General features: G+C 40.9%; 1 protein-coding gene and 1 pseudogene across 4 annotated transcripts; one reads left to right on the top strand and one right to left on the bottom strand.

Moving 5' to 3' along the window:
* Positions 1-11,713: 11,713 nt before the first annotated feature.
* On the bottom strand, positions 11,714-68,591 carry SSX2IP (SSX family member 2 interacting protein). 3 transcript variants are annotated; one of them, XM_079777371.1, is made up of 14 exons: positions 68,478-68,591; positions 40,447-40,566; positions 39,660-39,829; positions 39,005-39,217; positions 33,893-34,003; positions 30,705-30,840; positions 28,852-28,927; positions 28,593-28,770; positions 25,150-25,300; positions 23,477-23,613; positions 22,961-23,131; positions 19,174-19,288; positions 18,657-18,819; positions 11,714-14,436 (listed from the first exon to the last, which is right to left on the bottom strand). In XM_079777371.1, the coding sequence occupies exons 2-14, from the start codon at positions 40,475-40,477 to the stop codon at positions 14,262-14,264; spliced, it is 1,827 nt and encodes a 608-aa protein (XP_079633497.1). In that variant the 5' UTR covers positions 40,478-40,566; positions 68,478-68,591; the 3' UTR covers positions 11,714-14,261. The 3 variants fall into 3 exon arrangements, with proteins under 3 accessions (XP_079633497.1, XP_079633495.1, XP_079633496.1); XM_079777369.1 differs by having other exon boundaries at positions 11,715-14,436; positions 22,961-23,134; XM_079777370.1 differs by lacking the exon at positions 68,478-68,591 and adding an exon at positions 68,205-68,333 and having other exon boundaries at positions 11,715-14,436; positions 22,961-23,134.
* LOC307102870 (large ribosomal subunit protein eL6-like) lies at positions 43,927-45,896 on the top strand (annotated as a pseudogene). Its single transcript has one exon. The product of its transcript is annotated as a large ribosomal subunit protein eL6-like (transcript).
* Positions 68,592-70,698: the final 2,107 nt, after the last annotated feature.

Genomic DNA, 70,698 nt, shown 5'->3' with positions numbered 1-70,698 from the left:
AGTGTGCAGCGCCAGCACAGCCATGAACTCAGGCCCCTGGTCCCCATTCTCAGCCCCACGTTGGGCACCATATGTGCCGCACCAGCACAGCCAGGTTCGGTGAGCCCGAGAGGGGGCAGTGAAGAATTAAGACAGACAAGAGAAGAAAACTGGGGCTGGGTGGGATGCTGTACTTTCTGATGCAGAGACAGCGCCATGGCCTGCAAGCCGAGTCTTTATTTTATAGCCACATTCCATGAGGCAAAGTAAGGGCGTGGTCACAATGTTCTCTCGGGTTTCAAATCTACTCAATTACATGCACCTGATCAAGCCTTGTTTACTTGATGCATCTCCCGCAGCCTATATCACTCAGCCACGTGGGACCACAGGTTCGGACCATAAGGTCAAGCTTACAACTATAGCCTTTGGCTATAATTGGCTGGGACTTACACGTGGCTTTGCCATGAGAGGATCATGCCCTCTCATTAGTCTGAGGCTTGAACCTGTCCAAACGCTATAGCCACTCTCCACAGCCCAGTGGATAGAGCATCAGCCTGCAGACCAAAGGGTCCCAGGTTTGATTCCAGTCAAGGGCTGCAACCTTGTTTGTAGGCTCCTCCCTAGCCTGGGCCCTGGTTGGGCCCTGTGCAGGAGGCAGGCAACCAATCGATATGTTTCTCTCATGTCGATATTTCTCTCTGCCTTTACCTGTCTCTTCCATTCTCCCTAAAAATCAATGGAAAAATATCCTTGGGTGAGGATTAACAACAACAAAAGAGATCACAGCTTTCTGTTCTGTGCCCTAATCAAATAAAGTGAATGGATTTAGAACTATGTTTAAAAGAGGACATATCTTGCCTTAAAAAGAGAGATGCCCTGAACCCTAGAAAATTCTAATACTAATGAAAGAACTGCTGGTGTTTTCACTGATTAGAAAAATAAAATCATTCATTTTTGCTTCCAGGGAAGAGTATAAACCAGTGAGAAAACTGGATTTTTGCAAGGTCACAACAGAAAGAAAGTGGAAGAAAATCATTGAAAAGGAACAAACTTATGTATAACAAATGGGTCTGTCTGGTTTCTGTAACTTCTTAGCTCTTCTGACTCATCCTATCTAATAAAAGAGTAATATGCAAATTGACCATACCCCCACTACACCCACAAGCCATGCCCACAAGCCACACCCACCAGCCAATCAGGAGCAAATATGCAAATAAACCCAAACAAGATGGCTGCGGCCACGGAGAGCAGGAGGGAGGCTTGGGTTTCCCTGGCAATGGAGAAAGCCAAGCTTTCCACCTGCCCTTACCAGCCTAGGCCTCCACTCAATGCTACAAAGTTTCAATTATAGAAGATAAATAAATCCCAACAGAAATGGCTGCCGCCATGGAGTGAGCAGAAGGCTTGGCTCCACTCCAGGCTACGAAGTTTCAATTGTAGAAGATAAATAAATCCCAGATACCAGGGCCTTCGCTTGGGTTGCCGGGGGGCATGGCTGGCCTGCAAACTATCACAGGCCCCTCGCCCAGGCCACCCCACTCCCCAAGGGAACCCTCACACTGCTCTTGGACACCCTTCAGGGCAAACCAGCCAGCCCCCACCCATGCACCAGGCCTCTATCCTATCTAATAAAAGAGTAATATGCAAATTGACCATCACTCCAACACACAAGATGGCTGCCCCCATGTGGTCAAAGATCCTGCCCGCATGTGGACACAAGATGGCCACCATAAGATGGCCAGCAGGGGAGGGCAGTTGGGAGGGACCAGGCCTGCAAGGGAGGGCAGTTGGGGGTAATCAAGCCTGCAGGGAAGGGCAGTTGGGGGGAACCAGGCCTGCAGGGGAGAGCAGTTGGGGGGGACCAGGCCTGCAGGGGAGGGCAGTTAGGGGTGACCAGGCCTGGAGGGGAGGGCAGTTAGGGGCAAACAGGCTGGCAGGGGAGCAGTTAGGAATCAATCAGGCTAGCAGGGGAGTGGTTAGGGGGTGATCAGGCTGGCAGGCAGAAGCGGTTAGGGGCAATCAGGAAGGCAGGCAGGTGAGCAGTTGGGAGCCAGCAGTCCTGGATTGTGAGAGGGATGTCCAACTGCCCGTTTAGGCGCGATCCTACCGGGATCAGGCCTAAACGGGCAGTCAGACATCCCTCGAGGGGTCCCAGATTGGAGAGGGTGCAGGCTGAGCTGAGGGACATCCCCTTGCCCCCCGTGCATGAATTTCATGCACCGGGCCTCTAGTTGACATTATAAAAGGCACCTGCCTGAGTCAAATTTATTTTGGAGATATTTCTGCTCCTTTACTGTTAGAAGGTGTTTATGAAAAGACATCAAAGATTTACAGCAGAAATAAATAGTCCAGAAGGACGGGAAAGTTCAAAAGTATGAGATCTCTAGCTAAAGGCCACACTCAGAACACTTCCTGCTCAGGAAATACACCCACCAGTAATTAATACAAATATGGATAAACCTGGTATCAAAGGAGCAGAGACATACCAGGAGAATAAAAGACACACATATCAATGAAATTATCTATAACTAGAGGCTCGATGCATGAAGATTCGTGCAAGAATGGGCCTTCCTTACCCTGGTTGCTGGCACTGCCTTCACTGTGGCCGGAGCCGCCTTTATGCTCCAGCCTGGAACTGCCTTTCCGCCTTCCCACGCTGCCCAGAGGCCTGGAGCAGCTGGGGTGGTGCGGAATGCCTGCATCATCGCCATGGCGACGATGCAAGCATCCCACCCAGCCCCTGGCCGCTTGGTGCCTGTGTATGCAAGTTAACCCGCCATCTTTGTTGGGTTAATTTGCATACTCACTCCTGATTGGCTGGTGGGCATCGTGGAGGTACGGTCAATTTGCATCTTACTCTTTTATTAGTGTGGAAAATAAAAGCATAATATGCTAATTAGACTGGACAGCTGATGAAGCCAGGCTGCAAGGGCTGAGCCCCTTGCATGAATTTGATGCATCAGGCCTCTAGTACTTTACATAAGTCTGAGCTTTATTTTAATTTCATCATTTAGACATTTTTGGGTTATATTAGCCACATTAAGAACAATAATGTATTTTCATCACATGAATTTTCTGTAAGCTAATTTTGGGTTTTTTTAATCCTCATGTGAAGATGTTTTTATCGATTGACTGCCTCCCACACACATCCCAACAGGGGATCAAATCTACAATCCAGACACATGTGCCCTGACTGGGAATTGAACCCACGACCCTCCTTGCATCTCCTACTTTTATTCTAATATATAAAACAAGCTGTAAAACTGCCATTCTCTCAAGCACTTTCTCAATGTGTTGAAATTTTGCTTCCTGGCAATTGTTGTCAGTTTGGTTCAAAAAAACGTATAAAAATTCTCTGCAAGTTTGGACATTTCTTAGGTTGACAGCTCTAAAGAAGAAAGGACTAAGATTCTTATAGTAAAGAATACATTCTTGAGAAGAATCAGTCCTGCAGAATTGTCAGGACTCCTGTCACTCCTGCCCTCAGCACCACGGACCTGGTTCTCACTGTACTTCCCTTCGGGGCATGAGGAAGAGTCCAAGAGGGCGCCATGCACAGGCAGCACCCAGAAAGTCAACCAGGAGTTCCTCGGTATCCGCGGAGGATTGGTTCCAGGAGATCCCCTTCAGCTTCCAGATCCACAGATGCTTAAGTCCCTCATGTAAAATGTAAAAAACAATGCATACGGTCGGCCCTCTACATCTGCAGTTGCTTGAATCTATACATGCAAAACCTGTGGATACAGAGGGCTAACTGCACTCAGTGCATTCCCAATATCCTGGCTTTGGGGACCTCATTTCTGACTACTTTCCCTGTCGAGGGTCTAACAGACCATTTTCTGAGCAACTCCAGGAGAAAATGCAGGCCAGGAGAAAAACTTTGAACAACTCCTTCCAAATCTCAAGGGGAAGAATATTCTGTGACCTTGAAGCAGAAGTGATAAACTCCAACCTATAAGTTGACAACCATCCAGCAAACCTGACCAACGCCAGCAGCTTATTGGTAGCCTTTGAGCCGATAGGTATGTGGGCTCTAGATTTTCTTGCATGGCAGTCACCACAGGCTCTGGATGGTGAGCTCTGGGATCCTACTGGACTACTGCAGTGGGTTTTCTTTCTTTCATTTTTTAAATCTTCACCAGTGGTTATGTTTTCACTGATTTTTAGAGAGAAAAGGAGAGAGAGAGAAATATCGATTGATGGCCTCCTGTACAAGCCCCACATGGGAATCGAACCACAGCTCAAATATGTGCCCTGGCCTGGAATCAAACCCACAACCCCTCAGTGCGTAGGATTACATTCCAACACCTGGCCAGGACAGTGGGTCTTCTCTTGATAGCAATCTCGCTGCACAGTCTAGTGTTTTTCCACCAAGCCTCACCTGGTGACATTCATGTGCACAGCACATGCCCCTACCTGTTAGTGGGTAGTCCACACCCTTCTTTCGCTGTCAAGAGACCCGACGAAATGTGAGTGTGTGGGAACGACAAGAGGAAAAAGTGTGAACTTGCTCTAAATAACATTTAAAAAGGAAATTCATTCACAAGCATTTATACTTTATTGTAACTAATTTCTTGCCACATAGCCGTGGATGGAAACCACTGGCTTGGTCCATGGGATTGGGTTTCTGCTCATATACTCTGAGGACTGGAGTCTGCCCATGAGTCTGGGGTCCTGACCACCTCCACAGGCCTTGCCAACTGCTTCCCCTGGGGGGAAGGACCCTTTGCCCTGTATTTCCAACTAGAGATTGGCATCCCGTTCTATTAGGACACACTGATAATGCTCTTTCAATGTATTGTGACACAAGTTGTCAAATTTTTCTTTTGCCTTTGTTACTTCCAACTGGGTCTCTGTCATTTATACACTGGATCAAACATAACCTTGCTGTCATGGGACTGAGAGTGCTAGTTATGGCCCTGGAGGACCAGTCTAGCAGCTGGAATGGTAACCCCATATCCAGTCAAGTCCACGACTGTCTCCCTCAAAAGAAGAATATTTTGAAGCCAATAAAAATTACATGAAATTCTACTTCAGAAGCCATAACTAAAATTTCATACCGACACAAGAATTTTCATTCATTCATATACCATTATGACGGCTTTCCCGCTCGAATGGCAGAGTTGAATAATGGTGGCAGGAGCCGTATGTGATGCTTGCATGGCTTTGCACTGCTGCTCAGTTATAACTGTGGGCTGCAAATCGCAGCGATAATTAGACAATGTTTTGGCGCCACAGGTTTCACCCTACAGTGACATTTAAAATTATTTTTACAACCTGTGCTTAGCCATCATGACCAAACAAGAAGAGAAAAGTGGATTTTTCATACTGTACTCTTGAGGCACAGTGGAATTTGGTTACCAAGTTTCATATCAAATCCTGGTTTTATTACGCAATGACACTGGCTGTGTTGAAAGAATACAGCATATGTTGTCATTATTAGATAAGCACTCATCACAGTATTTCCAACTCATGGGAAAGCAGTGGTCTGAAAAATTAGAGAATTTAAAATGGAATATCCTATGGTATCCGAATTTCTTCAAAAAATTAAAAAAGGAAAATGAGGCTACAACCAAAATAAGTTTCCAAGAAGTTCATTTGTTAGCCAGGCAAGAAAAGCTGTTTACTGATGGTGAGTTGAAGATTTTAATCTCTGCCACTGAAAAATTAACCTGCTTAAGGCTATTAGCTCTTTGGTAAGAACAAGTTATTCTAAGAACTAAGAACATTGAGAACAACATCAGTCGTCAATTTAAAAAACCAAGGCAGCCGAAACCAGTTTGGCTCAGTGGATAGAGCGTTGGCCTGCAGACTCAAGGGTCCCAGGTTCGATTCCGGTCAGGGGCATGTACCTTGGTTGCGGGCACATTCCCAGGTTGGGGTGTGCAAGAGGCAACTGATTGATGGTTCTCTCACATCGATGTTTCTAACTCTCTATCCCTCTCTCCTCCTCTCTGTAAAAAATCAATAAAATATATTTTAAAAAAATAAATAAATAAAAAACCAAGGCAAGTGGTTTTCCTTGGCTTTTGATTCTTGATGAGTCAACGGCTGTTAATGATACTGCCCAGTGTGTGTGTATGCGTGTCTGTGTGTGTGTGGGGGGGGGGGGGGAAGGGAGAGTTTGTTTTTTTGGGAGTCAATGGCAAGTTTGAAGTGACAGAAGTATTAGCCTCTATCAGTAGCTGACATGGAAGTACAGGTGAGAACATTTTCAAAGACATTGAGAAAACACTAATTCAGTATAATCTGGAGTAGAATTTGCAAAGATGTATTATTATAACTGGCTAGAGGCCTGGTGCATGAATTCATGCATGGGTGGGGGCCGGCCAGCCAGGGGGAGGGCCGTGGGAGGTTGGCTGGCCGCTGTGCGTGTCATCGTGACCAGTCGTTCTGGTCATTCCGGTTGTTCTGGTCGCTTAGCTTTTATATATATAGATGGTGGTAAAGTGTGTGAGTAGCAGATACCGTACAGAAAGATTTGAATCTATTTGACCCTATTATGCAATGACTATTGAACCAGTGGTCCCAATGGTGAAGCTCCTTCATTCTTGTGAACTTAATCACTGTCAATTCTGTGAAGGTTTGTCAGAAACAGGGGGGAAGCGGGGAGAACTTTCCCAGCCACACAGCAGTGTGATGGCTTGGCAGGGGTCAAGTGTTCTTGTGATTATTTGAGCTCAGGGCCAAACCTGAACTTTCTCTAAGGAGGAAACAGCCTCACCCACTATTATTGAATCCAGAAGGGCTTTAAAATTAGCTTTTGTTGTACATTTGATGTTTCTTAATGAATTCAACCTTTTTGCCTGAACTTTCTTGAAATTCTCTCCTGCCTAAAGATGATTGAGGACAACTTCTTGATATTCATTCTCAAAATCCTGACTCGCCTGCTTCCATACATGCCTTTTAAATGCCAGTCATACCCAAGTCTGAGACTACCTCTGCTTCTTGTTCTGTTAACGTTTTGACCTCAGGCATGCCTATCTATATCTATATATCTATATCTATATCTATATCTATATCTATATCTATATCTATATCTATATCTATATCTATATCTATCTATATCTAATATACTAAGTGTCTGTCTGACCAGTAGCTATGATGCGCACTGACCACCAGGAGGCAAATGCTCAATGCATAAGCTGCCGTGATGCCCACTGGCCATTTACAGGGAAATGGCACTGAGGACCTGGTGCCGAAAAAGTAACCCTCAGCTTCCCCCAAGTGGGACACAGGCCCCGCCACCACCCCAGAGCAACATCCTACCAAATCACAGCCAACACTGCCAAGACTCCATGGCACAAAATGCAGCCCATAGCCCAGCCCAGCTCAGAAATGGGCACTGTGGGCACTGGGTAATGATGTCACATAGCAACGCCTGGCTTCCTCTCCCTAGCAACTAGCCTCCTTGGAGTTTCTTCAGCCCAGGAACACAACTTGCTTTATAGCCAGGTGCAAACACTTTACAATTTAACCAAATGTTTGTGAAGCGTTTTCCCGTGCCTCATCTCATTTGATCCTCACAGAAGTCCTGGAGTAGGTAGATAGGAGACTCGGTGGAATCCTATTTTCATTAGCTGGAAAACAGAGATTTAGAAAGCTTAGAAACTTGACCCAACTGAAAAGAAGTAAGAAATGGTGGACCTTGAAAATGACTTCATGTTTTCTCACTGTGCAAAATATTAAACACTGCTGCAGTTAAATATTTTACCTTGTTCTCCTTGCATGATCTACAATAATAATCTGCTTCGTGTTGATATTCACTGCTGTGGTGCTGACAATTACCTGAAAGAGAAGTTGGGGTGCTTCACTGGGCTGGAAAAAGTTTAGCTAAATCAGAAAGCAGGTCTAATTAAGCAAGTTTATATATACAAAAGGCTAAGTTGACTCGCACATGCGCGATACATATAAAGCTCTCACTGGTGCCAATCCCATGCATGTGTTTCGATCTGTCATTGTTGATCATGAATTTGGTTGACATTTCTATTATAGAGAAAGGGTGAATAGCGATATTAAAATATTTCTTCTAATTAATTTCCTTTCAATGTCCACAAAGTCGTGCACCAGGCCACTACTAGCTTTAATAACCACGTATGTTTCGATTCCAAGAACTCAGTATCTAGCCCAGACCTCTCTGGGTCTGCAGGACCACTCCAAGGCTTAATGATTCACTGGAAAAGGCTCAGAAAAGCTGTTATATTCATGGCCATGATTTACTACAGCAAAAGGATCTAGATTAAACATTAGCAAAGGTGGAGGAGAAACCACTCACAAACCAGCATTTAGCATTGCAGTCCTAACCCGGTATTCAATAAACATTTGAAGAATGAATAAAGACAGTTAGTTCAATTCTGAGAGCAGAGAGGAGACTGCCTGCTTACAGAATCAGGGAAAACTATAGATGTAAGGCCATTCGGGTTGCTATTAAAGGAAAATAGACATTTAACAGATTAAGGAGAGAATACGCCATAATTTTCATACAATTCCTGTGTTCAAATGCCAGCTCCATCACATATTAGCTGTGTGACACTGGACAAGTTTCTTTACCTTTCCTTGCTTCAATTTCCTCATCTGCAAAGTAAGTATAATCATAGCTCCTACCTAGGGAGTTGTTGGAAGATGAAATATTTATAGAAAGCTGCTGGACCTTTGGACAAAACAGTGGTCACTGTGACTGCAGTGATGGAGGGCCACGATGACACACTAACCTTGCCGAGGCAGGACAAGCAGGCTGTCCAGGTGTCTTGGATCATTCAGTGGCCTTTAGAGTATTATTTACTACTGAACTAGTATTTCAATGAGAGCCTTAATGTCCTAATCTTGTCAGGATTAGGTCCAATTCTGAATAAAATTGCCGAAGTAACCATCACAAAACAAGGCCGAGTCTTACACATGGACCACATGATGAATACCTTTGGTGTAGATGATAGGGTGGCATATGAGGGGTTGAGAATGGAACAATATCACTTGAAAAACTGTCTGAAAGGCACTGTAGCAGTCTGGACCACATTGGAAATTTAGAAATCAGATCTGGGGCTTTAAGTTCTGTTGTTTTATCACTTACTAGCTATGTGACTTTGGATTCATCACAACATCTGAAGTCTGTTACCAGCTCTAAAATCAGTTAATAATCTCTCAGAGAGTTATTGGATCAAAAGGAAATGTGTGTTCTATGCACTGTAAAATATTTTAGTAACTGTGTGAAACTACCATTGGAACATTTTAAAGCTTTGTATTATGAAAAGGTTAGAGAAGGTAATCAAATACATTCCTTACGAAAATTAAGAATATTTGAAGCCTTTAATAATCAAGCAATAAATCCCTTGCACAGAGTACTATGTTTTACTGTTGTTTTTGTTTTTTAAGTAAGTCACTGAATGGATGAAATATCAGGCATCAACTACAATGTGTTAACGCTGTCATTGGTCACCAAGTAGCTGTTTTCTCTCCCAGCCTTCTTTGTAGTTAGGTTGGGGCCGCAGGCCCATGTTCTTAGTGAAGCAATGAAGGTGGAAATCATGTCTCTTCAGGTGAGGTCCTGATATCCAACGCCACGTGCCCGCTGGTTCTTTCCCCACTTTGACGATGTTGGGGCCAAGTGTTCCAGGTGTCATAACAATGGTGGAAGACTTCCCAATCCATATTGAACATTTCATGAACAAGAATTAAATTTCTATAGAGTCACACCAATTTTGTGTTTTTTTATTTGTACCATGGCCTAGTCCAGTGGTCAGCAAACTCATTAGTCAACAGAGCCAAATATCAACAGTACAACGATTGAAATTTCTTTTGAGAGCCAAATTTTTTAAACTTCAACTTCTTCTAACGCCACTTCTTCAAAATAGACTTGCCTAGGCCGTGGTATTTGGTGGAAGAGCCACACTCAAGGGGCCAAAGAGCCGCATGTGGCTCGAGAGCCACAGTTTGCCTACCTCGGGCCTAGTCTATCCTAAAACTCTGGAGAAAACCAAGCTACATAAGGTTGGAAATAAACTCCAAAAGTTCCTACTCTCCTGAGAAAAGTTAGGATTTTAACCTGAAATTTATGACCCGTTTATGCCAAGAAAGTGATTTGCTATTTGTTTCATTAGCATTTTATATTTCTCATCAACAAATATTATGTATTTCCTGTGTGTTAAGTATCATACTGGGTAAATTTCTGAACATAAAATATATGAATGTTGCAGATCTTTATGTATCACTGGCATTACAATAACTCCTAAGACCCCAGAATTAGTTATTTGTAAATGTTAAAAAAAATTTTTTTAGCTGAAGCCAGTTTGGCTCAGTGGATAGAGCGTTGGCCTGTGGACTCAAGGGTCCCAGGTTCGATTCTGGTCAAGGGCATGTACCTTGGTTGCGGGCACATCCCCAGTGGGGGGTGTGCAAGAGGCAGCTGATCGATGTTTCTCTCTCATCGATGTTTCTAACTCTCTATCCCTCTCCCTTCCTCTCTGTAAAAAATCAATAAAATATATTAAAAATTTTTTTAAAAAAATCTTAACTAGCGAAGTAGAAGTTTTTATACAAATCAAGCAATTTTTACTTTTTTGTAGAGAATTTTGTTCATTTATTTCCGCCAAACTGATGACATATGCCAGGGACCAAGATTGCCAAAACTTCTGAAAATAAACAATTTAATCAACAGTTCACTCCACTTTTACTACTACATCCAGCCTGAAAAAACACTGTATTTAGAAAATGACTAGAATAACCTATTTCAATATCCTTATCTACATGGCCCAAACCTTTAGAAGTACTTTGTCTACTAGATAACAATACATGTTTTTGTGGGCAGAAAATCTTACCCTGCTTTGCAGGTCAAAATTTTGTTGAAAACAAAATAAACACAAAATGCAGCAAAACAAAACAACATATCAATTCTGTAGTACTTCCCATAGGAAATAATGCCAAGACTAACTGGAATGGAAGCCTAGCCGGATCCTTGTTATATAAGTCCTGGAGCAGAACCATCAGTCCACATTTTATTAACAGACAATGTCTGAAGAGCATTTACCATTGTTCTTACAACTTAGGTTTCTAGAGCTAGTCTTCCACTCAACTCCCAGATTCTCAGTGGCAGGGAGTGTGCTTAGTTGTCTGCCGATCCCCATGGACTAGGATGTAGAAATAGGTCCTGACATACAGCAGGTACTTCATAAATGCTTATCATGAGATTGAAAAGAAAATTAAGGACAAACACCTGGAAAAATGTACTTACTAGGCTTCCATGACCCATACTTATTTAAAATCCAATATAGAAATTACAGCATGATTTACACTGAGCAATATACTTAGATTTTTCAACGGGGCACTCACACAAGGGGCTTGCCAGCCCACAGGGCTCGGGGAGTCCACACTGCAAAACCTCTCCTGCTCCCCGCACCCGGGGAGGCCAAGACTGGATTCCAGGGCACTTCTCACCATGCACCGTGGGATACACTTCCCCACAAAACCCAAGCTTACCAACAAGTCCAATAAGGTAGGCAACATGGAACTCTAAGTACAATAGTATTTCAGTAATATTACAAGGAAAATAATTTGCTATGTACTGTTCTATGAACGTAAACATTTAATACATTGCTTCTACAAGAAAATACCTATTAAGTTAAATTTTAATCTTAATTTTCTGGCATGGTTCTTCTGTTAAATTTCTCATCACAAATTGAAGATACAAAAATTGAAGAGAAGGAAATAACGTTTTTCTCTTACATTTTCTTTGCCACGTTTATGCTTTGAAAATTCAAAATGGCTATGCCATGTAAAAAACTTCAGGTGCAAAATATTTCAGGTTTACAGATTGGTAAACAAGAAAACATTTCATGCTGAAGTATACTGTGGAACCACTGTCCAAACACAGCGAACCTCAGGCTGCATGCAGCTGTATTGTTACTATATTGCAAATACTTAGAAAAGGGAAATAAAATCCTAGGCGTTTTATGTGTGGAGTCAGTTTTCCAATATGGCAGCCACTTCCACATCCTGGGAAGTTTAGTGTGACTGAGAATCATTTTGGAGTTGGAATGTGGAGGACAGCAAAATTAACACTATTAAGTAAAACACAACTTCTAGCAGATCTATGCTTTTATCCAAGTACAAGGAACCTGGCTTTCATTATACCATTTCTTGCATACCTTAGTTTTTAAGGTAAGTCTTAAGGAATTTTCCCCCCCCCCAATATGAGAATTCAACCAATTTTGAAATGGAAACAAAATAAAAAACAGGTGCTGTTTTGTAGCAATCCATTGTCATGGGATGCAATACTCCCTGAAGTAAGAGATTTACTATAAAAATTAGAATGTTTATTTCTGGCAAAGTATATCATGGAAACCCCTGGGGTGGGGAGGAATTCTTGACAAATACATCATTGACTAAAAATTTGATTGCTTTTCTTTGATGTTATTATTGCTCAATAGCAAAAGAACTATATCCCACCTATTTTTTCCTTTGGAATATGGTACTGTCTCTGAAATGTATCATTTTCTAGTGTTTTAAATGGTAAAGAAATGACCACGCATCGAGCTAAAGTGAGTGAGTGACTAATTTACTTTTGTTCAAGAACTAGATTTTTTTTAAGAATAGTTTATTGACTTTTAGAGAGAAGGAAGAGTAAGAAACATTGATGACAAAGAACCATCTATCATCTGTCTCTTGCACACCTCCTACTGGGCATCGAGCCCACAACTTGTGTATGTGCCCTGACCAGGGATAGAACTGGCAACCTTTTGGTGCAGGAGAAGACGCCCAACCAACTGAGCCACACCAGCCAGGGCAAGAGCTAGATTTTTTTGAGACTATAAGTATGTGGTTACTTTCTCATGAGTAGTTACATAAATCTTATAAGATACGCAATGTTATTCTATTAACCCAGAAAAAAATGGCTGCTGTGACACAATTCCAAAGAGTTGTGTGTATATAATATATAGTGAATGAATGACAAAAATACTTTGTGTTTTAAACATGACAAATTTAAATGGAACAGCCATACAGGGTGAGTATATGTTAGTGTTTGAACTGCTAGAAATGGGCCTAAACTACAATATCTAGCAAGGATGGGATCTGTGCAGGCTTCTATGTACAGACAAATAAGGTTAGGCACTTAAACTTTTGATGAGAACCCTGGAAAGAGCCTAGGTCTGCATGTATTATTATTACTACTATCAATAATAATATATATGAAGAAACATGCAATCAGTTCTGAAAATGATATGACACTAGTCTGTCCAGAAAACATCTGGATTATAAAATCTGATGTTGGTACATTGTCAGAATTCCTTAACATTAGTGGCATCATTGTAAAGTTATTGACGACTATACAAAGCCTTAGCTGGTACAGCTGGTGTAGTACTGGTACCCATCTAGTAAAGAAAATATCAGCATCCAAGCATCTTAAATATCTTAACATCTCCTATTATCCAAATATCTGGAGCCAATAGTCTTAAATTGCTTTATTCAAAGGTACTTTTGTTGTCTTGCCTCTATTACTCTATAATCAATACTTCTTTGAAAAATGATATCCTACATATATTTAAAAAAATCAAATGCTGTAGAAGTCTCAAAAATGTATGTTAGTAATGTTAATTATCTAAAGAACGAGCTTCATGGAATACCTTTTAAGTATTTATTGCTCTAATGAGTTCAAAAAATTCTTAAGCGTAATGTGGCAATGGCTCTAATACACTTGTAAACAAAATCCCACTAATAAAAATTTTATTGGCATGAAATACTATAATTATGAATGTGTAAAACTTTTTGATCTTAAAGCCTCTTAACATAATCATGTATATCTATGTACAAAACATAAATTTCACTTTATTTAAAACATGAAAGAGCAAAATTCAAATCACACTAAACATAATAAATATAGAACTTGCTTTGTTAAAAATCTACAGTATACATTCAAGTAAAGGCTAAACTCTCAATGCCAACTATATATGGGACAAAAGTAAAACATTTACAACAGTCTGTTTACTAAAAGTGCTATTTTTAATACCTATAAGAGGAAACTCACTCTAGTGCTTTTGTTTCCATCCAAACAGCTATACATTCCTTTATTCACAGAACCAGATGCTTCTGTTACTAAAAATACATATCCAAACCTATATACCCTTTTAAATAGATTTAACATTTTAGTTCTTTGGGGGAAGAACAGGAAGTCCAAACAAACAACTCAGACCATCTTAAATTATTAGAGATGACCAACTTTATGACACACCCTATTTCAATTTAGATGTGCAATTTGATGAACGTATTAATGACAAAAGTTCCGGTCCACACGGCTAAGGTAAGCCATCTTTCTCTACGTGAGAATCTGTGGAGGTCCAGGAGCACCCACTACAGCACCCTTCCTGTGACCCAGGTCTCGAAGCCACGCTCCACTTCTGATTTGCACATTCTCCTCCAACCTGATTCGGTCTAGTCTCTTCTGGAGTCATATTTAGCACATTGATTGAACTGTAGGGGGAAAGAAACGTAGGTCTTAATAATCATCTGCTCCTATATTTTAGATATGCTCAATGTCTAAAGGCTGACTGATTCCTTGTCCCATGCTGAGTAAATTTTGAGGACACGCTGATCAAGAACAAAGAAGTCTTTAAAATGGCCTAATTCACTTTTATCCTGTCCACCTATTTATTTTAGTTATCTCTTTAGTCTAACTTTAAAGCACACTGCCCAACTTAGCACGCACCAAGCCCAAGGTAGACAGAGAGCATGTGGGTTTTGAAAGTCAGTGTCTCCCATAGCCCCATCTTTCTGCCACTATTTTCTAATCTCTTTGTGGCTTCCTTCAGTACTTGTGCATTTGTTCAGGCCCGGTTTCATCTACCCATCCATTCACCCACACAGATACTTAACGAGAGCCTACGCACGTGTTAAGAGTCCAGTCCATAACCCAGCTGGACCACTTTGGCAAGTTAAACCTCCCTGTCCTTCAGCTTCCTCACTCGTAAAACAGACATAATAACACAGCCTATCTCATAGGATTGGGTGAGAACTAAATGAGTTAGCATGCACTAAGCACTAACAGTGCTCAACTGTCAGGTGGTAACAACCTTAGTGTCTGAACACAGACACCGCTTCTACCGTCAGCAATATAATCTGAAAGATACACTCTGCAACCAGCCTCAAAACAATGACATCTAGTTAAACGATCACTTTCAAACCTACGGGGTTGAACCAATGAACCTTATGTAACTTTTTTCATAAAAATTTTTTCCTAAATGTTCATATTTTCTGACTTTGGTTTACCAACTCAATCTTAGAATGTGGCAAACTTAAAAAAAATTAACTTGCTTTAATAAAAAGGGAAACAAAAAACATAATTAAAATTGCTTTTTAAAAAAGTAGCTTGAGGCCCTAATTGGTTTGGCTCAGTGGATAGAGCGTCAGCCCTCGGACTGAAAAAGGGTCCCGGGTTCGATTACAGTCAAGGGCATGTACCTGGGTTGCGGCCTCGATCCCCAATGGGGCATGCAGGAGGCAGCTGATCGATGTTTCTCTCTCATCAATGTTTCTAACTCTCTATCCCTCTCCCTTCCTCTCTGTAAAAATCAATAAAATATATTTTTTAAAAAGTAACTTGCGTATAATTTAGCCCTCAGAATCCCTGCCATCTCAGATAAGGTCAATGATCAACTGAAATCTCCAACTTAGTTCAGAGCTACTTTGCATGGAACCCAGGCACAGCCTTTATGTACAATTCCATCCTGTAGTGAAGGAGCAATGAGGATGCTACAAATACTCCTAAATCACTTTGCTGTAACCTTATTACAAAACCCAGATACAAGGTGCTTCAGGAGCAAAAACACAAATTTACCACATAATATAAAAGTTCAAGAACTACATCAAGCTGCATCTGACAGCCATTTACACAACTCTCTCCCATGTTTTATTCTCCGAGGCCAGTAACTATGAATAGCTTAATGAAATTTAAGGTCAAAATTCTGTTTCTATGCAATTGATATTGTATAGTGCAAAACCTTGGAGTACAAGAAACAGAATAGCCTTTTTATAATCTATTTATGTTTACATCTATTTTTATTTTAATAGCCTGTTACTAAAGGTTTACAATGGACCAAGTACTGTTTTAAGTTAAGTGCTTTAACAAATATTGACACCTAACTTCACAACACCCTATGATGTAGGTACTAAATATTGGACTTTTATTAAACACAAAACAATGTCGTCAAGAAATATTTATGTCAAATATTTCATAACAAAAAATTATGTAAAAAGGTAAAAATTTAAAATATGTAAAAATAATTGGGGCAACTATCCTATGTTCTCTTATAGATACAAAAAGTATTATTTGTAAGTGGTAACTAGAATTTATGTCTAAATATATATATATATATATATATATATATATATATATATATATATATATATTAGAAGCCCGTTGCACGAAGTTTCATGCAACAGACCTTCCTTCACCTGGCTGCCGGCACCAGTTTTCCGCCAGCACCAGTTTTCCTCTGGCCACCCGCCGATCAGAGCGCCTCCTGCCAGCACCAGTTTTCCTCTGGCCACCCGCCGATCGGAGCGCCTCCTGCCAGCGCGATCGGCCACCCCGAGTTCCTCCAGCACCGTTTCCTCTGGCCACCCGCCGATCGGAGCGCCTCCTGCCAGCGCTCCGATCGGCAGGTGGCCAGAGGAAAACTGGTGCTGGCGGAAAACTGGTGCCGGCAGCCCCGCAATCGGCCACCCCAAGTTCCACCACCGGCACCTTCTGCTGGCCCCATGGGTCCTCCCACAGCGCCGGCCATTGGGGCTGGCGAGAGGAACGGGTGGGGGGAGGGGCGGGGACTCCGCCCCCCACTCCTCCCGCCAGCCCAATCAGCCACCTGAGTTCCGCCCCCAGCCACCCACCGGCCCAATCGTGGGCGTAGCGGAGTGATGGTTATTTGCATACTTCCCTTTTATTAGGTAGGATAGTTCTGATTGGTCAAATCTCAATGTTTCAATAACATTCTGTGTAAGAAAATACTCTGAGCTTACATTATTTTTATTATAAATTAAATAAACATTCACTCTCCATATCCAACCCATCAGTCAATCTTTTGGCTCTAACTGCAAAATATATCCTAAATCGAAACATTTCTACCTTCATGTTCTGACCTTCATCCACATTACCATCATCTCTCACCTCTGCTCCACTAATGCCTCCTAACTGAGTCTCCCAGCTTATATCACTGTCTCTGAGAATGTTTCCTACATAATATGGAGTAATATTTTTGAAACTTAATTTTTTTCACTCGCCTGCTTAAAAGACTTGAATGCTTTTGCATTGCCCTTAGAATATCTGACCTACAAATACAGACTAAACGATTTTTTTATTGATTTCAGAGAGGAAAGGAGAGAGGGAAAGAGAGAAACATCAATGATGAGAGAAAATCATTAATCAGCTGCCTCCTGCGTGCTCCCAACTGGGCATCGAGCCCACAACCCAGGCATATGCCCTGACCGAAAGGGCGCAGGCTGGGCTGAGGAACCCGCCCCCCCCCGCCCCCCACCGAGTGCATAAATGCACCAGGCCTCTAGTATTTATATATATTTGAACTTATACATAGTAATGTTTAATCCCAATCTACTCACCCAGGGCCTTAAAGGATATGACCCCTCCCCTCCACCTCCTGGTCTTATTTGCTAACTCCGCTCACATCCACAAACACACTAGTGTCCTCACCTCAGGGTCCCTACACTTGCTGGGAGGGCCCTCAGCTCTTCTTTGCCCCAGTATTTACTTAGAGTCCTAATCCTTTCAAAAGCCGACTTTAAGTTAGAGTGTCTTGTCCTTTTAAAAGCTTCATTTTTGGTTTTAAAATTCATCTATTTAACAATTCTTCTTTCCAGGGCTACTGCCTTCAGCACTTCGCTCCACACAAGCCTCTCTACCACGGGCCAGTGTGTGCAGGCTTCCTGAGGCGCCTGCCAAACTGGAGGGCCCTGGGCCCCGTCTCCTCCTCTCAGAGGACAGCGATCGCCGGCACTTTCCCACGCAGCCCTAGCTCCTTTCCGCTCCTCTGCAGCACTAGCAACGGTCTAGCTGCTTAGTTCAAAGCTAATCTTGGAATAGGTTGTGAGCTGAAGAATTGGTATTAGAGCTCAGAAAATGAATTTAACAACCTTAGAGGACTATCCCAAAATGCAGCAGTTAATAGCAGTATGTGGGTTTCCTGGGACAGGGGACAGCTGTTCGACCCCATCATCCTGGGTACTGACCCTCTTTACCAGTCAGGAGGAGCAGTGCTCTGCCCTTCAACACCAATGAAACGGGCATACGAAAAGAAACTCTAAATACGTGCTCTACAAAAAATTTCAAAACAATATTCTTCTAGTTAATAAAATTAAGTACTTAAAATATTAAGTGATTCCTGTAAATAAGACTATATTTTAAATTGTATTTTAGATATGAAATAAAAAGAATCACATTATATCATTTAGCTCCCAGAAGACAGGGACTGTATACGCCTTGTTCACAACTGTATTCCTGATGCCTAAAAGTTGTCTATAGATAATGGATACCCAATAAATATTTGCATAATGAATGCATCTACTGAATTCCTCTCCAAACCCTCTACTATTGCTAATACTACAAACATGCCAACTTTTCCTTAGCAATGCAACTCTAGCGCTGTTATGTATATGTGAGAAGATGACCTATAGACCAATACCTATGTTCAGATACACAGGAACGTGTCTGGCAAAAGTCTGAAGTTGAAGGAGAAGCAGGAAGAGATTTTGTGAGTTTAGAGGTACAAACTGGAGACCCGTTAGACACCCTGAAGGGCTTCTGTCGTGGCCTTGAGTGCACTGTAAGATTGTCCCGGTCAGAACCTGTGGGGCAAAAAAAGGCAATATAGTGAAGATGGTTAACTATGATGAATTATTTGTAGTTCTGAGTAAGTCTAGCTCATCCCGTAATCTTTGTCACAAACAGTTAAAAGGATTGTTTTAAAATACTTCTGTTTGTAGTAAATTTTCAAAAACTTGATATTATTCCACAACAAAAGTTGTCTTTGGAATACACAGCCCTCCTGTCATTCCCATTTGACTCAGTAAATAAAATATTGAAGTTGATTTTTTAGTTTTAGTTAGAAAGCTCTTACTGGTGCTCCCCAAAGTTTTATATTAATAATTTACAGTATTTTTACATGCATTTTCAGATTAAAGAGCTTATGAAATACTCACTTCCTGAGAAGGCACTGAAAAGTCTCACATTTTCTGAATTCTGGTGGTCAAAGGTAGTCATATTTAAAAACTGTTGCTTTAACCAGCTGGCTCTTTCTTCTTCAAATGCCTTTCTCTGTCACAATAAGCAAACCAAAGAAATATGATCAATGTTCCAATGCTCATGTAGTTGCCATTTTACATGATTTCTCTAGCTATCTGTGTTTGCCTTCTGGCTACCATATATGTAATTAAGTCAAATGAATTAAGAACACTAAGAAAAATTTCATTTAAGAAAATTCTTTAAAAAATAAAAAGCCATTCCTTTCATCTAATAAACCAACTAATCATTATTTTTTCACATCAATTTTGAATAAGTTCAAGTGGACAATGCAAAAATAGCATATTAGCATAACTTTTAAACATGCAGAATATGAGCATAACTTTTGAATATACAGAACATTATAAATATAAAATCACAAACAACAGAAAAATACCCATTGTAAATTAATCACTTGAGAAAAGGAGGTAAGGCTATCAAGCATTGCCGTCATCCTCCAACCTTCTACCAGCACGAGCAGCACCACTACACCACAAGGGGGCGCATGTCAAACCTCCCCCTTCTGCACAGCTCCCGAATCCTAAACTACATTCTCCCCGCCACTCAGGTTTCTGGTCCTTCCTTCCTTCCTATCCTTCACTGGCCCTGCCATCCTCTAGTGACCACAGGCAAAGGGATTCCCAAGCAGAGAACTGGGAGTGGCATACAAAGTAGCAAGAGCATCTCAAAGTAGGGGAGGGCGTGGGGTGAGGGAGAGATGGGCTCAGAAACAGAGGTGATCCTATAAAACAGAGAAAATGCTAGTGCCAATTGTTCGTGTCCTGAGAAGGAGAGCTATTGATGAAATTGACTTTCACAATTTGCAAACTGCTATTTAAAATGACCAATATATGCAGTTTTTCACTTATAAATAGTAATACAGAATAATGAATCACTAAACATTTGAAGAAAACGAATAGCATAAGAGAAAAAAAACCAAGACAAAGAGAAATGATCATGGGTAACAGATAGTTGAGGACAGAAAAAAATATTTTTTAAAAACCATAATACAGATTTTAAATATATTACCAAAACTGTATTAACATAGTATATAATATTACAAAAGTTGTAGGAAATATCAAAAATCTGTAAATAACAGGATTACTTCTATTATATTTAAAATCTTTTTTCTTGAAATATTAATGTTTGTTACATGTAATATTATTATATTTGAAATCGATTTTCTTGAAAAACAATTATGTGCAATGTGCTAAAACTGTTTGATATAAAAAAATCCATAATACAAATTATTGGACAGGTTTATGAACACCTATAAAATAATATAATGCTATACAAAGAAAACAAAAAAATAAAGAGGTTAAGCACTTAAATGATAAACTCTGAAATAAAAACTGAGGGGATGAAGAGAATAATAAAACTGACCATGCTGAAGACCAGGTTGATGATGCACAAGATAAAGGGAGAGAATATCCCCAAATTCAGAACATAAAGTCAATCTATAGATAGAGTCAGAAGGCTAACCATCTGTCTAGTAAAAGTTCCAGGATGTGAGAGAAGTCAAAGGAGGTAAAAATACAGCAGAGAAGAAAATTTTCCTAAAGAAATATAGTATATCTTCAGGCAAAAAGAGTCCCGGGGCCCAGCTGGCATGGCTCAGTGGTTGAGCATCGACCTATGAACCAGGAGGTCACGGTTTGATTCCTGGTCAGGCACATGCCTAGTTGCAGGCTTGATCCCCAGTGTGGGGCATGCAAGTGACAGCCAGCCAATGATTCTCATCATTGATGTTTCTATCTCTCTCTCCCTCCCTCCTTTCCCTTCCTCTCTGAAATCAATAAAAATATATTTAAAAAAAAACAAAAGAGGAGCCACGGAGACAGGTTCTGGTAAAATTTCAGAACTTTAAGAATATAAAATTCCAAAAGCTTCCAGAGAGGGGGGAAGAAACAAAACAGAGGGTATTTACAGAGTAATGTAGGTTACATTAAATCAGGTTTCTCATTAGCAAAACCACATACCAGAAGAAATGGAGTTCTAGTCGGTTTGGCTCAGTGGACAGAACATCGGCCTGTGGACCAAAGGGCACGTACCTTGTTTGCAGGCTCCTCCCTGGTCCAGGCCCTGGTCAGGGCTCGTGCAGGAGGCAACCAATCGATGTGTTTCTCTCACATCGATGTTTCTCTCTGTCTTTCCCTCTCTCTTTCATTCTCCTTAAAAATCACTGGAAAAAGATCCTCGGGTGAGGATTAAAAAAAAAAAAGAGAAGAAGAAGAAATGAAATTACTTTTTCAAAGTTTCAAGGGGAAAAGTTGGAACCTAAATTCTATATCCAGCCAAACCAATCAAGTATGAATACACTTCTGTATATTCCATTTCAAAATATTTTTCACTCACATACTACTCATGAGAAAATGAATAAGGTAATACAGATTACTGGAAAAGGAACCTGAGAAAGAGGGTGACATGAGATAGAAGAAACATAACGGATGAATCTGAGTCAAAGCATTTACTCCACAGCGATACACAGAAGATCCTCTTCCAGGTGGCAGTCTTAATAATACAGAAGATTTTCCATGTGTCCAAACATATTACTTGGTTACAAAATGAATAATATTTAGACAATTATGATGTCATCAATGTTCTTTCCTGGTTTTTAATTTTTAAGTCTCAATCTTACACAAAGTACTTCACTTGGATTATATTACAGGGCAGAATATGACAGTGAAAAATAACTATCACATGGGAAGTAGAGGGGCAAGCGCGATGGAGTAAGTGTAACTAGGAGGATGCCTTCTGTCATTGCAAGGATAAGCTAATACTGTCTGAAGTTGAGCAAACATGAAGTAAATGCATTAAACAGTTCACTCAAAGTAAAGAGGTTAATCAGAAAAAGCAATTTTTAAAAAAGTAGTGTAAAAGTAACGATATTATAAAGAAGACAGATGTAAGGAACAGTATAGATGGTAGTCAAGATAAGCATATTAAATGCCTACTCTTTCATAGTGGGGAATCAACAGACTGGTATCAAGAAAAAAAAGTTGAAATATATTAAAGTTAAAATAGTATAATACTTCCCAGAAGAATGACAAATAGAAACTTGTAACAGTGGTTACCTCTGAGGAATTAAACTAGCAATGAGAAAGGAGGGTGTTTTCTCACTTTTTAGCTTTGTGTATGAGTTGATTTTATTTTTAAACCATGTCCTGACATTATTTCTATAATGGTTGAAAGGGAAATCTATAGGTGATACACTGCTGAGTAAAAAAAACAAAAACAAGCCGAGGACATGCATACACAATAGTCCAAACTGCTAACTGGGAGGCCCACATCCCCGGGTGAGGGCCCAGAAGGAGGAAGAATTTCACTTTTTACCACACTTCCTTCTATAAAAACAAAACAACAACATGCTCTTGTTTGCACAAATCTCTTCTTCTGACACTACCCATTGACAGGTGACAGATGACATACGCCCAGAAGAGCTCTCTTGTGAAGCTAAACACTTAATAGTAGAAAGCTAATCCAAAAGGGATAATGAATGCTTAGTTGCTGTTTTTTTTTTAAATTTTTCAATCCCCAAATCTGGTAAAGGCAAAAAGATATCCTTCTATAGTTCAAATGCTTAGCATCTCTTTCATTTCAAGTTATTGATGAAATACGTGTAGAAGAACACAGAACTTAGATGCATTCTACTGAGGCCTCCCTCCAATTCTCAAAAGCTCTACAAGGAAAGCCAATTGTTTAAAATACCTCCAATCCTAGGCGAATGGCAGCTTCCGTAAAGCTTCGTCTTTCTTTCTCGAAATTCTTTTTTTGCTCTTTAAATAGGGACCACTCTTCTTTGAGGCGCTCCTTTTCTTCCAACAAATAACAGTCTCGTAGCAGTGAAGTGGTATCGTCATCACATGTAGTAGCAAGCTGCTGCTATTAGATTTTAAAACAGTAAGTTCCTGAGGGCCCCTGCAACCCTCCACCAAGTTGAAACAAAACAAGGGAGGGCAGGTCAAATTTGAGGGGATGGACAGAAATGAGGAAGAATGAGAACGTCGACTGAGGTGTGCCATTCCCCAAATGATTCTACTCTAACTGGCCAAGACCAACTAAGCAATGGTATGAAATCTACCTGTTAGGAAGCAGAGACCTTAGATCAGACAAGTGTCAAATACTACAGAGCTTATGAAATAAAGGAATAAAAATCTAGTAAGATTCAGTAACATTCTGGTACTTCTCAAGGAAGAATCGTTTTAAAAAGTAACTCACATTTACCTGTAAAAGTTGTTGTTGAGTTTTAATCATTTCTTTACACTGCTGAATTTCTAACTCAAGTTTTTCGGTTTCTTCCTCATGGTCTTGTCGTGAAATTACATCTTCATCATTAAAACCTTCTAGGTGTACCTTTGAAACTAACATAAAAATAGTAATTTGACATAAGTTTAACAGTCACCACTTAGCTTATCGTGTCTTTTGAACATACACTTAAAAATCAAGGCTCTCAAAACTTTTCTCTTTGGGGAATCCCATAGGTTTTCTGAAGGATTACTAATTTCCTGTACTCTTTAAAAATTCATAAGCTATATTAAATTTATATTATTTAAACACTTGAAAAATTTAAAAAGCAAAGCACCTATAAGGAGTTCATGACAACTATAAATTGGCACCCTTTTTGGACTAAATGATAGCCACACAAATAGACCTTCATTGCCAACATTTACTTTGTAATCCATATTTATTCAATATTATGTCCTAATTAAAAATGGACAACCTATATTCACAGAAGAGAAGAATAACTGACCTGCATAAACTACGTTCTTTTGACACTTCTTCAAAGATCATTGCAGTGCTACAAATCTCACTCTGGTTTAGACTTCGACAAACAGGAAGCCCAAACATACTTGCTATTTACCAACAGGCAATGAAGACTCACCCAAGTCAATAAAATCTCATGTCAACTTATTTTGGTACTTACATAAGTTTGCTGATTGCTATCTATCTATCTATCTATCTATCTATCTATCTATCTATCTATTTATTTATTTTTAAAATGTATCTTTATTGTTGAAAGTATTACAGATGGCCTCCTTTTACCCCCATTGATCCCCCTCCACACGGTCTGCTGATAGTTTTTTATTACTTGAAGACAACTGGCACTGAGTTTGTTGTTTTTGACAATTTAGAATAATTTTTTAAAAATAAACCACTTATTGATCAGAAACTTAATTTCTTGATTTAAAAGCATGTAAACTTTAATAAATATAAAATATTAAGGATATATTCATCAATGTAAATCTATCTATATTATCTGTACTGACAGGAAAAGATGTTTAAAATATTCAATTTTTGTTTTTTTGTGTATGTGTATTTTTAAATAAATATTTTGCAAATGCAGAGAGAAAAGTCTAAAAAGATTTGCACGGAACTGTTAAGTGTTACATATAGGGAACAGAGACCTAGATATTCTACTTTACAGACTCCCTGACACAAATGCATTGAACATCTATTATTTTGAAAATAATTTAAAAGTGGATTATTAGGATCTTAGATGCATGTATCTAGAATAAGCAAAAGGTTCATATTTGTACTGTATGATGGTTACTGCTTCTTTATTTATACTGTATGATGGTTACTGCTTCTTTATTTATACTGTATGATGGTTACTGCTTCTTTATTTATACTGTATGATGGTTACTGCTTCTTAATTTCCAGGATCAGTAGAGACTGATCACTGTATCCAAGTGCACTCAGAGTACATGAATCATGACGTCCTCTTTTCAGAGGAAGAGGCACTCTGGGGGCCAAGTACATTTTCTCAGTGAGATTCAACCTCATGACTAGAAGTAGGCAGTCTTGCTTTTTAAACCACCAAACTGGCTTTTACATGACTGAAAATTAAGTGTACTGAGTGTCACTACTCACTTTGCATGCATTTAGGCAGTAATTACCTTGGTTATCAAGTTTTTCTACATGACTTTTCAAAATTCTCCACTGTTTCCTGATGCTGTTTGTAAGCTGCTCTCTCACAGTTTCACAGGAAAGGTCCCATATACTCTCTCTGCTCAGTTCCCCAGGATCTTCTTCAACATCAGAGATACCCTACAAGAGATAAAGACCAGTATCTTAAAATGGCTTTAGGCACATAGGCAGCAGTAATCAGACTGTCAACTACTTATCAAAATCATTTCTGTGCTGTATCTTAAGCATATATGACCCAGTTCTTAACATAAGTATTTTGAGAAAAAGCGATTAATATTGAAGGTAGAAATTCCCCAATTCAGGTCTCTTCAAACTTGAATTTGAACCCAAATAGTTAGCGACCAGCATAATGGAGCTGTGTGAGGAAGTTACTACCTGTCTAATGTGTTAGATGCTTTCACATGTTAATTAATCTCCCAAACTCAGGCTTAGAGAAAGAGTAACTTGCCCAATGTCACACAGCCAAGAAGTAGAAATGAGGTAAAGTTAGATCAACTGGTCTCCAATCTTATGCTGCTTAAACAAACCTGTGAAATAATCTCCAAAGTAAAAGCAACTGTTAGTTCTATTTTTCTCATATAATTTTAAAAAATAAAATTGAAGGTTATTTTTCTTTGTGAATTCTACCAAGACATTAAATCATAGGAAAGTGTAACAAACTTAATTATTGCATTTGATCAAGTAGAATCAAAGCGGAATAAAGAACATACAGAAAGGATATTAAAATGAGTATGTCATAATAATCTGAATCTACATAAAACGGTCCTGAGTCAGAAGAACTGAATCAATAGTCTGAGGTCAGTGATGGGCTGCAGAGGTCAAGGTCTCCCTGGGGAGCCAGTGGGAAAATGCCCAGGGTGTAGCTCACTGTGACTCTGGTTATTGCCAATCAATCTTCCAAAGCTATTTGCCAGTAACTTTTCCAAGGAGCTATCCCTTTTCTTCTATATATTTAAAAAATACTGCAAATCCATTATTTGAAAAAAACAAACTGCTACACATTTCCAAGTTGAAATTCTAAAACCACAAAATGAAAATAAAAAATTCATTTAATGTGAATTTTGAGTATAAATTTTGGCTACAATTAAGCAAAATAAAAAATAAATGACACTTGGATGCTACCTAGATATTCCAACATTATATCTTATTCCTCTTGCTATAATGCTCCAACTGAATTACTTCAATTTCAACAGAAAAAAGATGTAGGAAAACAGAAAATATACTTTTAAAAACAGAAAACATACGTAAGAGATTTCTCCAACCCTAAATATTTGAATTATGAATTACACAGATACTACTGCTGGCTAAATAATTGGGGAGAAGGGGAATTTAATTATGAGAAAGATCTTTATTTACCACTACTTTTGCTGAATAAAAAAAGCTGGTAATGAGAGGTTTGTAAAGATTGGGCCAAAAGCTAAGCAACCACAGGAGTAATGGGAACTCTGCTAATCCTGGAGAGGGATTAGTGAATGTTAAGAACTGACCTGAAGAGAGAGACTTTGAGAGAAAAAGGTTAACTAAATATGAGGTATCCAGGAGGCCCCTAATTGTAGAATTTAAAAGAACATTCAGATAATGTTGTTTTTAAAAGAAGAAGAAGAAAAAAAAAGAAAGGTAAGAGGGGGGTGGGCATAAGCCGAATCTCTAATACAAGTAAACACCAGTCTCCCCAATATCCAAAAGTGAGTGCGCCTATGAAACCTTCCATAAACTGAAATGTCGTAAAGTGAAGAAGCAATGACTATTAATTTAAAAGCGAAAATTCTCTTTGGATTTCTTTTGGTTAGTGAAAACATGTACTAATGTAGCTTTTTCGTAAAAGGGAAGCAGCATAATGCAAACTTTAAAAAAGGGAGAATACAAAAATAAGTCCTGGTAACTTGCTGGTAATTAACATTTTCCACCAACACTATTAGTTTCAGATTTTAGTCATGCATCTTGAATCCAGAATTTAAACTTCTATGTAAAGCAATAAAGTTAAAAGAACTTCCACCATTATATGACTTGCTTTTTCAGACCTTTGTACATATTATTCTCCCTTCATCAAATGCTTTCCCATGCTTTCTACCTCAAAAACACCGACTAATTTTTTAAGAGCCTATTCAAATGTCACTTGCTCTGTGATGCCTTCCTTGGTTGCCATATCTGTTCTGTTTTACACACTGCACTAACCTATCATAGCTCTACAATAACTATAGAATTATAACTTCTCTATATGTATGTGTCTCTCAAACAGTGTGTCTTGCAGATGCAATGGACTGAATGTTGTGTTCCCTCAAAATTCATATGTTGAAATTCTAACCCCCAATGGAAGGTATTAGGAGGTGGGGTCTTTGGGAGGTGATCAGGACATGAGGAGCGCCCTCATGAATAGGACGAGTGCCTCTATAAAAGGGACCCATGAGTTCTCCGACTCTCTTTCCACCATGTACAAGTCAGCAATCTGCAGCAAAGAAAAGCGCCCTCACCAGGCACCGAATCTGCTGGCACCGATTTGGATTTCCAGGCTCCAGAACTGCGAGAAATAAGTTTCTGTTGTTTATAAACCAGTCTACAATACTTTGTTATAGCAGCCCAAACAAAGACCGAGGGAAAGTCAAAATCTTTTTAGAGACTTCTGCTCTGTTGTTGTGGCTCAGCGGTTGAGCATTGACCTATGAACCAGGAGGTCACAGTTCAATTCCTGGTTAGGGCACATGCCCAGGTTGCAGGCTCAATCCCCAGGGAGGCAGTAGGGGGCATGTGGGAGGCAGCTGATCAACGATTCTCTCATCATTGATGTTTCTAGCTCTCTCTCCTTCTCCCTTCCTCTATGAAATCAATAAAAATATTTTTTTAAAAATATTTTTAGAATTTTCTTTCTAAGGACTGGAAAAGAAAATTGTGCACTCAATATATTTACGAAATAAATGATTATTTGGTTCCTAACGTTAGCAAAGGTTTCACTCTCTGAAAAGCAGAGCCTGCTTAAGTACACAGTACTCGAAATAAAATGTTTAAAGGACATTTTGCACAGTGGTTACAAACACGAACTCTGGAGAAGGAAGGACTTGGACACAAATCCTGGTTCGGTCATGTGTGACACTGGGCTGACCACTGTGCCTCAGGTGTTTTCATCTACACAATGGGGATAATTCCTGTATAGTATCAAAAGCATCAAATTACAATAAGAATGAAATGACACCATGCTTATAAAAACCATTACAGTGTTTGGCACATATTATGTCATCAGAAAATAATCTCCATCATTTCCCAGGACACGTCTGGAAACAGGGACTTTTTTTTGGTTGTCACGGTGACTGGTAGCAGAGAGTGTCCTGTCCAAAATACCAACAGTGTCTCCATGGAGAATACCTATTTGTTGCTTCAACCGTTCTAATTAGCAATCTGAAAGGAAAGAGCCACTTACAGTTCCTGTGCTATCATCTGCCTTTTCTATAGGTTTCTGCTTTTGGGGAGAAAGAAGAGAAATCATTTCCTTTTTCATTTGCTGAAGAACCTTCTTAAGTTCAGCATTTTCCATTAAGATTTGTTTCTGACGATATTCATAATCATTCAAGAGAATTTTATACATTTCATCTTCATTCCTGAAAAAGAAACTGTCAGTATGAAAATGCAGCACAGAAAGAAGAGTCTGGTTAAATTTATCAATTTAGATTGGACCTTACCTTGCTTCACTTTTACCAGTCCTCCAAGAGCCTCTTTTTCCATCAGCTCTCCCCACATAATTCAAAACTTCCATAGCTACAGGTAAGAACACACAAAACAAAACCAATCCTCACCACACACGTTTAAGTGTTTAAAACCCTAATACATTCCATAACGCATCAGGGACGTAAGTCAACCTGGTGTATAGACTGAAATTTGTTTTGGGCTCAATCAGCCCAGATTTCAAATACGGTTTCATCATTTATAAGCACTGAGATCTTGGCAAGTTATTTAACTGCTGAGCCTGTTTCTTCATTGATACAGTTATAATGAAAGTATACACCAACGAGAAGTTGTGAAGAACAAAAGAAATGCTAAAGCACTTAACACAGCAAATACCTAATAAATGTTATCTTATTATCATTAATGTTATCATCAGGGCCTACATGCTGACTGCCTGATTTTATAAATAAAGTCTTATTAGAACACAGACACACCATTTGCTTATATTTTGTCTACAGCTACCTTTGCGCTACGCGCTACATTGGTAGAGATGAATCGGTTAGACCCCATAAACACAAAACTATTTAGTATTTGAACTTTACAGAAGAAATTTGCCAAGCCCTGTAGCAGCTGCATCGGTAAAGGAGTCAATCAAGGAAGGCCCTGTGTCAGCATTAATGCCTTGTCTGCACCACACGGAGACGGAAGCAATTGACATAAGAAGAAAGATGAGAGTAAGTTGTCATTTTAGAGCTGATAAAATTATTATGAACCTGTCACTTCCAACTGGGTTTGGACAAGGTGAAACAGCCAGACCCCCCATAAAATAAGGGCTCTGTTACCAGAGTAAAATTTTTAATCAACTTCTCTAATTGGGCGATACATTTTATACTTCTAGCATTTCATCCTTTAATTTTATTTCCTTCATAAATGAACACAAGGTTAACCAACCTTAAAAACCAATGAGTGTCCAAGTGCAATTTTAGATTTATTACCTCAGAATACCTAGAGATTTTCAACCTTGTCTTACTTATTACACTTTGATACAGTCAACACTGATTCGCTGGCTGGCAGCAGGCAGAGCCCACCAGGTGACAGCTGGAAACATCTGCTGTTGTATGCAAGTCCAAGTTCAGTTTAGAAAGACAGCTTAGGGGTGCGACTGTATAATACAGATTACAGGACAGCCTACTGTCCACTAGAAACCATGCTTCAATAAGTAAACACACAGATCCCCTGTCCCCTGAATCTTATCAGGCCAGCAAAACTATCTGTGTAGCTCTACTTCTGTGTATGTGTAGATCTACTTCTCAATCTATGCTATTTACTTGAAATTACTCATATATTGTCATGAAGTAAATTATAAATTAATTAAAAAAATACTAGTCCACACAAATATAAACATAACTTTCATAGTTCAACCTTTTGAATAGTTGTTTCAAAATGCACAACTCAACTTAAAGAAACTCAAACTGACAAATTATTGGTCTGATGAACTATTTTCTCAAAAACATACTTCTACTGATCTAAACAACTGATCCTGATTTTTAATATTATTGGTTCTTTATTATGGAAGATTAGTGTGTGTCCTCTGGCTTATTTCTCCTCTATAGATAAACCCACACCTACCATGTTAACAAGAAATGCAATTCTTATATGCAAGTAATAAGCAAAGCAAAATTAACTCTTTTTTCCCTTACCAGTTGCCTCAATTTCTATATAAAGATGGACATATACCATCTTTAAAAATTGTATAAAGCATGAAAATAACATTTCAGAAATTATTGTGCTCAATGCTTTTACATTTATTTCTTAACATAGTATTAGCTTATTTATTCCTCTTGTTCTGTCTTAGCCAGCCACTTCTTACCTATTTTTTTATCCTTCTTGTTCATAACAAGTTGATGTAGACGTTCCTTTAGTTTATTATATTCACGCTCTTTTCTCTTCATATCATGATTATATTGAGTAGCTCGACTAGCAATAATATTCTGTAATTTTTGTACCTGAAAAAGAATTTCTATCAAATGTGTCCCTTTAGGATTGATAAACCCAATTAAAATTCACAAATTCAAAACAGAAAAACGGTCCTAGCATTCACTTTCCCATAAAATAGTTTAAAAAATAATCTAGGATTATTCTTGCTTCTCCATAACCACTGGAAATCACTCTTTAAAATATCATTTAGCCTGGCCGGTGTGGTTCATCAGTTGAGCGTCAACCTATGAACCAGGAGGTCACAGTTCGATTCCCGGTGAGGGCACATGCCCGGGTTGCAGGCTTGATCTCCAGTGTGGGGCGTGCAGGAGGAAGCCAATCAATGATTCTCTCTCATCACTGATGTTTCTATTTCTCTCTCCAGCTCCCTTCCTCTTTGAAATCAATAAAAAATATATATTTTAAAATAAAATATCATTTAAATGAATCACATCAAACTTTTCTTTTTTATTCTGAAATTTCCATTGTTGCTAACTTTCTAACCAATGATTTTCAACCTTTTTTATCTCATGGCACAAAATTCTGTAGCACACCAAAAAAATATTTTTTGCTGATCTGACAAAAAATGAGTATAATTTTGATTCATTCACATTGGGCGGCTATTATTGTGTTGCACATTTTTTATTTGACAATATAAGGGAAAAGAGGTCAGTGCCCCTAAGCAGTCAGGTACTGCATGTTTTAAAAATCCCTGTGGCACACCGGTTGAAAATTGCTGTTCTACACCTTTCACCCTGCATATATGACTCTTGATCCCTTAGAAGCCAGAAACTCATTTATGGAAGTGTTACAGTGATTAAAGCTTCATCTGAAACAAGCAGAATGCACCTGATCATTTGTAGTGACTTCCTTATATGAATGACTTGAATCACTTTATTCCTGATCAACCTGTGACAAGGCAAATTAGCCATGGTTCAGTTCATGGCAGCAGGTAAACAGGTTCATTTTTCTCTGACCATAAACAGTTCTCAAATTAGAGTAAGTACAAACAGCAGAATCCAATTCAAACATTTGCTGAGTATCTATTAAATGCCGGACACTAGTGGTAAATGTTCATTTCTTCTATGGCTTCTCAGGCAGCCCTTAATAGAAAGTAAGTTCTATTCTACATAGATATTCTTTTTCCTTTTTCTTTTTAAATCTCACCTGAGGGTATTTTTTCCATTGACTTCCAGAGAGTGGAAGGGAGAGAGAAGGAAGGGATGAGGGAAGGGGTGAGAGAGAAACATTGATGTGAGAGAGACACATTGATTGGTTCCTACAGGGGCTGGGGAACCAACCTCAACCGAGGTACTTGCCTTTGACTGGGAATTAAACCTGAGACCCTTCAGTCCTGGGGCTGACACTCTAACCACTAGCAAAATTGGCCAGGGCTACATAGACATTCTTTTTTCTTATATATAAATATGTTTTTATTGATTTTTTAGAGAGAGGAAGGCAGAGGACTAGAGATAGAAATATTGATGAGAAAGAAATATCGATCAGCTGCCTCCTGCACTCGCCCCCACCCCCCAGGGGATGGAGCCTGTAACCCAGGCATGTGCCCTGACTGGGAATTGGACCCGGTGACCTCTTGGTTCCTGGGTCAATGCTCAACCACTGAGCTGTACCAGCCAGGCTACACAGACATCCTTAATACCTGCTACAGATGATCATGCTTAACTTAATCCTTACTGAAGGTGAACTATTTTCAAATCACTTACATGTAATCAACAGATCAAGTCAAAATTTTCTGAGAACTCAAGGAAATATATAAGCAACCTTATGGTTAAGATACTTCATTAAGCACTTACTAAATGTACTATTAAATAATCAAATATGGTAAAATAATTGTCTAAATCACTGCAAGGTCCTTAAATAAATACGCTCCCCTAACAGTCCTTAATTATAGTTAAAACAACATATACAACACTGAAATTATATTAAGTATTCTACTTTTAGTTATCACATGGTCAAGGATCAAACTGCACAGCAATAAAAACATAATGGTTTCTTCTTACATAAATTTGAAAATAATTTCAAATGCATTAACTTATAGATCCAAATCCTGAGTAACCACTAAAGTAGAAATGAGATTAGAATTATAACATCTTTAGCCTCATAAACTAGATTTTTAAGTGTGAATTGTGTTTTTAAACAATAACTTGTGTTCAGTTAATCAATTAATTGCTCGATTGGATGAACAATGTCAATATTTAAGAGCGTGCAAGAGGCAGCAGGCCTGATATGAAGTCCAGTGTGGCAGACAATAAACCATCTGCATTTAGAGCACCGTGTGCCAGAGAAGAAGTGGCAGTGCCTGTGCACCCAGGGTGGGTGGTAGAGGACATTGGTTGCCACGAGCTACGACTAACAAGCTTAACCCAAATGGATCCACTTGGCAGAGGGGACTGTGGGGAGGGTTCCTGACCACAGTTAAACATGATGCAATACTGTACACAGGGGTCCACCATACAGCTTGACACAGGATGAATAAATTGTCCTCGCTTGTTTTTGTTTTTTTTTAAAAAATATATTTTATTGATTTTTTACAGAGAGGAAGAGAGAGAGATAGAGAGCCAGAAACATCGATGAGAGAGAAACATCGATCAGCTGCCTCTTGCACACCCCCTACTGGGGATGTGCCCGCAACCGAAGTACATGCCCTTGACCGGAATCGAACCTGGGACTCTTGAGTCCGCAGGCCTACGCTCTATCCACTGAGCCAAACCGGTTTCGGCTGTCCTCGCTTGTTTTAACCCTTTGCACTCGCTTGCTTTTCTCTCGATTCCTTTATTCTACTCGGGATTTAATTTTTTAAATACCCCAGATTTTACAAAGCACGACAGTAGAATAAAAAACTGGAGTTTCTTTTCATACAAACTTATTTATTTGGATTTTTTTATATTTCAAATTATTGTTACATTCAAAGAGTATAAAAAGAGCTGCTACCGATGCTAACCGTGTTGAGTCACACTCGACATCCGAGTGCAAAAGGTTAAAATGAAGTGGCTCAAATGTTCACCTCAAATTATATTTAAAAAATCACTTAAACTTTATCTATAATAACTGACAACTTACCTCATCTTTCTCATTTTTCAGTAACTGATGCAAATTCCTGTTCTTGCATTGTAACTGTCTGTCTCTTTCCTGAAGCCCAATCATTTCTCTCCTGGAGGTTTCCAGTTGTTCCTACAACATTCATGTGCAATTTTGATTACAATTAACATAGCTTCAGAACAAGTGAATTCTTAAAAGATTAGTAAAAACAAGCTATACATATTAGTGTTTGTTCACTACAATTGAAGTTTAGAGGTACACAAAATGTTTTTAAAGCACTTATAAAACTCGACACTATAAAGTCCTACAATTTATTTAAATTTAAGTATCAAATTTTATTTATGTACCAAGATTTTATGTCTATTCAAAAGAGCTTCAAAATGGATCCCTTAAAAGACTCTTCACTTATTCCAGTGAGTATTTTATTCCACTGAATATTTTTTAAAATTCTTTTTTAACTCTTTTTAACCCTCTATAGCACTCTCTGAGAAAGAGCCAAAAATGCTTCAAAGCTAAGTGTGAGGAAGCCTGGTGAGCAAGCAGAGTGGAACACTTCAGGTCAGAGAGGGTGGGACCACTACGTGCCACCACTTCTCCCTTGCAGGCGGTAAACTGAAGATTTCCCCAGAGAGAAATGGCAGCAATCCTGGAATCAGTATGGGGCAAGATGCCGGTTTTCAATTCATTCTGCACGTTTTTATAGAAACTGCGTCAAGTTGTGCATGAAGCCACTAGAGCATTTATAAAAATCCTCTTTATCTTTATAAAATACCAGAGCCACTCAAGTTATATCATAATTGACACAAATAACGACTTTCACACAATGAATCTCAAGAAGATTTAGAGATGTAGGACTATTAAACTTGGATAATTCTAAGGTTGTCAAAAATGTTGGCATGGCTGACTTTACAGCGTGTGGGCCAGTTGATATGTCCCATATGTCAAATGACAGATTCCCTCAGTCATTATCAACACTCTATCTGAACTCATCATCTTCCCTGTAAATCTTACACTGCCCTCCTGCATTTCTTGTGAATCATACCACTGTCCTTGGCAAACTCAAGTCAGAGACCTGAATGGTATCTTATATTCACGACTTATTTCCCAAATTCAACTTTTCATGAAATTCTACCCATTCTACCTCCTAAGTTGTCTTCCTATCTCACTCTTACTATCTCCATTGATACTACCTTTGTTCAAGTCCAGAACCTCCAAGGTCAGGGACTGCTAAGCCTGCTACAGTGTCCTTTCCACCAGGCTTCCTGAGCGCCCCCACCACTTCCGTCCCAAACAGAAATCCTCCCCCCTCATAATTTCTCCATCTACTGCCAGGTTGATATTTACATGATATATTCCTCCTGTTTACAATCCTCGGAGCCTCCGGGATTCTGCACAATGCCTTTCACATCATCTGGGGCCTGGACCCCAGCCTCACTGCTCACCACTCTTCATATACTTCAGCCCCTGCAGAGCTGTATGACTCCCTGAAAGTACAATGTGCTCCAACGCCTCCGTGCTTTTATACAGGTTATATGCTGTGCCCAAAATGTCTTTTCCAAACACTAGCAAATTTCTATGCATTCTTCAAATCTCAGATAAAGTGCTGTTACCACCAAGAATAATCAGTAAAGCAAATAACTGTGGTTCATATATCTCCTTCCCCTGGACTACAATCTCCTTGCAAATAGGGCTGGGTTCACTCATCTTTGAAACCCAATGCCTAGTACATACTCAATAAATTTTGCTCAACAAATTAAACGAATCATATACTAGACCTAGAAACTCTTCAGATAGATCAGCAACTCTTCCCACTGAACACACATTTCTGTCCACAGCTGACCCAAAATACCTGATTTTGACCCAGGTCAAATCCTAAATTAGAAGGTATCCTGTACAATATTCCATGCTCTGGATAGTCCTAATAAATTATTACTTCTTAGAGAAAAGGCTTAATAGCTCCAAATTACTAATATCATTATGCAATTATTCAACAGCTACTTATAAGACACTTGGCCAACAGTGCTCAGATATAAAAGTTTTAAATCTTAATCTAGGGTTTAAAACTCTGACTCAGTCTAATTTATTAGACCTTCTATAGGTATCTCTGGTTAAGGTTAAAGTAGAATCCACAACTTGCAGGCTTTTAATATGCCTGGAGGGTACCATCTGTGCCCTCCACCACCCCCCCAACCAGTTCCCCAGTCTGCCAAGATACACAGTTGGATAATCTCTATCCCTGAGGCATATAGGATATACAAAAACCTAAAAATATTAAAGGGGGAACATACTGTTATTACTGCACATGAGCTAGAAGACAACATAAACTAGCCTTAGGCACTGATGGGCTTCTAGGGGCAGGTGTTGCTGAGGAGCTAAGATGCTTCTCTAAATCAATTACCAAATGAGCCCAGTGTTCACATATAGGCCACTCCAGGCCTCTTCATTATTGTGCAATCTCTACTAAAGGATTTTCAAATATTACAGAGATTCTGTTACTCTCCAACAGAGCTTGGAGATTCAAGATATTAAGTGGGGTTTTTTTAAACAGTAGAGGCCTGGTGATTGAAATTCATGCACGGGTCAAGGGTGGGGGGGGGTGTCCCTCAACCCCGGCTGCACCCTCTCCAATCTAGGACCCCTCAAAAGATGTCCAACAGCCCATTTAGGCCTGATCCCTCGGACCTAAACCGGCAGTCGGACATCCCTCTCACAATCCAGGACTGCTAGCTTTCAACCGCTCGCCTGCCTGATTGCCCCTAACTGCTTCTGCCTGCCAGCCTGATCACTCCCTAACCACTCCCCTGCCAGTCTGATTAATGCCTAACTGCTCCCCTGCTGGCTCGATTGCCCCTAACTGCCCTCCCCTGCCGGCCTGGTCACCCCTAACTGTCCTCCCCTGCAGGCCTGGTCACCCCTAACTGTCCTCCCCTGCAGACCTGGTCGCCCCTAACTGTCCTCCCCTGCAGACCTGGTCGCCCCCAACTACCCTCCCCTGCTGACCCAGTCGCCCCTAACTTCCCTCCCTTGCCAGCCTGGTTGACCCTAACTGTCCTCCCCTGCAGGCCTGATTGCCCTTAACTGCCCTCCCCTGCTGGCCTGGTCGCCCCCAACTGCCCTCCTCTGCTAGCCTGGTCATTCCTAACTGCCCTCCCCTGCTGGACTGACCGCCCACAACTGCCCTCCCTTGCTGGCCATCTTGTGGCGACCATTTTGTGTCCACATGGGGGTGGCCATCTTTGACCACATGGGGGCAGCCATCTTGTGTGTTGGAGTGATGGTCAATTTGCATATTACCTCTTTATTATATAGAATAATTTTATTGATTTCAGAGAGGAAGGGAGAAGGAGAGATGGTAACATCAATTGATTGGCTGCCTCTTGCATGCCCCACACTGGGAATCAAGCCTGCAACTCTGGCATGTGCCCTGACTGGGAACTGAACCGTGACCTCTTGGTTCATAAATTGACACTCAACCACTGAGCCATGCTGGCTGGGCATGGGTTTTAAAAAATTGTTATCTGTTCTTGAGGGAGTAGAGGAAGAAAAATAGAGAGGCATGGACCAACAGGAGAAAAACTAAAGAGAAGCTGATCCTCTGGGAGTATGCAGATTCAAAACTTACACACACACACACACACACACACACACACACACTCAAATAAGGAAACCCAAAATAGTAGCATCTTTAGAAAAAATTTTTGCCATGGACTGATTCTATTACATCCTTCATACTATACAATCATAATATAAGTTCCCGCTATACTGTGATTTTGAACTCCTTCTTCCTTCTCCTTCTCAAATAAATGAATAACAAAGAATCCTACATAATAAAGAGATATATGCAAATTGACCCTCATGCACTCACAAGATGGCTGCCTACGACCAGGCCGGCAGGGGGGTTAGTGAGGAACGACCAAACGAATGACCAATAGGCTGCATGGGGTGACCAGGCTGGCAGGGTGGTTAGTGAGGGACGACCAAACGACTGAACAGCAGGCTGTGTGGGGCGACCAGGCCGACGGGGGGGGGGGGGGGGGGGGGGGCAGTTAGGAGCGACCAGGCCGGCGGGGGGGAGAAGTTAGGGGCAACCAGGCCAGCAGGGCGGGCAGTTAGGGGTGACCAAGCAGGCAGGCAGGTGAGCGAGTAGGAGCCAGCGGTCCAGGATTGTGTGAGGGCAGTCAGACACCCCCCAATGGGTCCCAGATTGGAGAGGGTGCAGGCTGGGCTGAGGGGGAGCCACCCCCCTCTGTGCATGAATTTTGTGCACCGGGCCTCTAGTTTTTTATAAAATGAAAGAATGAAATAAAAGAATGAAAGCAAGTAGAAGCTGGCAACAAATTTTCTGTATTTTAATGTAGCAGGTCAATGGCCCTGTGGAAAATATTTCCTTTGTTCAGAGGAACAAGCAAGTTTGCAAAAGCATTCTTCTGTGGTCTTCTCTAGAGCCTAGACACTCCTTAGAGCTAGAAGCCATGAGGCCTGCTCCCATTACTGAGCTTTTTAGCAACTTTGGCACAGATGCCCTCTAGAATATTTTTCTTGGATTAACTGATGCAGCCTCTCACAATAAGACTTCTGTAAATTAAGCATCTACTTTATTTTTTTATTTTTTATTGATTTTTTACAGAGTGGAAGAGAGAGGGATAGAGAGTTAGAAACATCGATGAGAGAGAAACATCGATCAGCTGCCTCCTGCACACCCCCTACTGGGGATGTGCCCGCAACCAAGGTACATGCCCTTGACCGGAATCGAACCCGGGACCCTTGAGTCCGCAGGCCGATGCTCTATCCACTGAGCCAAACCGGTTTCGGCTAAGCATCTACTTTATTAAGCAAGATTAAATGGGGCGAGGGAATCTTTATTTATTTTCCTCAGACATAATATTTCCTAAGCTAACTTTCTATAGACTCAGCAAGTCACTAAATAGTTCATGAAATCAATGTTGTCAATATGGATATTAGGAAGCAGTATGGTGGATTTGCAGAAATCACTTTAAGTCCACTTTTACTTACTTGTTTCAAAAAACCAAAACAAAAAAAATTTTTACTCTAAAATGTGATAAAGCCTAAGAAAATTTATAGTATCAAATTACATAATAATGGCATTGAAATTCAGATTGGTGTAATTTTTACCTTGAGTTTTGCATAGCAGCTTTGTAGATGGTCCATATCACTTCCCAGTTTCAGATTTTGTGTTTCCACATTTTCCTGAGCTAGAAGGTTCTTCCGCTGACGAATAAGTAGCTCATTCATACAGTTTAAAACTGCAACTATATTTAATTCTCTCTTTGTCTCTTTACCTTTGGATTCTTCATATAATGAAGGAAAACCGAAAGTAGTCAATTCCTGGTAGGAGAAAACGTTTTTCTAAAAGTTGGTTACCAGACAACTTAGTAAAAAAACAAAAGATAAGACATATTTTCTGAGAAAACTATCCTGTGACAGTTAAGAAAACAGTAAATATCCCACAGCAAAAGAATTGAGAGAACTGGGCTCTTTGTGCCTCTGCCCTGCAGTCACTTAGTGAGGCACGCAGGTTTCTTCACCAGTAAAATAAGGGTGATATTCCCAGTGGAGGAGCCCCTGGGGAGATGGGAGGCCAATCTGCTCCAGATAAAAATGTTTACCTTGTATCTAGTTAGGTGATCACCAAGGTTCTCCACAAATCTAATACAAGTCCTGGACCAATGCACAACAATATACTTGTAATGATAAGTGTTCTCATAACTTCAATATTATAGAACATGATTTATACCAATACTTCTTACAAAAAAAACCACACCATTACCTGATCAAGATATGAAATACTTTGTTCAATATTCTCTTCTGTGCAGAAGGCACTGAAAAAACTGTGCACATTTTTTGATAAAGGTATTGAAGAACAGAGCACTTGCTGTGAATATAGACTTGATGGAGACATCTTTGTTTCTGAGGTATATTGAGAGATATTTTTGCTTTCTGAAAGAATAAAAGGCACTTATGTAAGTAATATATTAAAATGCATGCAAAGTTAATATAATCTCCATTACCAAAGATTTTGAATTACATAAATATTTTAAGTATTTTCAAATTAAGACAAAGTTGGTTTTATATGAAAACTATGTACTATGTACTTTTTCTCAAAAAGACACAACTAGAAAGTGGTGATCTTACGAGGCATGTTAAGCTACAATATGCTACCTTACTTTGCAGTGTTTTAGATTTCTAAAAATAATAGACAAAAATCACTTGTCTATGCACTCAAAGTTTATGCAATTAAAGAAATATATCAGAGAAATGTACTGAAGCAGCCAATGAATTTATTTCAAATGCATAAAAATTTCCTCAAAAATAGTAACAATCAAGTGATCAATCATCCACCCAAAGCAGTTAACCCCACAAATTATGGCACAATTCTTGGCTCTCCCTAATAATTACACTGAAGATGGAAATTAGACATTTTACAATTATTTGTGTCTCTCATTAGTCACATCTTCAATATTTGTGATAATTATTTTATAGTGTTATTGAAAATAATCACTTTTACAACTGCTTTGGCTTACAGTTATTTTAAACTCAATCATCTGAAGACAGACCTGGATCTGTAACCGTCATCCAATCTCCCATAGCAGTTGCCAGAGCCAGGATACCTGAGGAACCAGTTCAGCAGTGAAACATTTAGTCCAGCTGCTGTCACTCTTCTATGTAGGCATCTCCTTAAAAAGCAAATCATAGAGTGACAGTAGCTAATTAAAAATATGAAAGCAAATATAAAACTAATATGTAAGAATTAGTTCTATGTGTTTCAAAAAAGAAAGATTTTGTGTTATTTATTCTCATGTACACCCATATAGAACATGGTAGAACTCAGTAATAATTACTGTGTGTTTGTGGACACGTATGTAAGGATAAGGCTAAAGGCTTCTCTAGTTATACTGAGGTATTCACATGACCTCATATAGAAAGTACATGGTACACAATTTCACTCACAACATAAATCCAAGGCATAGCACTGTAGTAAGTAATAAATAGTTCTATAGTATATCCTTTATAATAAAATATAGTTCTTATATATGTAGATAAGATGAAAAAATTCTTGGCCAGCATTCCCATTTTTTGTTTTTATAAACTATATTGGCAAAACTTTTATTTTTCATTACAATTTCCAATGTTGACATAGACGCAGAGAAATGAATACTCCCATACATTGCTCTCCAGAAAGATTATATGAACTTATATTACTACCAAGCAATTTGGCAATATGTATCAAAATTCTTAAAAATGAAAATATATTTTAATCAAAAATTCCATTTCTAAAATTTTATCCTAATAAAATGATTTGTACAAAATATTCATCTATTGTTCTTTTCCAATATCAAAAAACAGAAATAACTTATACATTCCACAGAAGGCTGTTTATATACATGATACATTTATGCAATGGGACACTGTGCAAACATTAAACATAGCCAAGTAGAATTAGGGTGCCTAACAAGTACATAAAATTCAAGAAATGCGCATGCATGAAGTAGACTAAGAAACAAATAACATTTTTAGTCTACCATTCGTGTTTGCATTTTTTTACATAAGTAACTGAATAAATAACTATTTATCCATCATAAAAATGCAATGAAACTATAAATGGCAACTAGAAATTGAATTCAAGATCAGGATAGCAGGAGGAGAGGTAACGGCTGGAGGCACATTGGAGAGCACACACCAACACCAGACAGCTGCGTCTCAGCTACAACAAACTGTGGCCAAAGAGAAAGTCGGTCCTTTGCTGCTACATCTTTACATTTTTTAAGAGATGTTGGAATTCTGGATTTTTTGTAAAATCTCCCATTTTTTAAAGATAGAAGTCAATTAAAAAGATGAACTATGCAAGTTATCCTGTGGAAAGAAAGAGCGGCTGGGGAGGATATGAGAGAGCCTTGATTGAAAGGTGGTTATGTATAAGTAGGTATACACATTCATGAAATCCATCAAGTTGTACACTTAAGATTTGTACATCTGACTGGATGTAAGTTGAATCTTAAACAACAACACTTTTTAATAAGCCAAATAAAATGTGTGTTTAGGCCAGTTCTGGACTGTGGATCAAGAGTTCACAACCCCTGTTCTGAATACCTAAGATTGTGGGGGAAATAGTCACAATACAATGTTTACGCGAGATGAAAATTTTATTCATCCAATCAATTTTAATTGTGCTACTAAATGCCAGGTAAACTATTCTAAATACAGGGGAGGCACTGTTCTCAAGAAGTTCACATTCTGGTGGGGATAGAAATAGATGGAAAGGATTAACTTCAATTCCATTAACATAACACTAAAAGGGTGATAAGAACTATAAAGAAAACAAAACAACATAAGAGAGAGTATAGGGGTGCTGGTATCTAGATTAGTCAAGGAAGGCTGCACTGAGATGCTGACATTTGAACTGAGACCTAAATGATAAGGTGTCAACTCAGGTAGAGGAAACAGTAGGTACAAAGACCCAAGATGGCAATGAACTTGGAAAGTATGAAAACATCAAGTCAGTACTTTGAAGCACAGGAAGCAAGGATAGCTGGTAGGCAGTCGGACTTTCTCTAAATTAAAATGCTGTTGAAGCGGATTTGGCAGGAGAGCAACACGATCTCTTTAGGCTGTAAAAAAAGATCACTCTGGCTACTCTACCCTCTGAGTAGATTATAAGTGAGCAATAGTTCAGGCAAGACCAGTGTTACACTAAAGTTCTAACAGTGGATGCAGAGACAGGTGGATAAATTAGGAATGTGGTCTGTAGACAGAACCTTCAGGACTTGCAGATGGGTTAAAATACGGGCAAAAGAGGAATCACAGATGATTCCTATCTCTAATAATAAAAGCATAATATGCAAATCAACCGAACGACTGAACAGCAGAACAACCGTCTGGACAACCTTCTGGATGACCTTCCTTCCAGATGAAGCTGGGGCTGCGAGGGCCTGTTCTTACACGAATTTCATGCATCAGGTCTCTAAGTGTCATATAACAGCATACTATTTATACTTATGCAAGTGATGTTATGTATTATATGTTATGATGTCACAAACATATACACAGAAGGTCATTCAGACTGGCACTGACCTTTTACCATTTTTCTACTCATTTTGTACTTCCCACTGGCCTTAAATGGGTGCCTGAAACAACAGGATGAGCAAGATAAAGGTTGAATTTACATCAAGACAGACAATGATTTTACATCTGGCTTTCAGAGATATGAGCTATAAGCAAAACAGGATCCAAAGGACAACAAACCCGTCTACTGTAACTCAGTTCTGCTTTGGGTCAGTGACTTAACATCTCCGAGCCCTAGTTTCCTCATTGGTATATTGTCATTATTATGGCTCTTACTTCATAGCTTCCTCTGGCATATGGGCCACACGGAATTAATATCCATTGTTATCATCAAGATAGTGATCTGGCCCGGCCAGTGTGGCTCAGTGATTGTCGACCCATGAATCAGGTGATCATGGTTCAAATTCCTGGTCAGGGCACATGCCCAGGTTGCAGACTCCATCCCCAGTAGGGGGTGTGCAGGAGGCAGCCAATCAATGATTCTCTCCCATCATTGATGTTTTTATCCCCCTCTCTCTTACTTCCTCTCTCTGAAATCAATAAAAAAAAAGACTAAAAGATATAGATATGACTGTTGAAATGACAGGATTCTAAAATCTGTAACAAAATGCACTGTTGCTCTTAAAGTTGAACATAAATCCTTAGAAGATCTGAAGACAGATATCCTTATAAAAAACACACTGGGCAGTGGGTTATCTTTGTAACCATTAAATTGGGGCAGGGGGCAAGATCAGAAGGAAACAGCCATGGCACCTTTCCAAATCCTTTGTTTTTCCTTTCAAGATGTTTGAAAATAAGACACACTAAGTGTACTAAGTGTCTTTTCCCCTCTTACAGGAAAATCATCAAACACCAAAATGTGTCTATTGCATATCCATTGTTCAAAATTATAATTTAAGTCACTTCCTCTTTCTCTGTGAATTTAGCTCTCCAGTGTCCACAGGTTTAGACAATGAATTGTTGCCTGTCTTATTAATTAAGAACAAAAACCACAACTGCAAAATAGGCAGGTGTAAAACTCCATTTTAAATTGCTATGAAACAAAGAACTTACTAACAATATATGATTTCACACAATCCAGAAGTTTCTATGTACTCTTCTGCTCAATGATGCAATTATATACTACAAGGCTTGTGATAAAAGTTACCCAACCACCAGTTTTTCCAAGAAAGGAGACTTAATAAACCCAGAATTAAGTTTCATATCATATATGTTTCATATCATATATGTATCCTATATATTAAAAGGGTAATATGCAAATTAACCTAACAGCGGAACGACCAGAACACCCGCTTGACCAGTCACTATGAGGTGCACTGACCACCTCTTGGTCCCTTCGCCCAGCCGTCAGGTTCCAATCACCCGATGGACAACGGGGAACTGGGGTGGGTGGCAGGGCCGGAGGGCAGGCGGAATGGCTGACCTCTTGGTTCCTGCCCCCAGCCAGCAGGCTCCGATCACCCAATGGCAAACAGGGAACTGGGAGTGGGTGGTGGCAGGGGGCTGAGCTGGCTTCAGGCAACTGGGGAAGATGGCCCTGATTGCAGGCCAAGCCTAGGGACCATAGCTACGCATGAATTTCATGCACCGGGCCTCTAGTATATATATATCCTGTTATTATATATTAAGTCATTGCAAACCATTATACAGTAGACATGATTATCCATGACAAGTCATATAAGAACAAAGTTGGTTATGCTAGCATTGTTACTATAGTTTCATTATACAACAAAGGAAAAAAGTTAATAATGAATCATGTTTGAGTTCAAGCAATCTGTAATCCCCAATTCTCTCTATATAACAGTGGTTAGGAAAGCTGCTCAGATTCCAAGATAGGTCAAAATCACAAGTGGATTTTATGAACAAAAATTGAAGCTTAATGAATTTAAATATCTTGTAAATATCATTTCATTCATCTAAGATTGTTAGGAAACAATTTTAAAATATATTAAAGCAAATAAAAACCTATAAAGTATTCCATAAGTAAGAACTCTTTCTCCTCTCTCTTCCCATCTTGCAAGGGTGGTGAAAAAAAACCTGAGGAGACAGAAACTAAGGAGAAGAAACCTGAACCAAGAAGGCTGATACTGGTGGCAAGGTTAAGAAGGTTAAGAAGTGTAACCTCAAGGCCAAGGCGCCTAAGAACGGGAAGCCCCACTGCATGCGAAACCCTGTCCTGGTCAGAGGGATTGGCAGATAGTCCTGATCAGCTATGCATTCCCGAAAAGCCATGTATAAGAGGAAGTATTCAGCAGCTAAATCTCAGATTGGAAGAAAGTTCTTGCTTCTCTCACAAAACCAGTTGGTGGTGACAAGAATGGTGGTAACTGTGTGGTCCAATTTTGCAAAATGCCTAGATATTATCCTACTGAAGATGTGCCCCGAAAGCCGCTGAGCGAGGGTAAGAAACCCATCAGTGGGCAGGTGAGAAGGCTGCAGGCCAGCATCACTCCCAGGACCATCCTCACTGGGCACCACAGAGGCAAGAGGGTGGTTCTGCCCAAGCAGCTGAGCAGTGGCTGCTCCTTGTGACTGGATCTCTGTCCCTTAATCAGAGGATGGAGCACACCAGAAATCTGTCATCGCCACCATCACCAAAATTGGTATCAGTGGTGTGAAAATCCCCAAACATCTCACTGACGCTTACTTCAAGGAGAAGCCATGCAAGCCCAGACACAAGGAGGGTGAGATCCTCAACACAGAGAAAGAAAAATATTTGAGATTACAGAGCAGCGCAAGGTTAATCAGAAAGCCGTGGACTCGTACATTCTGCCAAAATCAAAGCTGCTCCTCAGCTCCAGGGCTACCTCCGCTCTGTCTCCTCTCACAAATGGGCTTTTTCCTCACAAACTGGTGCTCTAAATTTCTTATTAAATAACTGATCTATTTTTTTAAGTGTTGTGTTAGGTTTCTTTTTTAATTATATTTTTATTGATTTCAGAGAGGAAAGGAGAGGGAGAGAGATACAAACATCAATGATAAAAATAATTGATTGGCTGCCTCCTGCACCCTCCCCGCCCGCCCCCCCCCCCCCCCAACTGGGGATCGAGCCCGCAACCTGGGCATGTACCTGGAACCTTGACCAGGAATCGAACTGTGACCTCGTGGTTCATAGGTTGACACTCAACCACTGAACCACGCCAGCCAGGCAACTGAACTCTTTTTTAAAAAAGAATTCCTGCCAAAACCGGTTTGGCTCAGTGGATAGAGCATCGGCCTGCGGACTCAAGGGTCCCAGGTTCGATTCCGGTCAAGGGCATGTGCCTTGGTTGCGGGCACATCCCCGGTGGGGTGTGTGCGGGAGGCAGCTGATCGATGTTTCTCTCTCATCGGTGTTTCTGGCTCTCTATCCCTCTCTCTTCCTCTCTGTAAAAAATCAATAAAATATATTAAAGAAAGGAAAAAAAAAAAAAGAATTCCTTCCCCTATTCAGAGAGACAGTCTTGTTCCTTACTGGTAGATAACATGTATATAGCCATCTAATAAAGTTCCTCATCCCAAGCATTTCTCAATTTACATTTCAGTAAGTCTTCATAATAGAAGAATCTCACTAATTGCATAAAACTGTAATCGTTTCAGGAAAACAACACACGTTATCTTACTATTCCTGAAGAACTACATTGGTTTCCCTCTAGTTGCTATGGGTCCCTAAGTACCAGTGCTATATATCCCAGCTGCAAAATAAGCAAGGGTACTCTGGTTTGTTCTGGGTAAAATGATTTTGCAGAACATAAGAACTACTTAATAGCATTTTCTAGGTTAGAATCCTGACAGAAAATTGGGAAGCAGTGAGACATTTAAACTTAATATAATTGTAGCTTTCCTAAAAGAAAATATTACTAAGTTTCATAAATTTATCACTTTTCATGTCAAAGAATTTTCTTTCATGTTGTTTTTTTAAATATTTTTTATTGTTCAAAGTATTACATATATTAGTACATATATCTCCTTTTTTCCCCCATTGAACTTCCCCCAGCCTCCCCTACCTCCTGTCACATGCCCTCATCCCTCCCCACAGTGTCTTGTGTCCATTGGTGTGCTTATATGCATGCATACAAGTCCTTTGGTTGATCTATTTCCCTCCATCCCCAACACTCCCCAGCCTTCCTGCTGCAATTTGACAGTCTGTTAGGTGCTTTACTGCCTCTGTATCTATCTTTTTATTCACCAGGTTATAATGTTCTTTATTTTCCATAAATGAGTGAGATCATGTGGTATTTCTCTTTCATTGCCTGGCTTATTTCACTTAACATAATGTTCTCCAGGTCCATCCATGCTGCTGCAAATGGTAAGAATTCCTTCTTTTTTATAGCAGCGTAGTATTCCATTGTGTAGATGTATCACAGTTTTCTAATCCACTCATCTGCTGATGGGCATTTAGGATGTTTCCAAATCTTAGCTATGGTGAACTGTGCTGCTATGAACATAGGGGTGCATATATCCTTTCTGATTGGGGTTTCTAGTTTCTTGGGTTATATTCCTAGAAGTGGGATTACTGGGTCAAATGGGAGTTCCATTTTTAGTTTTTTGAGGAAACTCCATATTGTTCTCCACAGTGGCTGCACCAGTCTGCATTCCCACCAGCAGTGCACGAGGGTTCCTTTTTCTCCACATCCTCGTCAGCACTTGTCGTTTCTCGATTTGATGTTTGCCATTCTGACAGGTGTGAGATGGTACTGCATTGTCGTTTTGATTTGCATCTCTCGGATAATTAGTGACTTTGAGCATGTTTTCATGTGTCTTTTGGCCTTCCTTCTGTCTTCTTTAGAAAAGATTCTATTTAGGTCCGTTGCCCATTTTTTTTATTGGATCATTTATCTTCCTTTTATTAAGTTGTATAAGTTCCCTGTAGATGTTGGAGATTAAACCTTTATCAGTGATAACATTTGCAAAAATGTTCTCCCATACAGTAGGCTTTCTTGTTCTTCTGTTGATGGTTTCCTTTGCTGTGAAAAAGATTTTTATTTTGATGTAGTCCCATTTGTATATTTTCTCTTTAGCTTCCATTGCCCTAGGAGCAGTATCCGTGAAGAAATTGCTTCGGCATATGTCTGAGATTTCTCTGCCTGTGGATTCCTCTAGTATTTTTATGGTTTCCTGTCTTATGTTTAAGTCCTGTATCCATTTTGGTTTATTTTTCTGTATGGTGTAAGTTGGTGGTCTAGTTTCATTTTTTTTTCATGTATCTGTCCAATTTTCCCAACACCATTTATTGAAGAGACTGTCTTTATTCCATTGTATGTTCATGCCTCCTTTGTCAAATATTAATTGAGCATAGTGGTTTGGGTCGATATCTGGATTCTCTATTCTATTCCATTGGTCTGTATGTCTGTTCTTGTGACAGTACCAGGCTGCTGTTTTGAGAACAGTGGCTTTGTAGTACAGCTTGAAATCTGGTATTGAGATCCCACCTACTTTGTTCTTCTTTCTCAGGATTGCTGTGGCTATTCGGGGTATTTTTTTATTCCAGATGAATTTTTGGAGAGTTCTTTCTAGGTCTGTGAAATATACTGTTGGTATTTTAATGGGGAGTGCATTGAATCTATAGATTGCTTTGGGTAGTATGGACATTTTAATGATGTTGATTCTACCAATCCATGAACATGGTATGTTCTTCCATCTGTTTACGTCTTCCTCTATCTCTCTTTTCAGTGTCCTGTAGTTTTCTGCATATAGGTCTTTTACCTCCTTAGTTTATTCCTAGGTATCTTAATTTTTTGGTGCGATGGTAAATGAGATTGCTTTTTTAGTCTCTCTTTCTGTAAGTTCACTATTGGTGTATAGAAATGCCATAGATTTCTTGGCATTAATTTTGTATCCTGCTACATTGCCAAATTCGTTTATTAAGTCTAATAATTTTTTGATGGAGTCTTTAGGGTTTTTTTATGTACAATATCATGTCATCTGCAAATAAGGACAGCTTTACGTCTTCTTTTCCAATTTGGATGCCTTTTATTTCTTCTTCTTGTCTAATTGCAATGGCTAATACTTCCAGTACTATGTCGAACAGGAGTAGTGAGAGTGGGCATCCCTGTTCTTAGGGGAATTGGTTTTAGTTTTTGCCCATTGAGTATGATGTTAGCTGTGGGTTTTTCATATATGGCTTTTATTATATTGAGGTATGATTCTTCTATTCCCACCTTGTTGAGAGTTTTTATCAAGAAAGGGTGTTGGATTTTGTCAAATGCTTTTTCTGCATCAATTGATATGACTATGTGATTTTTATCTCTCAATTTTTTTATGTGATGTATCACGTTTATTGATTTGCGGATATTGTACCATCCTTGCATTTCTGGGATAAATCCTATTTGGTCATGGTGTATGATCTTTCTGAATGTACTGCTGGATCCGATTTGCTAGAATTTTGTTGAGGATTTTGGCATCTATGTTCATGAGGGATATTAGCCTGTAATTCTCTTTCATTGTGTTGTCTTTACCTGGTTTTGTTATTAGGGTGATGCTGGCTTCATAAAATAAGCTTGGAAGTGTTCCTTCCACTTGAATTTTTTGGAATAGTCTGAGGAGGATAGGTTTTAGTTCTTCCTTGAATGTTTGGTAAAACTCCCCGGTGAAGCCGTCTGGCCCCGGGCTTTTGTTTGCTGGAAGCTTTTTGATGACTGCTTCAATTTCTTCCATAGTTATTGGCCTATTGAGATGTTTAGATTCTTCCTGATTGAGTTTTGGTAGGTAATATTTTTCTAGGAATATGTCCGTTTCCTCCAGGTTGTCCAGTTTATTGGAATAGAGTTGTTTATAGTATTTTTTAACAATCCTTTGTATTTCGGTTGGGTTGTTGTTATTTCACCCTTTCATTTCTGATTTTGATTATTTGGGTTCTCTCTCTCTGCTTCTTGGTGAGCCTGGCTAGAGGTTCATCAATCTTGTTTATCCTTTCAAAGAACCAGCTCTTGGTTTTGTTGATCTTTTGTATTGTCTTTTTGGTATCAATGTTGTTTATCTCTGCTCTGATCTTTATTATTTCCTTCCTTCTGCTTACACTGGCTTTTCTTGTTGCTCTCTTTCTAACTCTTTGAGTTGTAGGGTTAGGTAATTTATTATCATTGTTTCTTGTTTTTTGCAGTAGGCTTGTAGAGCTATGAACTTTCCTCTCAAGACTGCTTTCGCTGTGTCCCATAGATTTTGGATTGTTGTGTTTCCATTGTCATTTGTTGCCATGATGTTTTTTATTTCTTTGATCTCTCTGGTGACCCAGTCATTGTTTAATAGCATGCTGTATAGTCTCCATGTGTTTGATTTTTTTTGTAGTTGATTTCCAGTTTTATGCCACTGTGATCTGAGAAGATGCTTGATATGATATGAAAAATAAAATTATTAAAACTAAGTCTTTAAACATTAGTCCTATCTTATAAATCCTCCTATATAATAAAAGCCTAATATGAAAATTGCCCCCTTGACTGGGAGTTCAACTGCTCGCTATGATGTGCGCTGACCACAAGGGGGCGGGGTGGTTCATGACGGGCGTCGGTGACGTGGCACTGGCAGTGGGCGGTAGTGGAGGCGCTGCCGGCCCCGATGGGCCTCAACGAGAGCGGGACCGCAGTGGGATGGTGGAGCAGGTGAGCGGGTGGCGCCAGGCCAACACGGGTGCGAGCAGGAGCCTGATCGCCCCGCCAATTGCCCCGCAGACGTGATTGGCGGCAGGGGGTGGGGCCGCTGCCTGGCTCCCAGGTGCTGAGGGAGCCGGGGGGGGGGGGGGGCCCAGCCCTGTTTGAGCACCTTACAGGCAGGATGGTGGAGCAGGTGAGGGGATGGCTCCAGGCCAAGGTGTGGTGCCAGATGGGCTGCGAGGCTGGGGGCATAAGCTGGGGCCCGATCCCCCCAGGCCACCCCAAGGGACCCCACCCATGCACGAATTTGTGCACCGGGCCTCTAGTTTAGTTATAAAACTTGAGACTGTAGTTATCAGCATACTTTAATAGGTGTTATTATTTTTAAGAATCAAATTATGATTATTTAAAAAATTAATATCATCTTCTACTATAATTTTATTCCAAAGGTGACTCTATATAGTTTTTAATTTCATTACAAATGCCTCTGTTACCTTAAATAAAATCCCAATTCAGACATGCATATCAGAATAGAAACACAATAAAATTTCAACCTCTAGAAAAATCTATTTTACAAATTTAAAATCTAAATGATTTCATCTGAGTGGCATAATTTAATAGTATATCTATTTTCCACAGAAATAAATTATTCATAAATAAAATTTTAATATATATCTGAACAGTTGAGACTCAAAATCTGGTATTCCCTTAATCACCTGTCCCCTTGCTGAGCTTGTGGCCATGAGGAGGATTGAGGTTGGAAAGGCCAGTGCAAACAGCGCAAGCCTCACAGGCCTGGGTCAGACAGACTGCGGTCACATCCTGACCAAGTCTCTCTGAGCCAGTTTCCTCACTTGGAAAACAGAGTGATACGATCTACTTTGTAGCGTGGTTGAGGGTACATAATGAGGTAATGGGTAAAAAACTAAGCACAGTGTACCTAGGACACAGGGGGCTGATTTAACATGTGCTAGGTGCTGTTCTAAATGCTCTGCATATATTATGGAAGTCAATCCTCACAACCACCCTGTGTATTACAGTATTTCCTTTTTACAGATAAGGAATTGAGGACAGAAGGTATGTAATTTGCCCAAGTCCTAGAGCCGGCAAGTGGCAGAGCTAGGGATATTCCCCACCCCAGACTCCAGAACCCATTCTCTTAATCATCACGTGCTGTGGCTTCAGTGGATGCGAGGCTCAGGAAGCAAAATTTCTTCTTCACATTTTTAAAACAAAATGTGCACAAGGTCTTCCCGACTGCATGTTTAACCAATGAGATTCTACTTAATTTTAACAATAGAAACAAAATTTATTTTGTTCCATTTACTTGGAACAAGTTAAAGCATATAAAAACATACAGTAACTCATTCAATCTCAAAATACCTCAAACAGTTATTTTCCCCCTCCTACAAATGAGGAAACTGAGACCCAGAGAGTTTTCTTGCCCAAGGTGACATAGCTAGAATGTGACAAAGCCAAGAGTCAAACCATGGCAGTCAGCACATTTAATGATCACACCCTGCTGGCTTTAATGTAGGAGAGAGGGGAATATACAATATGTGAGCTGCTTTTTCAATTGAACACACACACAGGTACTCACTTCTCTACAACCTCACTTTGAGACTAAATTACAATCAGACAGTAACTATTCCAACTGAGTAACTGGAATATGAACTGTATAAAAGGAGACAAAACATTAAATTCAAATAAGCAACTCAAAGAAAGCCAAATTGCCAAGCTGCCCCCCAAACTACCATTCCCTTCTCTTTTTGCTTCCAGACACTTTGCATTACCCTATTACAGTACAGATCTAACTAAAATGAAATCCCCTTCTCCACCTAAACTGAGTTTCTGGTCAGCGGGCCTGTCATTGTACTGTTTGTACCCTGCTTTATTATGAGATATCATTATTGACCCATGGCAGGAACCCAATAAAGTTTGCTGAATGAATGTCAATGAAGTTCAATGACATATTAGTGGAAAACATGCTACTGTAATATTATGATAAACAAGAATCAACTCTTTAGCCATGCTGAAACTTACAAGGGCTTTTTAAAAATTTTGAATTTAACCCTTTGCACTCGCTTGCTTTTTTCTCGATTCCTTTATTCTACTCGGGATTTAATTTTTTAAATACCCCAGATTTTACAAAGCGCGACAGTAGAATAAAAAACTGGAGTTTCTTTTCATACAAACTTATTTATTTGGATTTTTTTATATTTCAAATTATTGATACATTCAAAGAGTAATTTTAATCTCGACATCCGAGTGCAAAAGGTTAATAGGGTGACATTGGTTCACAAAATCATACAGGTTTCAAATGTACAAATCAAAACATCATCTGCACATTGCATTTTGCACCAATCACCTCAAGCAAAGTCTCTTTCAGTCCCCATTCCCACCCCACTTTGCCCACCTCCACCTACCCCCAACCCCTTTTCCCTCTGGCTATCACCACACTGTTCGAATCTTGACTGGTGCCAGCTTAGAAAAACAGAAAGGTGATTCAAGAGCATGGCAATTTACAGACAGTATAACTATTTCAAATTCTTCCACGGCAGAGGTAAGAACAGCAGCAATCATACTCTTACATGAGAATTACTAAGAAAAAGAACAAAAAAGAAACACTGTTTTTAAATCTAGTTTACTTTGTAAAGTTGAAAGTCAGCTAAGTCCAAATAAAATAAAAACCAAAAGCCATTTACTGATATTTCATTCCTAAAATAAGTAACAGATAACAAAATCTATTAAAGGACATGGAAATAACAAAGAAACTTAAACAGTATTCGTTAATCTGTTCCGTAATAGTTTAACCAGCTTTCTGTAATAGTTTTCAATGTTTAGCCCAAATTCAATCACTGGTTATAGTCCTCAAACTGCAGTTCCATGACCAGGAGCATCAACAGCACCTAGGAACTTGTTAAAAATACAAACTCCCAAGTCCTACTTCAGACCTACAGATTCAGCAACTCTGGGGGTGGAACCCCCAAAACAGTATTTTAACAGACTCTCATGTGATTCTGATGCATAAAGTTTGAGAACATGGTTGCATGGTTGTAGTCTATAGATTGTGGTTCAGTCTAAGTTAGTATTCTGTTTATGTAGTTTACATTACAGAATGCCAAAAGGGTATTCTTTTCTAAGGGTGCTATAGAATGGATTCCAATAATAATTTAAGTGTTCCAAAGTACTAAATGAAGGTTGAAAATGAAAGTCCTAGGGAACACCTGGCTACGGCTTATTAAATACTAGAGGCCTGGTGCACAGATTCGTGCACCAGTGGGGTCCCTCAGCCTGCCTGGCCTGTATCCTCTTGCAAACTGGGACCCCTCAGGGGATGTCTGATAGCCAGTTTCGGCCCAATCCCCGCAGGCCCTATCCAGATAGGAGGGAGCCCGATCCCCACAGGCCCGATCCAGACAGGAGGGAGCCCAATTCCCACAGGCCTAATCCCCACAGGCCTGATCCCTGCAGCCCGATCCCCGCAGGCCCAATCCTGATCCCCATAGGCCTGATCCCCGCAAGTCTGATCCAGACAGGAGGAAGCCTGATCCCCACAGGCCTGATCCCGATCCCCACAGGCCTGATTCCCGCAGGCCTGAACCAGACAGGAGGGAGCCTGATCCTGTGTGTTGAGCATCTGTCTCCTGGTGGTAGTGTGCATCATAGCGACTGGTGAATTAGGCTTTTATATATAAGGCCCATTGCACAAAGAGATTCATGCAATAGGCCTTCCTTCCCCTGGCTGCCGGCACCGGTTTTCCTCTGGCACCCAGGACCCAGGCCTTGGCTCTGGCCGCCACCTTGTCTTTGCTCTGGGCAGAGTGCCGCTCCTGTAGCTCCTTCCGCCCCCTGCCTTCCCCCTCATAGCAGGCGTCCAGCCCCGCCCGGCCACTCCGTGCCTGCGAGCATGCTGCCCAGAGGCCTGGAGAGGGCCACCGTCATCTTTGTTGGGTTAATTTTCATACTCACTCCTGATTGGCTGGTGGGCGTAGCGAAGTGACAATTTGCATGTTTCTCTTTTATTAGAGTGTGTGTGTGTGTGTGTCTGTGCATATATATATATATATATGTGTGTGTGTGTGTATATATATCCTCTCTAATAAAATGGTAATATGCAAATTAACCATCACTCCGCTACATAAGCCACGCCCACCAGCCAATCAGGGTGAGTATGCAAATTAACCCCAATCCAAGATGGCTACAGCCACAGAGAGCAAGGTTTCCCAGGTAACAGAGCAAGCCAAGCTTTCCATAGCCCTTGCAGGCCTAAGCCTCCACTCAAGCTACAAAGTTTCAATTATAGAAGGTAAACAAATTCAAACAAATGGCGGCAGAATGGAGCTTGAGAGAGCAGGCCAGGGTTGCCGCCGGCAACAGGGGAAGCAAAGCTTTCCGCACACCCTGGCCGGGCTCACCCGCTTAAGGCTACAAAGTTTCAATTGTAGAAGGTGAATTAACTGCCAAAGAAATGGCTGCTGCCCCAGGCTACAAAGTTTCAATTGTAGAAGGAAAATAAATTCCAGATACCAGGGCCTCCCCTTGGGTTGCCAGGAGGCGTGGCCGGCCTGCAAACCACCACAGGCCCCTCACTCAGGCCACCCCACACCCCAAGGGAACCCCCACCCTTATCTGTTACACCCTTCAGGGCAAACCAGCTGGCCCACACCCGTGCACCAGGCCTCTATCCTATCTAATAAAAGAGTAATATACAGATTGATCATCACTGCAACACACAATATAGCTGCCCCCATGTGGTCAAAGATCCTGCCCCCATGTGGACACAAGATGGCCACTACAAGATGGCCAGCAGGAGAGGGCAGTTGGGAGGCACCCGGCCTGCAAGGGAGGGCAGTTGTGAGGGACCAGGCCTGCAAGGAAGGGCAGTTGAGAGGGACCAGGCTTGCAAGGGAGGGCAGTTGGAGGTGATCAACCCTGCAGGAGAGGGCAGTTAGGGGTGACCAGGCTGGCAGAGGAGGGAAGTTAGGGGCAAAGAGGCTGGCAGGGGAGTGGTTAGGGGGTGATCAGGCTGGCAGGCAGAAGTGGTTAGGGGCAATCAGGAAGGCAGGCAGGCGAGCAGTTGGGAGCCAGCAGTCCTGGATTGTGAGAGGGATGTCCGACTGCCCGTTTAGGCCCGATCCTGGGGTGGGATCGGGCCTAAACGGGCAGTCGGACATCCCTCCAGGAGTCCCAGATTGGAGAGGGTACAGGCTGGGCTGAAGGACAACCCCCCGCCGTGCACGAATTTCGTGCACCGGGCTTCTAGTATGTATATATATGTGTGTATATATGTGTATATATGTGTATATATATATATACATACACACACACACACACACACACACACACACACACACATATATATATATATATACATATATAGAATAGAGGCCTGGTGTACGAAATTTGTGCACTCGGGAGGGTCCCTCAGCCCAGCCTGCGCCCTCTCGCAGTCCAGGAGCCCACGGGGGATGGCCTAAGCTGTCAGTCGGACATCCTTAGCGCTGCCGCGGAGGCTCCTGCCACTGCTGCTATGCTCACCAGCTGTGAGCCGGCTTCTGGATGAGTGGCACTCCTCCTGTGGGAGCACACTGACCACCAGGGGCAGCTCTTGCATTGAGCATCTGCCCCCAGGTGGTCAGTGCACGTCATAGTGAGCAGTTGAGTGGCCTTATCATATTAGCATATTATGCTTTGATTGGTTGAATGGATGACCAGACACTTAGGATATTAGGCTTTTATTATATAGGACTAGTGGCCCAGTGCACGAATTTGTGCACACTGAAAGGGAATTAGAGGAAATATTTTAATATTGCTATTTGCCCTTTCTCTATAAGTGTTAGAGATGAAAGAAAATTAGTAAAAAGTATATGAAAATAATATATAAATTAATAAACAGTAATAACATGATATAACAACAAAGACATGATATAAAAACAAAAACATGATATGAAAACAACAAAAATATGATATGAAAACAACAAAAACATGAAAACAATAAAAACATTATATAAAAACATTGATACAAACAATGGCTGATAAACTGATTAAACTTATTCTAATATCTCCCTGTATACATTAAAAGTGAAAACACTTTCAGATTGCTTGACTAATTTCCCTTGTGATGAAGTATTTACAACTTTAACTTTAACGTCACACGCTCTTCAAACTTGAGAGAAAGCAACATATAACAGACCATGTCCGAAAATGGGTTCAGGTAGGAATATTCCTACTCTATCTAGAGTTTGTCCTTGTGATTTATTAAGTCATCGCAAATGCTGGCATCATGGCAAACTGTCTTCGAATTAATTTAAATGGGAGACCAGTGTCAGATGGGGACAAATCAATTCTTGGAATCAGAACAACCTCTCCTTCTGAAGATCCTGTTAATACTTCAGCTTCAATAATGTTAGGTCACAATCTTTTGATAATAAATCTAGTACCATTACAAAGACCCCCACTTACTAAGATTTCTCAGTAGCATGATGATTGCACCCACTTTCAATTTTAACTTATGACACGGCATTCCTGAAGGAGCAATACTATTAAGAAATTTGATGAGAAATTTTTCCTTTTCAGCATCATCTGTTGAGTCAATGGAATCATCACTCAAATATGTGTGAAAATCTCCACCAAGTATATCCAAAATTTCGTCATTTAATTTTTGAATGTGCTCATTTTTTGGACCAAGAATCGCATGTTTAGATATACTTTAATATTATCTATAGATATAGTATTTCCAAAGATAATAGATCCGTTACAAATCATTGCACAGGGGATTTCAATAATATCCATTCCTAAATGCAAACTGCTATCAATTTTGCCATCTCCAAGTTTTACTAACCATTCACTATAAGCAGAATCTTCTGATCTCATATTTGCTTTAAGATACAACTTTCTGAAACATCCCCAAACATTACAGTACTTTAAACTAATTTGTATTATGGCTGATCGCATAGCATGCGGTACAATACTGAGACATTGTCAAAAATTCCCTCCCAGAAGAACTTTCCCACCAAATGCAACATTCAAATTAATAATTTCTCTTAGTAACCTATCTATGGCGTTTATAGCATGACTGGATGCCATGGTGCATTCATCAACAATGAGAAGTTGGGCCTTTTTAATGGTTTTAGCAACTTCACTCTTTAGAGAGTCTAGAAATTGAAGTTTCATTTAATGGAATTGGTAATTTATATTGGAAATGAAAGGTTCTTCCACTGAGAAGTAAATTTGCAGCAATTCCTGTAGATGCTGTGCGTAAAACAGTACCACCATGACCTCTAATATAATGTATTAAAACTTTATAAAGATATGTTTTTCCACTACCTCCTGGACCATCCAAGAAAAAGCATTTGGGGTGTACAGTTTGATCTTCGATGGCTGAAGTTATAGTCTGAAAGGCTGCCAACAGTTCATCATTCAGAGAATTTATCAAAAACCTCTGCCTGTTGTCGCTTGTACGATCATCACATGTATTTGTATTCGTTAATAAAGGATAGTCTGGAAGTTTGAAATGTGAACATTTCATTCCATGCAATGTGAATACCTCTTGAATTTCATTAAGGGCATGCATTTCACAGTTCACACAGGGACCTTCTCTTCTTTTGTAATTTCCAACAAAAATCTTCAATAAAATGAGATTCTCATCCCATAATTTGTCTGCATCAGAAGGACATCCAAACACACATATATATGCAAAAAGTTGCTGCAATTGTTTGGGCATATTAAGGATGAGCTCATCATCAATTGTATCTTTCCAGATAGTGTCGTAGATTAATAATCCTTGATGTTTAGCAGCTTCACGAAATGTATCACAAATTACACCTCCTACAGTTCGCAGATCATCAAAACTTAACGCACCTTTTACATGCAGAAGCAAAAGTCTAAGGTCATATGGTTCTGGTTCTCTAAAGGTCACAGTGAACAGTCTACCTAATGCTTTATTCCCACCCTTTTGGCATTTTTGTCCACAAAGAATTATTAAACACATAATGTTGTGGAATCTCCCAATAATTATGCACATCAGAATCTTCTCTATTCAATAACAACCAAGCCATCAAAGTCAAGTTATGCCTTTTAGCTCTATCTATAACTTCAGCAAAATCATCAGTATGAAAATACAAATTCTGTTCATTTGGCAAATGAATAGCTAATCTTGTGATTGCATGAGATTGGTCATGCATTCGCATTGCAAAAAGTCTTCAAACAGCCTCAGGAGCGCTCACATACCTGGAGTCAATGAAGTCCTGTACTTCGTCATGATTGATATTTTTTTTCAGAAATTTGAATATTTGCACAATCGTGCCCTTTATAGATGTATTTAAATATTTGACACTTTTAATCAATGTGCAGACTTCAATATTTATATGAGTTTTACTTAAGGCACAAATACAGGTTATAAGGGACAATCCAAGTATTATCAACAACTTTATTTCCAATAGACATGGTGATACCAGATCTTCGTTTGTATTTGGGATATCCATCAATATTTCCAATGGTTGCACTTTGAAATTCTTTCAGATATCCCTTTGAACATTTTCCATTTCCCATACATGGGCTATTTGGATTTTGTATTCCACATGTACCATATTTGATTTTACAATCTGAAAAATTCGAGGACTCTGGTCTTTATCCAGAATTTTTGCCTTAACTATATAGTCAATGTCATCTTCTGCTCGTAATTTGGATTCACTATATAATATCAATAATACGTGAGCGTGAGGCAGTCCACGTTTCTGAAATTCAATGACATGAATTTTAGCTATTACTTTGCCAAATAAATGGAATTTACATATATCATTTAAAAGAGCATTCAGCTTAATATTAAAAACTCTTGGCTACCAAGTCAGGTCTGTTTTCAACTTTTTGCCAGTGTTTTAAATTGTTTATAATATCTGCCCATTTGGGGTTATGAATAAATTGGGCTTACCATACTTTATTACAATTGCCACAGCATCCTGATATCGCTGCTGCATATTTCTGGGACTAGCCTCAAAAGATGATGGAAGTATTATCATTTTACTAATTGGCACATTGTCATTTTCAGATCCAGATGTGAGATAATCAATCAAACCACTATATTTTTCAACTTTCAACTTAGATTGGTTTGCTTTAATGAAATTTATCCAATTGGCTTCCAATTTTGAATTTGAATTGGCAATATACTGTTGAGTTAATTTTCCTGCATTTAAAATAGGATTGAACATGTCCCTCACAGAGAGATGAAATCTATAATACTGCATTTGTGTGACTTGTGTCCTTACATTTCGTCTAGTATTATTGTCAATTACACTGTTGTCTCTGAGTCTTAATGCAATATCCATTCCCCAGCCTTTTTCACCATGTGGAAAAAGAATAAGATATGTCATGGTATCTAATGTAGGAAACAGGATACTGATTTGTTTCATTTTAGTGGCATTCAGATTATTGGAATCTGGTTTACAATGAATGAGCAAGTCCCTTTCAAAAGAAGGTTCTCCATCTTCGTTTCTGAATATGACGGCAACCTCAGTTACATGGGGAGAATTATATCTACCTGGATCACTATTATGATCATACTTAATCGCCATTGTTACTTCCGTGGGAGCAATACTTTTCGCTGCTGCTTCAGATTGGGCTTCCTTTTCTACCATATGTAGCATCTAGTATGATTTTGTTAATTCATTTATTACATGCATGAGGTTGTTGATGTTGATCATGAGTCTTTCTGAGCAACCTTGGTTTTCTGGAATAGGGCTAATCTTTTACTCGTCGCTTCAGCCACATCTAAAATATACAGTTGAGCAAACTTCCGAGAAACACCATCCAAAGGATGTAAAGTTCCGGTATGATGATAAACTTGTCCGTGTATTCTAAAACAGTATGGCCCATATCCTGATGGTGATGCAATATTTGCACCCACTGAAGCAAAAGCAAAAGAACTATTTATTGAACTAATATTTTCCATGAAACTTTTACTATCAGAATCTTTATCATTAATTTTTTAAAATATGCCAGGTATCCTGAAAAATGTGTATCATTTGGACAAACTTTACCTTTGCTACAACATCAGGTAAATTTTCCATCAGATGGTTTTTCATCGGAGAAATTTAGTGATGGTCAAAATTGACATGTAACAGTCATTCCACCACAACTATGTTCGATAATTGCATCCTCATTTACTTCATTTTCACTGTGAAGGCGGTTCCTACCAGTATTGGTAGTACTTGTTGATGGCTGTTCTTTAGACACAATCTGTCGACGACAATGGTTTCTTTTGGCTTCAGAGGCACGTTGTGCCAATAGTTGGTCTTCAGACATATTCTGTTTACCGGGGGAGGGATGGGTAGAATCAGGCTCCCTCCTCCCTCCTGTCAGGGTCAGGAGTGGGGGGGTGGAGGTGGGGGGGGGCAGTTGGGGGCGGGGCTAGAGGGGGAGGGGCCTATCAGGGCTTACCTTCCCCTGGCTGCTGGCAGCGGGCCCCGCCCCCGCCAATGCCACTGCTTGCCATCTGTGTGGCACCACCCCCCCGCTTCCACTAGTTGCCTCCCTTTGCGGGGTGATAGCTGGCCGGCCCTGCCCACCGACCACAGCGTCGCTGGCCGGTGGCCTGGGCCTCCCTCTGTGGGGCAATGGATTGTGGAGCCCCCAGATTGATGCCCAGCAGAGGGAGGCCCCGCCCACCACCACAGTGCCGCAGGTTGGGTAGCCTGGGCCTCCCTATTTTAGGCAATCGATGGGGGGCTCCACAATCCATCGCGGGGCACAGGGAGGCCCTGCCCACTTAGCCAGGGCTCTGCCATTGGTCGCTGCCCACAGGGAGGCCCTGCCCACCTGGCCTGGGCTCTGCCATTGATCACCGCCCACAGGGAGGCCCTGCCCATTGGCTGGGGCTCCGCCATTGATAGCTGCCCACAAGGAGGCCCTGCCCACCCTGCCGAGGCTCTATGATTGGCCCTCACAGCTGTGGTGGCTTGCCTCAGCCGTTGCGGGGGGGCTTACCTCGGCCCTCGAAGCCCCAGCTTCGTCCGGAAGGTTGTCCGGAAGGTTGTCCGGAAGGTCATTTGGCTATCTGGTCTAATTAGCATATTAAGCTTTTATTATTATAGATTGGAGGGTGGGGAGAACCTTTGAAAAACAGTATGGCAGCTGAAATTCATATATCCTATTCATATATTCTACAACCTAGCCAGTCCATTTTTAGGTATAAATCCAAAAAAAACCTCTTGCATGTGTACACCAGGAGATGTGAACATAAGAAGCAGCCCTCTTCACAATAGCAAACTAGCACAAGAGCATAACCCTGGAAGCAACCACACACCCCTCAAAAGGAAAATGGTGAGACTATGGTATTTCTGCAAAACGGAATGTCATGCAGCAGATAGAAAATTTCAGTGACATTCAATATAGATGAACCTCAGCAATATAATTTTAAGTGAATTAAAGTATTATAAAGTGGAAAATGTCTCAAAAGATAGGGCATGTAACATACACTTTTAATTGTATAGTATATATGGAAAACTTAAAGATCCAATAAAAATATATTTTAAAGGCTACCAAGTAAATGATGAATATAGGATTCAGTAAATAGTTGCCTCAGGTTAGGGAAGCAGGAAAAAGGGAAGAAGGGGCCCAGCTGGTTATATCAAGGTTACTGTCAAGGTCTTAGCTTTATTAGGTGGTGCCTATCCTATATAATAAGAGAAGAATTTGCTAATTATCCATTACGCCGTGAGGCATAACGACCGGATCACAGATCTGCAGGAGGGTGGGGCAGCGAACTACAAGTGGGCGGTGGAGAGCTACAGGACGGGGCAGGGCAACAAGCAAGCAGGAGGCAGAGAGCTACAGGAGGGGGCAGGGCACCAAGCTATGAGAGGGAATGGGGGAGCTACAGGAGGGCGGGGCAGCGGGCGGAGAGCTACAGGAGGGGGCAGGGCACCAAGCTATGAGAGGGAATGGGGGGGAGCTATAGGAGGGCAGCAGCGACCTACTGCCGCACAGATTCGTACGCAGGGCTACTAGTCCTATATAATAAATAGTTAATATGCTAATTAGACTGGACAGCAGAACAACCTTCCAGAACGACCAGGGGGTGTGGCCATGGGACTGCAAGGCAGCCGGGGCTGTGATGGCTGAGCCCCTTGCATGAATTTTGTGCATCAGGCCTCTAGTTATATTATTAAAACTAAATAAATGGACCAATTATGAGACTGTGTCATGAGCCAAGAGCCAATGACCCTCCCTCCTCACAAGTATAAAAACAAGCAGTTTGGGCTCGTTTCAGAGGATCCATGAAGCAACCACAAATTTGCAAAGAACTCCTGTACTAGCTAACTATGTGGAACTGGAGGAGAGAAAAAATCACCACCTTGAGCCTCTATGGCAGCGAGATGTGGCTCATCAGCTATGTAATTTATCCTTACATTGGCCCTAGTATGAAGTAGATATAACACTACTTTATTGATGGAAGAATATGAGGCTCAGAGAGATTAGTTAACTCATCCAGATACAAACTGGGAAGGCAGGTATAAAAACCCAGCTATTTAATCTGGAAGGTAAGAATAAAAACTAGATACTTACGATTCCAAAGCCTCACCGACCCTGGCCTCCTCTTGACACTCAACAAGTATCCAGAGCAAGTGATATAAATTTTCCAAACCCATCTCCTCATTAAAAAATAATACATTTGATGATGGTTTGTATTTATTGAAGATTTATTTTATATGCTAGATCCTATATTTTGAAAACTTGCATATAGAATAGAAAGAGTAATGCTGAAGGTGCCATCTTTTAGACAGGAAAGCACAATAACCAGATTACAATCAACTGGCAATAGACTGACTAACCCAAGACTGGGACCTTTATAACCCAGACCACTAACTCGCAGGTAAAATGCACATGCAATGACTGGTACCCATCTTGGTTATAGTATCTTCTGGCCACTCAAACTCTCTACATAATTTTATGTAGTGCTACAACTTTTAAAACAATATTCATCTAGTAGTCTCCTTCCACCTTAATGTTTCCAAAATGGGCTCCATTTTCAGTAGTCTCCCCCCCCCCAAAAAAAAAAAATATTATAGCAAACTGGGCAGCTGATGTTCAGGCACGGCTCACTGACTTAGCCAGTAACAACGAAGAAAGTGAAGGACAGATAAATACTTCAGAAGCTAAATCAAAGGGGAGGCATTTATTCTTCATGTAAAAATCTGTCTTTGGTACCAGACAGAAAAATAGTGTCACTTAGATAAAGAGAATAGAGGAGTAAGGTTCATAAAACTGGGTTTGGTTAAGTGTATAAAGATAATGAGCTCCATGTAGAATTCACTGAGTTTAGAGATGCTGCCATGAGACATTCAAATGGGGATTAAACTAGGGCCTGAAGGTCAATAGACATCAAGGCAGATTTAGCATACATGTGGTAGTTACATCCATACAGAAAAAAGGGGAAGCAGAAAGAACACCTAGAGAACATCAACATGTAACAGGTGAGTGAAGGTGACCTAGATATAAGAAATAAAAATAGAGAGGTGGGCAGGCTTTAGGAAAGCCATGGGAAAAAAGTTTTAAAGAGGAGGGAATGATGAACAAGCAACAAATGCCATAGAAAGGGCAAGATCTAAATAGAAAAAATATGTTGGATTTGGAGATTAGTGACTTTATGATAAAGCTGAGGTGTAAAAATGGAAATGAGATTCAGAGAAGTGATCAGCAAATAAGATAAAGAGACAATAAACAAAGATCATTTGTTCAGAAGTTTAGTTTAACAAAATGTTAAACTAAACATTTTGGCTTCTCTGAATGTAGAGGCTTTATCAGATGCTCATGGATAGATCCACTAGAGACAAAAAGTTCTTATTCAATTATAGCATTTTATATCCAATAGAAATATAAAGTGCTCAGTAAATGTAAGCTATTTTCCCAAGCACTATTCTAGATATTACTATATCTTACCTAATCATCACAACCCTATGAAGTAGTTATTATTATCCCTAATATACCGATGAGACAACCAAGACACAAAGAAGATACTGGCAAGTAGTAACTTATCCAAGGTCCCTTAACTAGTAGTGGTGGTCAAGCCCAAAACTTCACTCACAGAGTTAAGAGGGCAATATATGAAGTAAGGGTTAATACATGAACTGTAAATGTTAGTTAAGATTGCACTGATTGTTAAACTAGCTGCAGTTTAATTTCTATTTAAGAACTATTTTTAATTTGAATTTCTGCCTTCTCTCATGTCAGAATCCTACACTGCTAGGATCTGATATTTTTATGCTCTTATGGCACTCAGATTCTGCACTGCATTATAATTGTGTTATCTCTCCTACTGAATTGCAAGTTGCTTGAAAATGGGGCTCTTATTTATCCTTGCATCTCTATTCCCCCCCAATCTTAAAAGCAGACAATACTAGACTTACCATGGTCACTTCACAATATGTATACACATATTGAATCATTGTTATATACCTGAAATTAATGTTGTCAATTATTCCTCAATAAAAAAATACAAAAACAAACAAAAAGGTACTAAATAAAGGTTGGTTATATGAATAATCATTTTTGCCTTTTTAAAAGTTTTTAATTGCTGTGTAGGGTTGTTGTCTCTGAAATATTACTTAGGTTGTCTATGTTCAGAACACCTTTGGATCATTCCAATTACTGGTTTTGATGCAAATACTTCTAAAGCAAACATAATTCCCTTGGATAAAACCTTTTATAGATTCCCTATCATCTACTGGTCAAAGGTCGTACCACTTTGTGTGGGTCAGTGATAAGATTTTCCAACCTTATCACTAACCCACCACACCTGGATCTAACTATCAAACCACCTGTACTTCCCCAAGGGTACAGAACATGCCACTATGTGTTCAACAGGTGAACTACGACACCACCTCCTCCATCTCCATCAGGACAGAACTGAAATTCTTTTCTAAAGCCTTCCCATACTTGCAATTTTCACTTTCTGTTTTGCTCTCTCCCTTACTACACTATAAATTTCCTAAAACAAACTTTCTACAAGGCAACACTCATCATATTTATCCTCAGGTCTGGCAAGAAGAGGCTTAGTGTTTAATAAATATTTATTAAAAGAACTAGAGGCCCGGTGCACAGAATTCATGCACGGGGTGAGGGGTAGGGAGGCTCAGCCCGGTCTGCACCCTCTTGCAATCCGGGACCCCTCAGGGGATGTCCAACTGCTGGTTTAGGCCTGATCCCTGCCAAAGACATCCCTCTAGCAATCTGGGACCACTGGCTCCTAACCGCTCACCTGCCTGCCTGATCGCCCCTAACCACTCTGCCTGCCTGCCTGGTTGCCCCTAACCGCCTCTGCCTTGGCCCCCGCCACCATGGCTTTGTCCGGAAGGACATCCAGAATGGCGTCGGAAGGTCATTCGGCTGTCAGATCTAATTAGCATATTATGCTTTTATTATTATAAGTTATTAATGCATAATTCAGTAAATCTGTTGGTGCTATATAATACTAACCCACTATCAAAAGTAAAATTTTAGGTAGTTTTCCATTTTCAATAATGAATGGTGCACTTTTCTATTTTATCTCAATCTATAGATTCATGAATTCAAGACAACTTGTACCTTCATTAGCAGCTAGCCATGATCATCACCAAAGACACAAAACAGACCCACAGAGTATCAAAACCTCTCTGTGACCTGGTCAAACCAGTAAGGCATATATATTCACTGGCAAATTATATGGGGAAAAATCACTTAAAAAGCTTTGAAATTGCTCCAATTTAAGCATGTGAAATGAATTAAAATTACACACTTCTGGGCAGGTATCTTTCTCATATTTTTATCTCTAGGTGCATACTACATAGAAGATACTCAAATGTCTCCTTTTATAAAAATTGTGTCATACCCAGCCCTAGCCAGTTTGGCTCAATGGATAGAACATCAGCCTGGGGACTGAAGGGTCCCGGGTTCGATTCTGGTCAAGGGCCCATGCCCGGGTTGCAGGCTCGATCCCCAGTAGAGGGCATACAGAAGGCAGCCGATCAATGATTCTCTCTCATCATTGATGTTTCTATTCCTCTCCTCCTCTCCCTTCCTCTCTGAAATCAATAAAAAAAATATATTAAACACACACACACAAAACAAAAAAACTTGTGCCATCCCAAGATAGCTATGTCAGGATTTTGGATAGGCCAAGGATATAATATGATTTCGTGTTGGCCTTGAGGCCTTTGGCAAGTCATCTGAACAATTAACATTTTAGTTTTCTCATATAACACCTCAGTGTGTTTGGAACATAGTATTCTTTAGCAAGTCTTGTCATAAGGTACAATGTGTTATGAAGAGATCTTCACATTTCATCCTAGAATAACTAAGTCCTTACAGTTATCTTCAAGCTGCTTCACTCATGTTACTTAACCCTTGGGCTTCATTATCTTCATTGTGCACATGGGGAAAGAGAAGTGGAAGGAAGGATATAAAGTGACTTGGCTGAAAAGACCCACCGAGCCAGTCACTTAAAAGAGCCTTCATTTTAACTACCAGTTCCCTCATCCTCTTTTCAAAGAACCATTTTGTGAAACTTTCACTGACAGCAGGCAGAACAGAGTGTCAAATTAAGTATTAGCTTTTACCTGTTTAGTCTGAATGAATAACCTAAGCTTCCTAGACCTTAAAGTTAAGATAGTTCTAGGATTGGATGGATAAAGTTTTGCTGACTGAATCCAAGTTCATATAAGTCTAAATTTCAAGATAGCTTGACCTAAATTTTAACTGTAAAGGCATTTTTGTTCTCTCTCTCCAGGTCTCTCATTCTTTCCAAATTTTCTTCAGTATCCTTTTAAATGTGTTAAGTCATACCCTACCTTTCCAGGTCAGGGTCAAGGCTGCCAGAATTTTCTTCTACCTAAACAGGGAAGCAATCCCTCCCCAGTCTGAAGGATCCCAAGGCACCCATCAACTCACATCACACTTTAGACCTAGCCTCCAATCTGAATTGTTGGGGAAGCCCAGCATTTTCTAATTCCAGGACCTCCCCCCTCCCCCCCTTTTTACACTGCTGAGCCACCCTCGGAGGAGGGCCTCTTGGAATCCTCACCCCATTATTGAGTCCAGAAAAGGGAAATGGCAATTCCGCTCAGATTCAACAAGAACTCTATCAGCGTTGCAAGTAATGATGAATTAGCAATCATAAACTCGGGCCCTGAAGTGAGGTAATCATCTAAAGATTCCCGTATCACACGTGCTGAGGGCACATTATTTAGCAGATTCCATTTCCTGGGCCCAAATGACTTGCATAACTGGGCGATCAGCACAGGCTCCGAAGGGGGCTGGGAGCTCCTAATTCAGTTTACTCTGCTTCACTATAAAATTCTACACCGAAATATTCTCCCACAGGCCTGCCCCCTTATGATGTAAGTTCTTCCCCTAGACACTGAACTACCATCGGGGTGCTCTTCCTCTGCAGCGGCCGCGGGCCACCCAGAAACTCAATTCTAACCACAACTCGCGGGGCTCGAGCTGGCAAATCCCCCAGCCCCGCACGCCCCGCAGCCTCTGCCGGCACCGCAACCCCAAATTGGCCATCCCGTCCTCCCCCCCCCCGCCCCCCACGTCCCCGCGTCGCTCATCACTCCACGCCAGGCTCCACCCTCTCTCCATCCTGGAGCGGGTGCAGGCACAGCCCTGCAGCCGCCGGCGGGAGCGGTCCCCGAGCGGGCACCTACCTCCCACCTCCACCTCCGGGGCGCGGCCGGGGGTGGGGGTCAACGCTCGCCCGCTCCTCCAACGGCCCAAACCGCCGCGCCGGTCAGTGCGCAGGGAAGCGGGGCACCGAGCCAGGTGTCGACGCTCACCTCCGCGCCACCCCCACCCCCCCACCCCCACCCCACCCCCCCGCGAGCGCCGACCCCCGGCCGGTTGGCCCCCGACCCTGCCGGTGCCGTCGCCCCTCCGCAGGCGGGCGCGTCACTATCCCCGCCGCGGGGCGAGGCTCTCACCGTCACGTCCCCGAGAGCCGCGGGGAGACACCGCTCGGCGTCCCAGTCTGGACCGCGCCGCCCCGAGGGCCCGCAGAGGCGCGCGGCACGCGGCGGCCCCGCCTCTGCCTCCGGCTCCCGCCTGCCCCGGCCCCGCGGGCCCCGCTCCGCCCCTCGCGGCCGCGTCCCCGCCTCGGCAGGTTCGCCAGGTTCCCACCCCGCCCCCGCGCCGCCGCGCCGCGGGCTCGGCCACCTCCCATTGGCTCCGCTCGTTGCTGAGCGACGAACAAGCACCGCCGGCATTGGTCCGGTGGGGGCCGGGCGTCTCCTCCCCGCCTCCGAAAACACCCCGAGAAAAGAAAACCTCGTCCGCGGAGCCGCGCGGGATGCGGGCGCAGCTGCGGCCGCGGCACCTGTTCCGCCGCCCTGTGATTCACCCCGCCCGGCTCCGCTCCCTGCCCCTCCTCCCGCCCGCAGGGCTCGGGGGCCCGTGGGGGGGAAGGGGGTGGTGGTTGCGTTCGAGCACGTGTTTCGGGCCCCAGTGAACCCCAACACGCACACGAGGAGCAAAAGTGAAGCTCCCCGAAGAGCCACGTGCGCTGGTAAAAGTGGAGAAATAAACCCAACAGCAGCCGGCACCCAGAATTAGGTCAGACCCAGGGGAGAGGAGTTTCAAGCGTCGGGGACCGTGGATGCAAACAACCCCAACCACCGGGAGAAACTTACGTGTAAAATTAAGGCACAGAAAATGACCTAGGCGGGAGACGACGGGAAGACTTAAGAAATGGCACTTATGGTCTCGAAGTTTATGTAGAAATGTCTCCCACCCACCCAGCAAACTATGTGAAAAGAACATGTATGCCTGCTGCCACCGTAGCCGGGGTCCGGCCGGCTCCTCCCCCGTCCCCTGTTCCATGTCAGGCTGAAGAGGGGCCTGCGAAAGGAAAGATCAGATGGGGAATCACAGGCATATGAGGAGAGTTATAAACACAAAGATGTACTTTGATGGAGTGTGTATGTGTGTGTGTGTGTATGCCAAGGGATTTATTTTACTCAAGAGGGGGAAAGACAGGTTTGGTATTTTAAGGAGCCTCCTGAGAGCATTTTGAAACTAAAATACCAAAATATGAGACAAGAAAAAGAAATATTAACAATGCAGAACAAGGGAGGGACGAGTGCCCCCCCCCCCCCAATTTACACGCACATGTCCCCAATCCTGGATGAAAGATCAAGGCGAGAAAGTGAGCACGCCTGGGTGACAACTTCAGCGTCCAAGGACATCCTGAGCGAGCAGGAGTCCCGGCTGGATGCTCTTGCGTTTAGGTGAAGGACAGCCCAATAACCCGTCAGGGCCCATCATTGAGGACGCTGTTAGTGCGGGCTGGTGTGGAAGAAGAAATCAATTATTAGCAATATTTACCTTACTCCCTACCCCAGAGTACTGATGACGTGTGTATGTTGGGGAGGGGGGAATACCTCTGCTCCAAAAAGGGGTTTTGCAATTTCAACTGTCCGCCCCAAACGCCCACATCCCTTCCCATCTTAAGAACCATCTCAAAGTGACAGGTATTCTTTGAAATAACACTTAAGCCTTTAGTTTGACCATTTCACCTCCTCACAGTCAAAAGCGAGAGCTCCCTTCTGATTAGCTGCTAGAAGAGTTGATTTGAGATGGATGAATTACGGTAAACATGCAGCGTCCAGCACACCCGTTTGTGACCTAACCCCTTACAGAATCAGATTTTAGGGTTTGGGCCAGGCTGCAGTCAACTCCCCAACGTTCGGCCCCGCCCCCAGCCCCAAGGGTGAATCCGATCTGTCTGAATCAATCAACGGTTTTCAACCTTTTGCTCTTAGGGCACACGTTTTATTCTTAAAAAACCTGCAAAGGGCTTTTGTTTATGTGGGTTATATCTATTGATATTTACCATACTAGAAATTAAAACTGAGAAATTTAAAAGTATTTATTTACAAAATAGTAAGCCCTGCTCCGGGTGCTCCTGGTCGGAGCGTCCTCCAGGTCTCAGGTTTGATTCCAATCAAGCACATACCGAGGTTGTGGCTCTGATCCCTGGTCAGGGGCGCCTACCGGAGGCAATTGATCCATGTTTCTCTCACACATTCTCTCTCTCTCTCTCTCTCTCTCTCTCTCTCTCTCTCTCTTTCTCTCTCTCTCCCCCCCCCCCCGCGCGCACGCGCTTTAAAAGAAAACACAAAAAACAATAAACATCCTCAGATGAAG

Source organism: Cnephaeus nilssonii, assembly GCF_951640355.1.
Source record: "Cnephaeus nilssonii genome assembly, chromosome: 7".
NCBI classification, from domain to species: domain Eukaryota; kingdom Metazoa; phylum Chordata; class Mammalia; order Chiroptera; family Vespertilionidae; genus Cnephaeus; species Cnephaeus nilssonii.
The sequence above is the reverse complement of the archived record's forward strand: the minus strand, read 5'-3'. Positions and strand labels throughout refer to the sequence as shown.

Bases quoted from the DNA above. Each gene is read 5' to 3' on its own strand.
- SSX2IP (XM_079777369.1), bottom strand. From the start codon at position 40,477: ATGGGAGATTGGATGACGGTTACAGATCCAG. The intron at 34,004-39,004 runs GTAAAAATTACA...TGAATGTTGTAG, and splicing joins GCTGCTATGCAAAACTCAAG to GAACAACTGGAAACCTCCAG. The intron at 23,614-25,149 runs GTAATTACTGCC...TTTTTATGTTAG, and splicing joins AGAAAAACTTGATAACCAAG to TTTCAAAGGTACACCTAGAA.